Source organism: Neovison vison, chromosome 11 (genome assembly GCF_020171115.1).
Source record: "Neovison vison isolate M4711 chromosome 11, ASM_NN_V1, whole genome shotgun sequence".
Classification (NCBI taxonomy): domain Eukaryota; kingdom Metazoa; phylum Chordata; class Mammalia; order Carnivora; family Mustelidae; genus Neogale; species Neogale vison.
In genome coordinates this window covers 170,405,001-170,476,932 of record NC_058101.1, presented here as the reverse complement: position 1 = coordinate 170,476,932, position 71,932 = coordinate 170,405,001, and the positions used below count along the sequence as shown (strand labels likewise).

Sequence of the window (71,932 nt, the reverse complement as noted above, 5' to 3'; positions counted from 1 at the left end):
ATATATATATTTTAAAATATATTTCTGTGTGTGTGCTATTACAGTATCTCAAAAGTTTTCTTTTAATTCTTCACTAGAACTTTTTAATATAAGTAATTTTATTCCTGAATTTTCTTGGGTTTTTTTCTGGCTTTATACCTTCATCATTTCCATTCTGCTCTTGGGATTATTCACCAAGTTTTGTTTTGTTTTCTCTTAACCATGTGGTATAATTTTATTCCTGTTATTTGTCCTAGAGTATTTAAAATGTATTTTTGGGGTGCCTGGGTGGCTCAGTCATTAAAGTTCTGCTTTGGGCTCAGGTCATGATCCCAGGGTCCTGGGATAAAGCCCCTTATCAGGCTCTCTGCTCAGCAGGGATCCTGTTTCTCCCTCTCTCACTCCCCGACATGTGTTCCCCTTTCTTGCTGTGTCTCTTTCTGTCAAATAAGTAAAATCTTTAAAAATAAAATAAATAAAATAAAATGTATGTTCATACAGAAACCTGTCTTTAAATCTTTATAGTGACTCTATTCACAATCACCAAAAACTGGAAAGACCCACATATTCTTCAACAAGTTATATATAAAAAATCTCTTGGACCTCCATCGAATGGAATACTATTTAGTAAAAAAGAATAAACTACTCTTACATACAACTTGAACTGATCTCCAAGACATTATACTAAGTGAATGAAACCTGTCTTAAAAGGTTACATATTTAAGACATTTGCATATTTATATGACATTCTGTAAACTATACACTTGACAGTCTTTGCCTGGGTCCACTGATAAAGAACATGTGATTTAAAAAATTTTTTTATGATTTTATTTATTTATTTGATAGAAAGAGATCACAAGTAAGTAGGCAGAGAGGCAGGCAGTGAAAGAGAGGGAAGCAGGCTCCCTGCAGAACAGAGAGCCCGATGTGGGGCTCAATCCCAGGACCCTGGGATCATGACCTGAGCCGAAGGCAGAGGCTTTAACCCATTGAGCCACCCAGGTACCCCTAGGACATGTGATTTCAAAGGGATAGCACAAGGAAGTTTTTTTGGGATGATGGAGCTGTTTTGTATTCTTATTGTTCTAGTTGGTTACATCAATTTCTATATGTGTTATAATTCATAGAAATGCATGCCAAAACATAAATTTTAAAACATGATAAAAACAAATTGAAGACCTAACAATGCAAGATAACTTTCACAGAGGCTGATGGGGATTTTTTTACCCCCACTGGAAATGAGAAGAATTTTGTGGAAATTATAATAATCTTTAAATATTTGTAAGACTATCTTGTGCATTATGCAAAATTTTCAAAATTAAGAATGTTGGACTTATTAACAACTATTACTGGTTTATAGAATCTCACTTATTTGACTTTGGTATTGCACACTCTTATTATACCATTCTTTTTCAGCTCTGATTTTGTTAATTTAAAACCCAAACTTCTAGGTCAACTACTGCATTCAGTACTCCACTAATTTTAGATTATTAAAAGATCCTTAGCCTTGTTGACCATTCAAGGAGGTCACAAAGTTGAGGAAAGGAAGTGACTGGATTCTTTTTCCGCCCTCTGGTATTATAAGTCTCTTTCTGAGTTTATTTAAGTGACTGAGAGCTGCCAAGATCTTTCAGTTTGGAAATTGGAGATACTTAATGCTTGAGCACATGGCTCAACAACATTAACATTTTAAACTTGACATAAGCCTCAGTCTCAGAGAAAAACAGCTGCTTTGCTAAGCACTGTTGAAGGGGGGACTGTGAGGGAAATGATCATTAAAACGTTTAAAATAAGTGGAAATGCTATTCTGTCCTATCATTAGAAAGTTTTGTGAAATGTTAGCAGTTGAGGAAAACATTACCCCCACCTTATTAGATATTACACTGAATGGGGTACATGAATGGGGGAAAAAAGCACAGTTGTTGACAATTGTATTAAAACAGAAATTTATGGGGTGTCTGTATGGTGCAGTTAAGCGTCAGACTCTTGGTTTTGGCTGGAGTGGTGATCTCAGGGTGGTGATCTCAGGGTGTTAAAATCGAGCCCCTCATGGGCCTCCATACTCAGCAGAGAATCTGCTTAGGACTGTCTCTCTTTCTCTTTCTGCCTGTCTCTCCTGCACATGCACCCACATGTGCTCTCTCTCTCTCTCTCTCTGTCTCAAATAAATAAACAAATCTTAAATATATATATATATATATATATATATATATATATATATATATATAATGTAAACCTAATAATTCTTTGGAGTTATTTAGGATGTTTCCTGTATCTCAAGTCAAATATGTCAGTACATTTTTGAGGGGTATTTAAAAGGAGAGTGTTTGATGTAGCTTCCTCAACAATACCCCAGTGTCCTCACATCTAACCTATTCATCTTAGGACATTTGCTTTGAAGCATTTACCCATTAAGTGATATTTCCTCATGTAGCTAGTAAACAAGCAAGAAAAAAGAAAGAATTGTTTTTCAGTAAAATAAGACTGGCATAAAATATATTTTTTAAAGATTTATTTATTTGAGAGAGAGAGAGAGTATGTGAGAGAGAGTGTCAGGTGGGGTGAGGGACAGAAGGAGAGGGAGACAAAATCTCAAGCAGACTCCTTGCTGAGCATGGAGCTCAATGTGGGGCTTGAAACCAAGACCTTGAGATCAAGACCTGAACTGTAACCAAGAGTCAGATGCTTGACCTACAGCACTACCCAAGATTCCCAAGATTTGCATAAAATATTGAGACGAGGAAAGATGAATCGCCTATTTCCCTTCTCTCATCCTGTCCTCTTCTTCCTCCTCCCTCCCTCCTTCACTCCTTTTCTTTCTTTTTTTCCACCCTTTTTAAAAATTTTAACACAGGATGCCTGGGTGGCTCAGTGGGTTAAGCCTCTCCCTTCGGCTAAGGTCATGGTCTCAGGGTCCTGGGACTGAGCCCCATATCAGGCTCTTTGCTCAGCTGGGAGCCTGTTTCCTACACCCCACACATTCTCTGCCTACTTGTGATCTCTCTCTCTCAAATAAATAAATAAAATCTTAAATAAATAAATAAAAATAAATTTTAACACAGAGTGACATAGAAATTCAGTTCTCTAATAATCATATAAACAAAAGATAAGGAAGAAATAAAAGGTTAAAACGAGTTTGAGGCAATAAATCATAGTGAAATAGTATACCATTTGTCTTGCCTTCTTAAACATGTCATAAGTTGGTCTCAATGACCTTAACAGTTTGGACATAGATCTTTTGTTTTGTTTTTGTTTTTAAGATTTTATGTATTTATTCGACAGAGAAAGAGAGAGAGAGATCACAAGTAGGCAGAGAGGCAGGCAAAGAGAGAGAGGGAAGCAGGCTCCCCGCCAAGTAGAGAGCCCGATGCGGGGCTTGATCCCAGGACCCAGAGATCATGACTCCAGCTGAAGGCAGAGGCTTAACCCACTGAGCCACCCATGCACCCCATGGACATAGTTTTCTATATGCATTTTACATATAGATATGTCTCTGTTATTTGCTTTTTTGAATTTTATCTATTATAAACCTTACGTTAGATGGAAATAAATATAGATTTTCATCACCAACTCAGTTTATTCTCTATTTTGGCTTTGAGCATCTTAACCCACAGCCAGTTTTGTCTCATTTACATTCTTTTGAAAATGTGTAGCATTATTCAGATTCTTTACTTAAAACTCATAGTAAAGGATGTCAATTCCTTCTCAGAAATCAGTGAAATTCCACTCATGCTCAGAAAGCATATGTGGCCTGTGAATATATCATCCAAAGTTTAATCACCAGCAGTTTTTAATTTTTTTTAAGTAGCGTGTTTGCCATAGAAAAGAATAACCTTTGATAATAGTTGTGTCTGAAATACCTATTCAAAAAAATGGATCACCATGTTTAGAATCTCTTTTTCTTATTTTTTTATTCAAGTGCATTCTGGCAAATGATGAAAAAAATAGTGTTTACAAAACAGATGAATAGTTAATATTCTCCAATTTTATGCTATCATTACTTTTGAACACTTATCACAGTCTTAGACAATCGCCTTTCTAAGGAAGGTTAATTCTATTTTTTAAAAATATTTATTTATTTATTTTAGAAAAAGAGAGTGGGAGCAGGGAGGGACAGGGAAGGGGGGAGAGAACCTCAAGCAGACACTGCACTCAGCGTGGAGTCCCACGCAGGCCTCAATCTCACAATACCGAGACCAGGACCTGAGCCAAAACCAAGAGTCAGATGCTTAACTGACTATGCCACCCAGGCAACCCAGAAGGTCAATTTTAGTTTTATAGTCATGACAAGCAAAAGCATTCTATGGCTAAGTTATTGCATGTATATTATATAGATACATATTATATATATATATATATAATAATATATATATATGTATATATAAAATAAATATCTCACTATAAAGACTGCAACTGAAAAGATACTCTTAAATATCGCTTTCTTTGAATGATTGTGTCACAATGAAATAATTCTAATATTGTGTTTATTAAGTTTTACTTTTTCTTTAGGAATAAAAACAATTTCAGGGTAGTGTTCTTATTTTTTCACTGTGTTATGTTTGGAAAAAGTAAAGAGTAACTCCTTCTTTTTTTCTCCTTTGTGTGTAATGGCAGTAGTAGTTCAGTAATGCTGCCCTGGAAAGCTAATAAAATGTCATCCTGTTGTCTCCTTTGATCTCTGTCTTTTAGAATTATACTTTAAGAAAGACAATAGCATACAGATAATTTCCAAAAGCAGTCAGGTTTCCAGCATTTTAATTGAAAGGAAGTTAGTCTCCCTTATTTTCACTGTGTATAAGTAGGTTTAACAAATCCCATTATGTACCTTCTATAGCTAATATTTTGCATAGAAAATATCTCCCACTTTTTAATAATCATCTCATCCCCCTCTTCCTGTCACCATGTTAGGGAGAACAGTGACCCATTAAGTTTTGCTTTATTCATTGAGAAAAAAAAAAAAACAAAATGCTAATGCAAGTTTTCTCGCCAGAATATTGAGTTTCAGTTTTTCCTATACTGCCATGCACCAATTAAGAGAATTCTTTCATGATTTATTCCTTTCTTAAACTTATAAGGAAAGATTTTTGAGTTTTTGTTTTGTTTTATTTTATATGGTGAACACAGAAATGTTCATAATCTATAGTACTTCCATAGATTCCATTATTTCATGCTGTAACTATTCATAATTAGTGAGTTCATAGAACTTGGTTACAATCATAAGATAACACAATAGGAGAGGGTCAGACCAAGTATAATTTATTCAGTCATCATTTTGCAGAAGGGTTTGAAGCTTAATTAGCTTCGGTGTACAGGCTGATCTAATGAGAATGACACTTAAGAAAGACCTAATTACTCAAAATGATTTCACTGGGACATAGGAACCACGGAACAAGGTAGAACTTTTGACATTAATATGGTAAGAAAATAATCATAATAATTAATCTAATAATATATATCATATATATACTATATATAGTATAATACATAGAGTATAATGCATACTATTGTATTATACATAATAATCACAATAGTTATTATACACATGAACTATCTATATATAGCATATATTTACTTTACATATAGTATAATATATAGTACTGTATATACTGCATATATACTACTATATGTATACTACTAACTAGATAGCTCTCCTTATATATTATATATCTGTATCTCTATATATACTATGTATCTATAAAGAGATATGGATACATACGAGAGTGTATAAATATATATCTACAAATATATTACACACAAATACTATATACTATATATCTACAAATAAATCTTTAGTTATATCCCTACTTTATATTTATCTCTCTCTATATATATATATATATACTTAGTAACTCTTTAAGCCATTTCCTTAAGATGCTTCATATCCCCTCTATAAGATAAGTATTTTTATCCCTGTTTTACAAAAAAAAAACCTGAAGTGTCTTTAATTTGTAAAAACACAAATTTGTACTTCATTAACTGGTGATGTTTCCAACATTTCAAGGTCATCTTTGCAGTTATGGAACTTGCGGTAGAATAGATGCAATGCTATGACACAAAATCTCGACCTTGGAATTTGCTTTAAATATAAGAAAGTATTACATCATGAGCTCAGATGTATTCATTAATGCATTCTGATAAACATCTTATATTGTATGCTGTGGTATATAATGGATAAAATACCTGGGGTTTGCTGAGTTTATTTAATAAGATATTCTATAATTTTGGTAGTTACCTAATATAATGCCGTTAAATCTAATCAACATATGTCATTATCTTTCTCCTTACATATATCAACAATATGAATTTGGGAGACTAAGTCCAAACTTTCAACTGTATGAACCTCAAAAGTGCTTTTAAACATAAAATTAACATGTACAAAAATTATTAGTTTAATAACAATATGTGCAGCTATATTATGAGATTTTTCCATTTAAATAACTTCTGAAAAGCCATATTATAATTTTGCTGCAAAATTGCCATGAAAAAATACTATCAAAAGATATATTATGATTTCAGATTTAATAATAGATCCTGCATGTAAAATAAATAACTTTTATTGTATGGAACAATTAATTTCTCTTCATAGATATTTATGGTTGAAATTAAATATTTCATACATTCATTAATTTTATAATTTTAGAAACTAGCCACTCTGAGGTGAACTAGTCAACTTTTCCATGTGTGTAAAATCTAATTCTTTAATGGACAGAAATAATTTTCTCTGCCTAATGAGTCATCATGCATGTCCTGCATATTGAGCACTTGAAATAGTCTTTTTATTTTCATCATCATCAATATTGTACTGTGTCTGTCAGTATCAAAATTTTGATCTTCTGATTATATATGTAAAGCCTTCTTCGTTTTAACTGTGCTGTAAACATTAACATAATTTTACCCGTTAAAGGGCCAGCTATCATTTCATGAATTCATGAACTTCTGAAAGTGCCCTTGTTTGTTATTTATTGATTCTCATTAAAAGCCTGCCAAAATTTAGAAATGGGACCAATGTCTTGAGATAGAAGTGCAAAATGGCACTTTATGACACTTGCATACGGAAGCAATAAAGGAAGCGTAAGTCAGCCCACATATTAAGCACAATGCCTGTATTAGTTTGTACACTGGCAATTTTAGTATTTTTATGAGTGAGATGTGAAGCCACTGTGATTTTGCATGAGGAATCTGAGGCCAGAAACTGCAAAAGCAAACTGTTTCTTAAAACTGTAGCACATTGCTATACTTATTTTGCAGAAAATATGAAATATGAAAGAAACTTATTTTTCTATAAATGAAAAGATAATAATTTATTTCCTAGGAAATTACTATATATAAGGAACCAAACGAAATACATTATAAAATTTATTTAAATGAGGATATGATAAAAACTCAATACTTTTCTTTCAGTTAAACAAGTTTCATCCCCATACTAAGAGCTTCAACTCTATTATGTAATCATTGAACTTTTGATACAAATATCTTACCCCCAGGTGACTCCCATTGCATCCATATCATTATCTTTCCATCACGTAAAATGTTAAGTAAGAAAAAAAGGGAAACAAGTAATTTATTTTTCAAGATTATCCATGACCTTAACAGTAGAAAAGTAGGGGATGCCTGGGTGGCTCATTCGGTTAAAGCCTCCGCCTTGGGCTCAGGTCATGATCCAAGGCTCCTGGGATCGAGCCCTACATAAGGCTCTCTGCTTGGCGGGGAGCCTGCTTCCCTTCCTCCCTCTCTCTGCCTGCCTCTCTGCCTACTTGTTATCTCTGTCTGTCAAATAAATAAATAAAATCTTTAAAAAAAGTTAAAAAGAGCAGAAAGTAAAATTTTAAGGACATGGGGAAGTAAAACAACAGATGGTTTGCTCCTTTGAGCACTCTTGATTTTGGCTTGGGTGGTGATAACCCCATGTCAGGCTCTGTGCTCAGTGGGGAGTCTGCTTCTCTCCCTCTTCCTCTCCCTCTGCCCTTCCCCCACACTCATGCACACACATGCACGTGTTCTCTTTCTCTAAACAAATTTTAAAAAACTTTAAAAGAAATAAAACAGCAGGAGTGCCAGTGTGACTTAGTACCGACATCTGCTACAAAATGGATGAACTTGAAAAACATTATGCTAAATGAAATAAGCCAGTTGCCAAAGGACAGATATTGTACAATTACACAAATACCTAGACTACACAAATTCATAGAGCTAGCCGGTAGAATAGAGGTTACTAAGACTGAGGAGAGAAAGGAATGAGAAATTCTTTAATGAGTACAGAGTTTCCATTTAGGAGGATGAAAATATTATGGAAATAGTGGTGATGGCTACACAGCATTACAAATGTATTTAATGCCACTCAATTTTTCCTTTAATTTCATTTTTTCTTCTCATTTTCATTTCTTCATTACTGTTTTTCCTCATTTTCCTTTTAAAATTTTTTTCACCCTTTTTATTTAGTTTGTTAGTATGTTGTTTTGTTTATTTGTATGCTTGTCGGGCATTGCGTTTTGATTCCATTATAAAGATCAGTTCATCAGGTGGACTCGAATTTATTTTTTCTTGAGGTGTTGTGGGCCAAGCTTCTCACCAGCTTCTCCCAATTATAAGTTGACCTTGGGATGCTTTGACTCTGAGGTCATTAGTAAAGTCCACCATGCCCCTGGGTATCTCAGCCTTCTCAGATGAGGAGGAGATCTGTGTGGGCAGTCACTGGCCCTCAAGGTCATCACCAAGTGTAACTTGACCAAGATGAAGTTGGCTTGGCACATCCTGCCTTAGGAAAGAAGTAGTCATTAAGATCAGTGACAAGGTGGGGCACCTGGGTGGTTCAGTGGGTTAAGCCTCTGCCTTTGGCTCAGGTCATGATCTCAGGGTCCTGGGATTGAGCCCCACACTGGGCTCTCTGCTCAGTTGGGAGCTAGCTTCCTTCCCTCCCTCTGCCTGCCTCTCTGCCTGCTAGTGATCTCTCTCTGTGTCAAATAAATAAATAAAATCTTTAAAAAAAAAAAAAGATCAGTGATAAGGCTTGGTAGAACTCCTCCAAACTACAGACTGTCCTGTGAAATAAGAATGAAGAAGGGGCGCCTGGGTGGCTCAGTGGGTTAAGCTGCTGCCTTCGGCTCAGGTCATGATCTCAGGGTCCTGGGATCGAGTCCCGCATTGGGCTCTCTGCTCAGCAGGGAGCCTGCTTCCCGCTCTCTCTCTCTCTCTGCCTGCCTCTCCGTCCACTTGTGATTTCTCTCTGTAAAATAAATAAATAAAATCTTAAAAAAAATGAAGAAGGCCTTGAACCATCCCAAAACAATAATTTTAAAGTGATCTGGACTGAGTAAGCCCTCTGCCTTGTCGTGGAGTACTCCAGTGAAAGAGAGGTGCTTGAGTTCCTAGTGGCTCATGGAGGTCTCTAAGAAAGGCCACAGGCAAATTCTGTCAGATAATGTCTGTGGGTACAGTCCCTAGAAGTGTGTTGTTCATAGAGTTAAAGACAACACCTACTCTTGGATGCTGATATGATAATGAAGTTTGAAGACTTTGGCTCTGGTAAGAGTTCACCTTTGGGAACAAGTGGATACTTCCTTTGGCAGCACCGCCCCCTGCCCCTTATGCTGCCCTGGAACTGTTCCAGGGCCAAATAAGATGGACCTGCCTGGAGGTGTGGAATCTGAGGGCCATGGTGTAGACACGAGTCAGCGGACCCCTTCAAGGAATACACCGTATCCCTCTTTACATTCCAGGGAAGGCAAAAAACTGCTCAAGAAATTTCTCCTTCTCAGTCCCAGCAAGAGAGCACTTTGGAACTCAGGATCCATTGTGAATACGGGTCATGGGGAGGGACTAAAGCCTTATGTGGAGCCACTCCTTGACTATGGGGAAGCTGGGCTGGGTTGATGGTGTCTGTGTGTCACACAGGGGAGAGATCCAAGACTCACCGATGGGTCGTAAGGGCAACAAAGTGATGGCCACCTATTTGCTCCCAAGTCACAAGAGAGCCGAGCTGGAGGGCCTAACCCTGCCAGAGCCCAGGGCCTCCACGGCCTCTGCTCTCCTCCACACCCCACCACTGCACCCCAATCTCCCAACAAGACCCCATCTGCACCAGGGATCCATGTGCCACAGCCCAACTAGGCCTCAGGCCTGTGCCCCCAGAGGGGACCTATAAGGGGCCCCAGCCCAGCACAGACTCCCACAGACTTAAGTCCCTCTGGCCCCTTCTTCCACCCACACATCAGAAGCCATGCCACAGAAGGAACCAGTTCCCCCCCATGCTGTGTCCAAAGGAAATTCCTTCCACCCGGCAACTTCCTACAGGTGAGCCACCCACTACTTCTTCTGATAACAGCCATGGCCTGCAGGGAGCTCCTGGGAACTTCAGCAGGTTCATGTTCAAGTTTGTACTGATTCATCTGTGTTTCAGGTTTGCCAGAGGAACCTGAGAGCAGACACAGGAGACACTCAAACCTCCCAGGATGGGAGGAGAAACTGTGATAAAGGAAACATGTGAGGAGGCCAAGTGGTGCTCTCTACACTTGACAGGGAGGATTAAAAGCATGAACTTCATGGAGCTCTGTTAGAAGGTACAGGAGGCCCGCCCTGTGCTGCCAGCAAACAGTAGCCAGTCCGGGCTGAGCAAGAAATTTGTGCTGCTGCTGGGTGTGTGGGGCCTGCTGGCCAAGGGGATTTTGCGCAGTGGACAGAGGGGGTCCAAACTCTCAACGGAGTTCCATTTAAGTGGAGAGCCAGCTGTGACCCTGTGGCCTTGAAAACCACTGCCTCCCAAATCACAGCCCCTTAACCTTGACTTGGCGTCCAGGAGCCTCCTGGGAGACAAAAGGAGAAGAGGCCACCGCACCCCCTCCCCTGGCAAGACTGCAGAAGCCCCACCGCCTTGTTTGCATTTGCCCAGGGACCCCAAGGGTCTGCGGTGCTTGTGGGGGAGGGGAGCTGGTGTTTCCAGAAGGCAGCTTGGCAAGGTAGGGGAGCCCAGAACTGGTAATTTGGGGAAAATCTCCTGGGTGACTTTCACTGAGAGCTTCACTGGAGCTACATCTAGTGCCAAAAATAGTTCGGAGTTTATGGTAAGAAATCGGGGTGTTACCGACATGTGCTTGCACGCTCAACGCTATGACACTCTGACTCCAAGTGGAGAGTGGGTGTGATAAAGTAGTTGGTCTTCGCCTGTGCTTGGCTGTGGCCTTAACCACAGGGGTTGGAAGTGGAGGAGGCAGCAAGAGGAAAATCAGCTGAAGTGTCACTGGCCCTGGTGTGACCTTCTGTCGTTTGTGATCCTCTCCATTCAACACAATCCATTCCAGAATACAGTCAAGGGAGGATGCTCTCCCGACTTGTTTTCTGCACTGGCACCATGCTGATACAGAGAAAATAAATATATAAAAGTCTAAGGAAGGGAAGTTACAAAGTAAACATGGATGAAAAACACTCTCAAAATATAGCCCACAACCTAGTAATTTAAAAAGAGAGAAACATTTCGTCAAGGTAAGCTTGAGATTAATAAGGAATGCAAGGTTGGTTTAGCAATTGAAAAATGAATTATTGTAAGCCATTTCTTTAAAAGATCAAAGGAGAAGGGTGCCTGGGTGGCTCAGTTGGCTAAGTGCCTTTGGCTTAGGTCATGATCCTAATGTCCTGGGATAGAGCCTGAGTTGCTCCATCTCTCAAATAAACAAATAAAATCTAAAAAATAAAAAAGATTAAAGGAGAAACAATATGATCATCCCAGTAGAGGATAAAAAAGCTTTTGACAAAATTCTACATCCATTCATGGGAACAAATTTTGCCAAACTACAAATAAGAAGAAACCTCCTTAACATACTAATATATATATATATATATTATATATATATTACATCCTCTTTTGCTCTGCTCTTTTTAAAAATAGCACTTATAGCATATCTTTTAATAGATGATGTAATTTGCTTATTATATGTGTTATTGTCTGTAATCCTCAACCAGAATGTAATGTGAGGAGAAGGATCTTGTTTGTTCTGTTCCCTAATGTTTTTTAAAGAATGAGCAGTGCCTTGCTCATATATATATATATATATATATATATATATATATATATATATATACTGAAATAAGCCAGCTGCAGTGAGCATACCACATTTGATGGTGAAACTCCGAAAGCATTACCTTTAAGAAACCATATACTACTACTCCACTCATTATTATATGTAGGTACTGGATAGTGCAAAAAAGCAAGGGAAAGAAAGATCTGAGGATTGGAAAGAACAAAATGAAACTGTTATTATTCATAGACTATTGTTTGCTAAATAGGAAGCCTAAAATAATTTACTGAAAAATCATTAAAACTTCAAAGATTTATCAAAGTTGTTGGAATGAATTCCCTTTCTCTGTACTAGTTACAAAAGGACAAACAATGAAATTTTTAAAAACACTCCATCTAACATAATAAAAAATTATAAAGTTATTTAAAAAGAAATTCACATGGAGTGCCTGGGTGGCTCAGTCAGGTAAGTGTCCAACTCTTGATTTTGGCTCAGGTCATGATCTCAGGGTCATGAGATCAAGCCCCACATTGGGCTCTATGCTCAACGGGGAGTCTGAGATGTTCTCCCTCTGCCCCTCCCCCTATCTAAACTAAATAAGTAAGTCTTCTTAAAAAATGAAAAAAATTAGTCCACGTAAGATGTACAAGATCTTCAAGGGAGAAAATTAGAAAACGGTCTGAAAACATTAAATAAGGAAATTGATTGAAAAAGATACATGAATCATGAATAGTGAATCTCTGTGTCAGAAAGATATCAGCCTCTCCACCCACACACAACCAATATAGCTTTGCAACGCAATGCCAAGAAAAATTCAAGAATTCTCTTTTGTGGAACTTGACTCATGAATGTTAAAATTTATAGGGAAGAGCAAAGTGCCAAAATAACCCTTCATGAAGATGAACAAAATTGATAGGATTTATTAATAAAGACAGTTTAACATAGGTGGAGAAGTAAACAAAGGGAGAGTCCCCCCAAAATGATTATAAATTGCCACTCATGGGGACACCGGGATGGCTCAGTTGTTAAGTATCTGCCTTAACATGGAGTGCCTGGGTGGCTCAGTCAGGTAAGTGTCCAACTCTTGATTTTGGCTCAGATTTCTTATAATGACTCAGATTTCTTATAATGATTATAATGATTATAATCTTATAATGATTTCTTATAATGACTACATGACCCTGGTCATGATCCAGGGTCCTGGGATCGAGTCCTGCATCAGGCTCCCTGCTCAGCGGGGAGTCGGCTTCTCTCTCTCCCTCTGCTGCTCCCCCTGCTTGTGCTCTCTCTCTCTCTCTCTCTCTCTCTCTCTCTGTTGCTCTCTGACAAATAAATAAATAAAATCTTTAACAAACAAACAAAAATTGCCCCTCATGTTTTCTGAAACCCATTCTAATCAGCCTTCACCCCCCACCATTGTACTGAACTTCTGTCAGTGTCATCCGTGATCTTGACAAAGGTGAAAATCCAATCGATAATTCTGTCCATGTCTAACCTGTCATGCTTTCTCATTTGATATACTTCTGCATACTAAATTCTTTTGGTTTTTCTCTCACCCAAAGACCACTTCTTCTCTGTCTCATATGCTCGTTCTTCCTTTTCTTTCCAAGCTCTTTGAAGTGTTGCAATGTTGCGAACTCCCATGGATCAGTCTTCAGTTCTCTTCTCTTTCTTCCTCTTTATCCATTCAGTTTCTAGGGTCATCCAGTCTGAAGGATCTAAATACTATCTCTGTGTTCATGAGTCCCACCTCTAGATGCCCAGCCCAGATTAGACTTGATATCCATCTGCCTATTTGACAACTGCACTTAGATGTCTGATGTCTCAACAGTAACATGTCCAAAACAAAACTTTAGTTCTTTGCTCCTCACCAAACCTCCTCCACCAGTCGGCCTTCCAGTTACTCAGGCCCACAATCTTGGAATTATCCTGACTCATCTCTTTCCCTCAAACCCATGTAGAATCTACTGGAGACTATCATTGACTCAAACTTCAAAATATATCCAGGATCTGAAATACTTCTCACTAGCTACCCTCCCCCACTACCCCCTGAGTGTGAGACACCCATAAGTTCTCTGGATTCTAATTATAGTAAGGATTTTGCTGCCAGCCTTGTTCCCCTATAGTCTCTTGTCAACACAGAAACAAGAGTAATTTTTTAAAAAGATTTACTTGTTTATGAATTTATTTGAGAGAGAGAGAGTGCAGTGATGGGTGGAGGGCAGAGAGTCTCAAGCAGCTTGGCACTGAGCCTGATGTGGGATTCAGTCCCACCGCTGGAGATCACGACCTGAGCTGAAACCAAGAGTAGGTCACTTAACCCACTGTGCCACCCAGGCATTCCCCGGAATGATCTTTTTTAAAAACTAAGTCATATCGTGTCAGATCTTACTCAAAACTCTTCAAGGTTCTGTTTCACTCCCACTTAACACCAAATGCCTTTGTGTGAGGCCATATACAATATGGTCTCCATCTTCTCTTCTCTGACCTCTTCTATTCTGCTCTGGCCACTCTGGCCCCTTACTGTTCCTCACATTTGCTGTGGAAGCTCATTCTTAGGGCCTTTGTAGAAGAGGCTGCCTTTGAAAGGGAAGTTCTTAGGGTCAGCTCTTTTACCCTCCTTCAAGCTTTTAATCAAATGTCATCGTCTCAAAGACACCTACCTGACTACCCTATTTACCATTGCATGTCACCTCTTCCATCCCACAGATCCAATACATCCTCTTTTGCTCTGCTCTTTTTAAAAATAGCACTTATAGCATATCTTTTAATAGATGATGTAATTTGCTTATTATATGTGTTATTGTCTGTAATCCTCAACCAGAATGTAATGTGAGGAGAAGGATCTTGTTTGTTCTGTTCCCTAATGTTTTTTAAAGAATGAGCAGTGCCTTGCTCATATTAGGCGCTCAATAACTATTTCAGTGAATGAAAGAATGAATAAGGAAGATAGGATGGGATGAAATCAGGAGAGTCACAAAGGTAAAGGTAATGTTCTATGTCTTAAACTGGTGGTAGGTTCATAAACATGCCCTTTAGTTTTATAATTTTACATATATATGGATGTATGTATATTGGATTATAATCAATATTAAATAAATAGTAAAAAGGAAAAAAAGGAACTTGATTGTCCACATTGACTCACTCCCTAAGGAAAGCTGGGTTTTTACTGTACCTAGTAAACTATCACTGGGCAGAAGACATCAATATTTCCATTGTCTTTTCTTTCTTTTAGTTTTGCAGAACAAGACATCATGGTTCTAGCTTCTGTTCATAGGAGGGCAACTCAAGAGAAGAACATGCTTTGAAAGAGTTCTGAGAAGAACATTCTAGACAGAAAGTAAAACAGAGCACAGTGTGACTTCCCTTTTCCCTTTTCCTGATTTCTTATAATGACTACAAGGCCCAGATATTTCAGCTCTAGACACAGACAGATACTGGAGTTCACTCCCAGTATTTCCCTACTGAAACACTGCTAGGGCTTCCGCAGCAGAGAAAGCACTTGCTGTTCTGAAGTTGCCGTTTGCCTTTGTACCCCCACAGTGTCTGTCCCATCAGCTGCAAATTTAAAAATGAAAAACCAAAAAATCCTGGCCAGTATGTTTTGCTAACATTCGCTTTCTGTCTTTTACTTGGAAATTCATTGATTACACCATGAAAGTATTTTGGAGGAGAAAATTTAAAAAACCAAAGGATTTGCGTGAAAAGGTAAAGCAAATATATTTTTTAAAAATGTGGTTTATTTATCTGAGAGAAAGAAAGAGAGAACACAAGCAAGGGGGACCAGGAGACACAGACTCCCCACCGAGCAGGGACCCTCTATGTGGGACTCCATCCCAGGACTCTGGGATCATGACCTGAACTGAAGGCAGATTCTTAGCCAACTGAGCCACACAGGCACCCCAAGCAAATATTTTTAAAATGTCGTTCAATGCAAAAACAAGCTAAAATGTTTGAGAGCCTTTCTTCTCCACCACGTGCGTTGTTATATGTTAGACGTTTCTGATCAGTAACTCTCTAAACCCTGAATTTGTCAGGTCTTCCAGTCATTTTGCTCCAAGAAGTTTTCTTGAAAGAGTCGGAAATGAACTCCTTTGATCAGAAAATGCTGTTCCACTCAGCATAATCTCTTCCAGTCCCATCCATGTTGCTACAAAAGTTGGGTATTCGTCCTTTCTGATGGAGGCATAATACTCCATAGTGTATATGGACCACATCTTCCTTATGCTGAGTGAAATAAGTCAAGCAGAGAGAGTCAATTATCATATGGTTTCACTTATTTGTGGAGCATAACAAATAGCATGGAGGACAAGGGGCGTTAGAGAGGAGTAGGGAATTTGGGTAAATTGGAAGGGGAGGTGAACCATGAAAGACTATGGACTCTGAAAAACAATCTGAGGGGTTTGAAGTGGCGGGGGGGTAGGAGTTTGGGGTACCAGGTGGTGGGTATTATAGAGGGCACGGCTTGCATGGAGCACTGGGTGTGGTGAAAAAATAATGAATAATGTTTTTCTGAAAATAAATAAATTGAAAAAAAAATGCTGTTCCAGTTCTTTAAGAACTTAATCAACTGTGCACCACAACCCTCTTCTGTGTTTCAGCAGAATTTCAGGGACACTGGATTTGTTGCCCCGGAGAATGGGGTCAGATTGAATAGTGCGCACTCTGTCTTTACAATAACCGAGAACCCGTCAGAGTGGTTGCAGCACGTGTTCAGGGTGTGTTTTGCTTTTTAAACAGAAGATGCTTTTTTTCACTCCTGATGAAGTGTGCCTAGAAGTATGAGAGGAGACTTGAGAGGTCTCAAAAACCTGCCATCCATGTTTCTAGGAATCAAGGAGAGGGCAGAGGGATATAAATATGAAAAGGAATCCCCACTGAGATCTGTGCCCTAGGGAGATTTCTGTGGATTTCCTGCAAACGACCTCTTGAGAAAGAACTGGGGAACGAGCCAAGAGCAGAGAGGAACTCATTTAAATTCCCTGCTCCTAGCTTTTCCCATTGCAGCGGCGCTGGCTGCAGACAACCCTCTGTGCGGCTTGGGAGGCGCAGGCAGGCACTGGGGACAGGGCAGGTGCCACTCACCGCTTATCCCCGCCCCCCAGAACTGGTGGCCAATGGGAGCCGGCCGGGCCCACAGCGCAGCCAGTGGGAGACGGCGGGCGGAGGTGCGCTTCCATTTAAGGACGCCTGCCTCAGGAGCTCTGGGGACCAGCGCCTCAGGAGTGCAGCAGTAGCTGAGTGGGTGTCACCATGTCTTTGCAGGTGAGTCGAAGGGTGCGGAAGCCCCACGAGTGGGCTTCGTCCTCAATGGGAAGAGCTCGAGTGGGCATGGGACAGGCGTGAAGCCCATGGGTGGCGGGCGAGTCAGAACTGGAGCTTGGGACAGCTGTCGCCCGCGGTCCTCGCTCCCCGAGTCCCCCACGCCCCCGCCACTACCGGGAGTTGTACGGAGTGACCCCGGGGACACTCCCACTGCCATCGCGAGCGCCCGCTCACTGCAGTGGGGACCACACCTGTGCCATCTGTTGACGGCGACCTGGGGCTCCCCATGGCAACACTTGCGAACCCCGGGGATCTCTTACTCCCGAAGTAAGAGCTGCCCCCGGGAGGGTGGAGGCCGGCTTGCTCCCGGGGGACCAGGCAGCCCTGCTCCGCCTGCCCCTTCCCTCTGCGAAAGGGAGGCGAGGGTGGCTGGGGCCCCACACGCGCCCCCTCGCTCCTTGGTGAGACCGAGTGTTTTTCTGAACAGCAGAGATCTGTAAAACTACAAAATAGTAGGTTGCCAATATGCAAAAAATTACATGTTCAGGGTGGGAAATTTGGGGAAAGAGCAAATATAAAATAAGTGAAAACTATTAGGAATTCCTTCACGCAGGTGATAACCACTGCTAACATGAGGGATTACTTTCTTGTACTGTGAAAAATGTGTGTGTCTGTGTGTGTGTGTGTGCTTGTATGTACTTCATGTGCACGTGTATGTACACACATGTGCATATGTGTGTATATATACACACACCCTGATTAAATTATACTCATGTATATACAGTTTTATTCCTGTACCTGTGACTATATTAGGAACATTTTTTCATCATTAAATCTTCTAAAATAAAATTTGAAAAATTACCTGGATACAATTTCATGGAATAAGGCTTCCTTTTTTTTAAGATTTAAGTTTATTTTAGAGGTTGAAGGGGGAGGGACAGAGAGAGAATCTTCAAGTAGGCTCTACACCCAGCACGAGTCCCAGATGGGGCTGGGTCCCAGGACCCTGAGATCACTACCTGAGCCAAAATCAAAAGTTGGAGTGTTTACCCACTCAGTCACCCAGGGACAACCCCCCCACACCTTTAAGGATTCTTCAAGAAGTATGTTATGGTGACTAAAGGCACATACTCCAGAGTCTGCCAGGTTCAAATTCAAACCTTCCCCCTTCTTAGACTGTGATGTGGTTGCCTGGGTGGCTCAGTCAGTTGAGCATCTGATTTGGTTTCTGCTCAGGTTGTGGGATCTCCAGGTTGTGCAATCCATCCCCTCGTTGGGCTCCACGCTCCACGGGGTGTCTGCTGGTATTCTCTCCCAAATAAATCAATAAATCTTAAAAAAAATAAAAAGAAACATATATTGAAATTTCTCTTGATAGATTTGTTTTCTCCACCTTTTGACCACATTCACCCACTTTCCTCACCCTTCACCTCCCCCTTGCAACTGCCAATCTGTCCTCTGTTTTTTAAGTTTAGTTATTTAAGATTCCACATGTAAGTGAGGTCCTACAGTATTTGTCTCTGACTCACGCATCTCACATAATGCTCCCAAGGTCCATCCATGTTGCTGCAAATGGCAGGATCACCTTCATTTTTATGACTGAACAATATTCCATTATGTGTGTGTGTGTGTGTGTGTCCATCCATCCATCCACTTAGGTTGTAATGCCATGTCTTAACTGTTGTAAACAATGATGCAGTGAACACGGGGTTGCGGGGGGTGGGGGGCAACATCACTGTGACATAGGGATTTTGATTCTTTTGGGTATATACACAGAGGTGGGATTACTGAATCACATGGCATTTGTATGTCTTTATTTACTTATTTAAATTTATAAATGATTTATTGGATTTTTTTCAGAAAAACTAATTCTTTATACTGAATAATCTCATACACGTTTGAAAACATACATGTTTTCATTTCTCATTTAGCTTGGATTACTTCTTAGAAGTTTTCATGTTTCTGACCAGCCACTGTTTTTAAACCTCTTGGCATTTTGTTTTTTTCTGGGCTCCCCACGGATTACTCAGAAACTGGGTAGCGGCCCTTTTACCTGGTAATCTCTTATTTTCAAGATTTTCAAGGCACAGGACCTTATTTATAGTAGTTTTGTTGGTTCTGGGACCATGTAAAAAATTCTCTAAAGCCTTTTGCTGCTTATTGCCTTGAATCTCTCAAATCTTGATCTTCTAGCCTTAGAGCCAAGTGGCTTTTAATCTGGCCCATAGACTGTACTTTTTGTACTTTTTCAGCTTTCTTGGAATCACTTCCTTTTCACATCCTTTGTTTTTCTTCTGCAAATGAATTTCTTTCAACGTTTCTGATGATGTCCTTATGTTAGTCTGTCCAGCTGTAGTTAATGTCTCAAGGGTCTAATCTGGAAGTTTTTTTGTTGGATAAACAGCTCATCTTCTTCAGGAGTGCTTTATCTCCAACCTGTTCCTCCCCTTTGTGCTTCTTCCTGGGTGCTGATCAGTCAGCTCCTCCCCAACAGGCTTTACTAGGCTGCTGGACCAACAGGTGGTGCTCTGCCTTCTCCTCCCTGTACCTCCCCAACCCTGCCCAGGCAAGGCCCACCCAGGCACAAGGCCTCCCCACAGGTGGCACTGTGCCGCCTCCACCTCCCCCAGGTGGTGTTCCTCTTGCCTTCTCCCCCTACCTCCTCCCTCCCCTCCCTGTGGTTCTCTGCCTTCCTCCCCCACCCCAGGCATGCTGGCCCTCCTCCACCATCATTGATGCAGGGGTGTGGGATGTACAAGGCTGGAGCTGCACCATGACCCATGCAGCATCAGATCACCTCCATTTGTATGTCTTTGGAAAAATGTCTATTTTGTTCCTTTGCCCATTTTTAATTGAATTTTTCTTTTTGCTATTGAGTAGTGTAAGCTCTTTATATATTTAGGATATTAACCACTTCTTTTTAAAGATAAATGATTTGAAAATATTTTCTCCCATTCCATAGGTTGCCTTTTTATTTTGTTGATGGTTTTCTTTACCGTACAGAAGCTTTCTAGTTTAATGGAGTCTCACGTTTTTATTTTTGTTTTTGTTTTGTTGCCTTTGCTCTTGGTGTCAGATCCAAACAATCGTTGCTCAGACCAGTGTCCAGGAGTTTACCCACTCTGTTTTCTTTCTTTCTTTCTTTCTTTCTTTCACCCCCTCTGTTTTCTGTTGAAGAGTTTTGTGGACTTATGTCTTACATTCAAGCAAGATGTAAACAAAAGGTCTTACTTGACCTGACATTAAATCATTTGAGTTGGTTTTTGTGCATAGTGTCAGACAGTGGTCCAGTTTCAGTCTTTTGTATGTGACTGTAAGGTTGTCACATACCATTTGTTGAAGAGACTCACCTTTCCACATTCTATGTTCTTGGCTCCTTTGTCATAAATTAATCGATCATATATGCATGCTTTTATTTCTGGGCTATCTATTCTGTTTCATTCATCCATTTGTTTTTAGGCCAATACCATACCCTTTTGATTACTAAAGCTTTGTAATATAGCTGGAAATCAGGACATGTCATGACTCCAGCTTTGTTATCTTTTCTCAAGATTGTTCTGTTTCGGGGTGCCTGGGTAGCTTAGTGGGTTAAGCTTCTGCCTTCAGCTCAGGTCATGATCTCAGGGTCCTGGGATCAAGGCCTGCATTGGGCTCTCTGCTCAGTGGGGAGCCTGCTTCCCCTTCTCTCTCTGCCTGCCTCTCTGCGTACTTGTGATCTCTCTCTCTGTCAAATAAATAAATAAAATCTTAAAAAATATTATTTTGTTTGTTCAGGGTCTTTTGTGGTTCTCTATGAACTTTAAGGTTGTTTTCTTGACTTCTGTAAAATATGCCATTGGAATGTTGATAAGGATTCATTGCCATGACTCTGTATATTGCTTTTGGTAGTATTGACATTTAAACAATAATATTTCTTCCAGTCCATGAGCACAGAGTATTTTTCATTTATTTATGTCTTTTTTAGTTTTTAAAATTTTCTGAAAATTTAAAAAAAATTAAATTGTATTAAAATTTAATTTAATTTTATTTAATTTAAATTATTAAATAAAATTTAATTTTTAAAAAAAATTAAGAATTTTCTATATTAGGGCACCTGGGTGGCTCAGTCAGTTAAGCATCCAGCTCTAGATCTCAGCCCAGTTCTTGATCTCAGGGTTGTGGGCTCAAGCCCTGCACTGGGCTCCATGCTCAGCATGGAGCCTACTTAAAAAAAAAAAAAGGAATTTTTCACTAGTAATGGTTTTATGTGGTTCTCCATATCTTGTCTGAATATCAGGTAAGTACCAGGAGAGGGATCCATAAATTAAAATAAATTAGGATAATACTGGAAGAACTGGACCAGTAATAACTCTTTTTGAAACCTTCTTCTTTCTTTTTAAGGTCCTACTGTCTGGTGGTAAAATACCTGCAAAATAGATAAGCCTGCTGAAAGTTAGTGAAGGCACTATTGGCCTTTTCTTCCTTTTGTGTTCTAGGCTGATTTTGATAAGATCACAAAAGATGTGAGGAAGCTGAAAACAAGACCAGATGATGAAGAACTGAAAGAACTCTATGGGATCTACAAACAATCTATAGTTGGAGACATTAATATTGGTATTGTATATGTGTGTGTGTATGTGTGTGTATATATGTATATATATATATATATATCATATTTAAAAAAAATAATACATTTCATTTGAGCAATGTTTATAGAAGCAGTGAGTAAAAAGTAAACTTGAAAATATATCTATTCTTCTTTTGGCAGAGTGTCCAGGAATGTTAGATTTAAAAGGCAAGGCGAAATGGGAAGCGTGGAACTTCCAAAAAGGTTGTTAATTCTTAAATAAGTGAAGTAAGCTTTCTTAATTTCCCAATACATCAGTCTGTAAGATAATCTGTTTTGTGTCTTTCTAGGGCAGTCGAAGGAAGATGCCATGAGTGCCTATATATCTAAAGCAAAAGAGCTTATAGAAAAATATGGAATTTAAAGTTCAGCTATGAGAAGGTTTTTCTTTTGAGGTCTTCATTATGCTATCATGTCCTATATCTAGGGAAGAAATGCACTGTTAACTCTACATGTCACAAATATGTTTGATATTAACATGAATTGTAACCCTTAATTAGAGGTATGCTGAAACTACTTAATGAAGTTTTACTTGCTAAAACCAGATGGTTTTAAAAGTTCTTTTTTTTTTAAAAAGCATTGCTTTGGTTGTATGTCACACAGACGTTAACAATATTTTTTGGCATATCTGTTTTCCTACACTGAGTTATTATTGTTGGTATGTGATCAAAACAGTTTACTAAGAACCAATAACAAGTTTCTTCCTTTGTTGTATGTGTAGCTCTGGGATTCTCACTGAACTGGGGACTTGGAAATCATAAACATACCTGGTTTGATTCCATACTCTGTAATTCTTTACTAGGTGACCAGAAACAAATTACTTAAGCTTGCTAAACCTCATCTATAGAGTAGAGGGAAAAATCAGTCTCACAGGGTTGTAAGAATTGAATGATTCTTGAGGTAATGAGGAGTGATAATTGAGGTAACTTTAATGATTCTACCTTCAATTTAAAGCATACATTATATAAAACCTAACAACAAATAAACTAAAAATTTTAAAAAATAAACTTACGAGTGCATGACTATTCAAAGAAAGAAAAAAGCCATCCACCCATTATTTTTCTTTAAATTTTTACATTTAAGACAGAAAAATCAAATGTAGTATCTAAATCAATAAAACGTTCAACTACTGTGCCTCTTACATTCAGTTTTATCAGAGTGAAAATGCAGAGTCTGGAATATCATAGTGGCCTAGTCCTCAGTCTTTCTTGCTGCACACAGGTTCCCTGAAAGAACATAGTCTTGTTTTAGCATGTCTAAAATCTGTTTGAGATCGCATAGGGTAAATATCCTAAAAAACAGTGTACTTCTACTCCCTGGATAAGGGTTGGGGGTTGGTATGCTATGACCAATGAGGAATAGATTGATTTCATGTGACTTAAAAATTATCTAGATTGACTAGATGAATTTCCAGAGAATTATTCTGTGTGGAAAAAAGCCAGTCCCAAAACGTTGTGCAGGATAATTTATGTAACTTTCTTGAAATGGCAAAGTTACAGACATAGAGAACAGAATAGTGATTACCACAGAGGACAGAATAGGGAGGTAGGAGTGACTTGAAAGAGTAGCAGGAGGGATCCTGTGTGGATGGGATGTTCTGTCGCTTGACTGGGTCACTGGGAACATCTGGCTGTAACATTACACTGGGGTTTTGCACAAATTACCATTGGGGGAAACTGGGTAGTTCTGTATTATTTCTCACAACAAAATGTGAATCTACAGTTATCTCCAAATAAAAAGTTTCATGAAAAACAAATCTAGCTTGATTCCTATTCTGGAAAATTTTAGAAAGTAAAGATGGTTCTCATATCTATGAAGTCTTACCTGAAGATTATCCGGAGTGTGCCATGATGAAGTCAACATCCAAATGCAAGAAAAGGGAGACATCAGCAATGACAGGGCTGCTCCTTCCAATGGAGGGCTTGGAAACTCTCAGAACTCTTCCCACATGGACCTCACCTCTACCAGGTAGAGAGGCAGGTGAGGAGGCCCAGCCCAAAAGCCTGGCATTGGCTACATCATGTGATTCCCATTGTGGACCATATTAACTAAAAACTTTTCAATTGAATAATCAAAATCAAATTATTTTTGTGCCAATCCTTCCATAAGGGAGCGCTGGAAATGGTGTCACACCAAAGGGTAAGCCATAGCAGGTACTAAACATGTATCATAATTTACTTCAGCCTATTTATAGCCCAAGTCGATTGCATGAATCCTAACCCCTTCCACAATGAATTCTTTTGACTTGCCCTTTGTTAGAAAGGAATGATAAATTCTGCAGAACATCTCCCTTACACATTTTGCTCAATCTTATTTATTAAGATTATATGAATATGATTTTAAAATCTTAACACAAACATGAACCCATATTATGTGACCATAAACAAATGGATGCTTTAAAATTTAACAATATATATTGCTGTGTTAAGTACTTTAAGCCTTGAGGAAGAGACGTCAGTGACACCAAGTAGTGGAATTTACTGTGAAGATCCATGAGACATAGGAAATCCGCATATCTGAATGAACAGCCAGGATGAGTCTGGAACTCACCAGAGACTGCAGGAGCCAGGCAGCTCCAAGGGGGCAGTGCCTCTTCATTCCTATCTACTAGTGACTGTGAATCCCATTTGTAGTGTTTCGCCTTATATGGCAAATATGTTTTGCCTTATATGGACTCGGCAAATTTTCCCAATTTCTGTTTTTTTTCCCTTTGAGCTCCTGTTTTTCCCAATTGTTCTGCTTTCTCCTTGTGTCAGCCCCAAACTGTCAGAGAGCAAGACTGAGACATCCTGTCGGGCATGGCCTTTGTGCTTGGCCTTCCTTATGCCAGGGACCAGACACCAGACTGGTTGTCCTCGGTAGGACTCCCAGTGGCCCTAGTCAGTCACTGCTGGGGCAGCAGCTGTGCCCACAAAGCAAGCAGGCACTCAGTGCAGGAGGAGCCGCTAAGGAGGGGGCCCGGGTTTACGAGCATTCTGTGGACTTGCCTACTCAGGAGAGGCATCAGTGATCACTCAGGACTATCTTCTTTTAATAGAGCAGTAGGTTACATTTTCTCATTAAATGGGATGTGCCCCCCACCAAAATGGATGTCCCTACATTTCACAAGATTGGACCAAGCTTTCACCATCATGTGCTGATGGAACAATTTGTTTTCTAGCATTTCCCCTCTCATTTTACTGTTGAAATAATTGAAGGGGAAATGGATAATTTACCTCCCACAGATAAGACTCAAATGAGATTCTTAAAGGAAAATAAGGGACCCTGCAAAAGTATTCTTTATCCCTTTGTCTACTGTCTCCGGATCCATAAGCTCTCTGTGAAGAAATACATTTATGTGTCACACATCAGCCTGGTAGTAGAGAATGTGTAATTTCCCAACCTCTGAAAAAAAAAAACCAATGAACTACTGAAAAATTAAGAATATATAAACCCTTTGGACTCTCTTCAAACTAAAAGGAAAAAAAATCTCTAAAAATAGGCATGTGTCAATAGTTCTAGACCCTTGGTTACATAAGTCTTGACAAGGGTCTCACTGGAAGTTTCCATAAGTTAAAAGTGATTTCCTGGGAGTGTGTGAACATCAAAACTTCCACAAGTTACCTCTTTCCAGGCTAAAAATAAAATTACATTTTACAACAAATGATGCTTACCACCACCACCAAAAGATATATTTCCAGATACTGTTTCTCTAAAGCTGACACCCGGGGGTAGAGTTACTGCAGAGGTCTCATGTTCCGTGTGTTCTGTATTTTTAATTTCTCTAAGACCCATCAGGACACAGTGGTATTAGCTGCAGTCTCTCACTTCCCACATGACTGACCTCTCTGCACTTAGGCTAAGTAAAACCTGGGCCAAATTTCTACTTGTTGCAGTAATGGCTAGTTGATATTAGCTGGAAATCATCAAACAAATTTCTCCAAATACCCCAAACCATCAAAACAATTTCACCTTTGCTACATGTTTAGATCCAACAAAACATGTTGAATTGCAAGAAGAAACATCCTCACGTGAGGTATCAAAACAATAAATCGAAAAGAGCTGGTGAGTAACTTTCTGTATGCAGCACCTTGGAGACTCTCCAGGATAAGTTCCCTTAAATGAAATGTGGTGTGTCCTCCCCTTTTGCTATTTCCAGTAAATCAGACTTCTTTTTCTTTCTTTTTTTTTTTTTTTTTTTTTTTTTTTTTTTTTGCCAGTGGTAACTGCACCTGTCAGTACCAATGGCATCTGACTTCTAGAACAATGCAGGGGGGCAGCACAATGGTGCCTGGGCACCCAGTTCCACTCAGGGTGAGGCTAGTATCAGCTAGTACCTTGAGCTGTCTTCCCCAGAAATGTCGACCTATTTCCCAGCAATCCGTGGTTAGCAGACAGTTGTCGGATGCAGAACAAAAGCAGGCTCACACAAGCAGGGCCCTGAGTTGGTTCCACCTGTTCCCAGTGGTCACAACAACAGCAGTTAGCATGTCCCGAGCTGGGTCCTGGCTGTTGGGTTTACCACTGGGGACATGCAGATAAGTAAACAATCTTTTCTGCAGCTTAGGCACTGGCTGGGACGTGACTAGAGAGAGGCACCAAATGCTGCCAGGGTCAGGGTGATCTGGGAGCATGACAAGGGGAGGGACACCAAGCAAGGTCTCCCTGGGGAAATGGAGTGGGCTCTGAGATCCAAATGAATAGGGACAAGGTTGGCAAAGGGAGAGAGGCAATGGGAAGAGGGGATAGAATGAACACAGGCATGGCTGCCATTCTGAGAGCAAAGAAGAAATTGGGACAAATTCAAGTGGAGGAGATAGGCAGGGGCCACATCTAGGCCTCCTAAGAGATTTTGGCCATCCTAAGAGGGACAGGAAGCCACCAAAAGGATTGAAGGTGAGATGTGTATTACCAGAGTCGACTTATTCCTTTGGGTAGTGTAGGGAATAGATTGGAGGAGGATAGAGTGTCCAAGAGGGAGTTGCTGCTTCTGCCTGGGATGGAGGAACTCTGCTCCATCCCCATCAATAAGGGGGAAAAAAAAGCCCGACAAACTACAAAATCCTAACTTTCCTTGAACTTAGCTGACTTTGCGAGGCAAACTAGAAACCAAATACCCAGGAGGGGCAGGCCCCTAAAGGGAGAGGTGGGGCATGTACCCTGGCTCATGTAGGCAGAGGACAGGAAGCAGGGGCGTGTGCTGTACATTCCAGAAGAAATCAGCTAAAATGTTAAAAAAATGTTGGAGATCCAGTGAGGGCCAGTGTGTCAGGTGGGGTACACATCAACTTGCAGTCTCCAGTAGTTCACAAGAAAGACTGGGAGCAAGCCAGGGGGCCAGAAGCAGCCCTGTCTGGTCTGCGGAGCAGGCTGGCAGCGGGAGGTCGTCTGTGACCTTGAGATGGGTGCTGACCCCACTGCCCAGGCCCTTCCCTCCCACAGGCAAAAGCCTCAGCTTACTGGAGAAGAGACACCCAACCCTTTCTCCCTGGTCACAGGCAGAGACACATGGCTGCAAAGGGTTGAGCATTAATCTTCTGCCCTTGCGGAAGGAGCAGAGAGAGGGCTTGGATCCACATGGATACCACAACTACTTCTGGGAAGGCACAGCGAACCTCCCCACCCCAAGACCAACCACAGATACGAGAAGGGGCAGGTGTGCTGAGAAAGGCCCTCCCACAAGGCCCTGGCATGAAGGGCTGCTTAAGATCAAAGCTCACATCCCTCCGGGACATCCAAGAACTCCACACATTATCCCGGGGGCTAACAGGGCCATCAGTGACAAGCAACAGCCTGCCAGTGGGACCTGTTCCATGAAGCACTAGAAAGACCAGAAAATTGAGAAAACGCTTTAGGAGCCAGGACTCCATGCTGGGTGCACAGTAACACCGGGACCTGTTAGCTGTGTTGCCCTGCAGTGCCCGGGGTGACCGGCCTGTCCACTCCAGATGGACTCAGCTCCCCACAGGGCCCCGCAGAAGGGATGCACGCAAACCTAGGCGTAAAACTATTTATTTCCATCTCTGTTTTATGCACGATACCCAGCTTTCAAATGAAAAAATTATCAAACCCACTGGAAAGCAGGAAATAACTCCATGGTCTAGAGCAAAGCAATAAACAGCATCAGACTCAGATGAGAGCCAAAGAGTCAGATGGAACTTCTAGACGTAAGCAGCATGAACAACGAGGAAACAAACCCCTTAACATCAGTAGAAACAGCTTTGGGCATGCTCCGAGAACCCAGAGGTGCTCAATAGAAATGAACCAAACCGAAACACGAAGGAAAAAAAAAGGAATTAAAAAAAAATAGGACAGGACATCCAAGAGCCAGGGGACACTGTCACTTGGCCTGATGTATGTAATGAGGGTCCCAGGAGAGGTGGGAACAGCGCCAGGGATGCGGGCAGCTTGAGTGAGGGGTAGGGGCGGTGATCATGGTCTTTCCAGCTGTGACGGATTTCCACGTGGGCACCAGGCTCAGACCTTGCTGGTCAGTGGTGGGGAGGGGCTTTATCAGCCCCACTGTATGCGCTTTGGAAAAAACTGAGGGGCTGCTGGGGAAGGAGAGGGAGTGGAGGGAGAAGCGGAGTCTGGGAGCGGGGTCTGGAGGGTGTTAGTGATCTGCAGAGAGAGAGCTGACGGTGTGCACAGCTATTGTGATTTGAGTCACTGGAGGGTGAGAACGCTTAGGAAGGTTGTACTCTGGGGGTGGAATACCCCAGAGAGTGAGTTATCTTCTGTTTTTGGCTTTGGGGAGGTTTCTTTTTGCGAGCTGTGGAGAAGTGAGTAAGCCCCTCTGTAATAGTGCCTCGGCACCCACACTGTGGGGTCAGCAGCCTGCAGCCCTTGAACAGCCCTCCCCGCGAGCGTGAGCATGTGCCCTGGACATCACAGGTGAGGTAAGTTCCGTACCACTCCCCCACCATCCTCATGTCTCCTCTGCCTCCCAGATGGAGGCTTCCCTTTGTGTCCCCTTAGTGGACACCCCCGTGAACCTTACCCAAACCCACTTTTTCGCTGTTTGAATTGAGCAATCATGCCTTAGCCTGGGACTGCCAATGTGTACCCGCCCCCACTTGCTCTAACAGAGGCCTGTGCTGTAGGTCCTGCCCCTGGGCCTGCACCTGGCCTTGACCTTCCGCGTAGCACCCCCAGACGTGCTGTGGACCTCCTCCAGGACCCTCAAGCAGTAAACTCTGCTTCAGGTTCTCTGGTGGTCTGTTGTTGAACCCTGTCTCACCACCCCACAGCTGGGACACTACTTGAGAAATGTTAATTTAACAAAACTCCCAAGAGCTATTGGTAGTCAATTGTGTGTGTGTGTGTGTGTGTGTGTGTCTTTTACAGATTGTATTTATTTGACAGAGCGAGATCACAAGTAGGCAGAGAGGCAGGCAAAGAGAGGGAGGGAAGCGGGCTCCCTGCAGAGCAGAGAGCCCAATGCAGGGTTCGATCCCAGGACCCTGAGATCATGACCTGAGCCAAAGGAAGAGGCTTAACCCACTGAGCCACCCAGGTGCCCCTGTGTTTGGTTTTAAAAACTTGCTTGTGGTTTTGTTCCAAACTGTCAACTAAGCGTGGCCTCATTTAATCCTCCCCACAACACCTGGGGTTCCTCAGCTCCCTTCCCTGGCAGGTGAGACCCAGCTCTGAGTCTCACAGCTCCGAAGGCCCTAGGCCGAGTGTTTCCATCCTGCTGAGTGAAGGATCGATATTTGGGCAAGGCTTAACTATCAAAGCCCAATATTGCTTTGAATGTGCACAGCGATTTGGATTATTTTTCCATTTTTAGGGTGTGGTGTCAGACTGCGGTTTCTTTGATTCTGACTCTGTGCTAGGTGACCCCCCACACACACCCCTGGTCCGCATGGGGATCACACTTGGGAGGAGGCAGTGGGCAGGAATGCAGAGAAATGGGTCCACCCAGGGAGCCCCCAGAGGTGGGTAGCGGTCTTTTTGGCCCATGGGAGGTGGGCAGTGAACGGAGGGACGTGAGGATGGGCTTGTCTCTATTCTCAAGATGCAGCAAGTCTGGGCCACCTCTTGTAGCTACTTTCTTAAATTTCTCGTCCCCAGCACTGGTCATGGTGACCCCTCACTCAGTTCCAGGCTTTGTAGAGAAAATAAAATAGCATCTGACAAGGATCTGCCTTCTAGAAACTTCACGGAAGGAATCAAAGCCAGGTGAGAGAGGAGAAAATCATGGCAGTATACAATGGTGACAGTGGGCCAGATGCTCACCCCTTGGTCACTGCCCTGGGGGAAGTTAGGACAAGAGAGCCATTTGTAGGTTTGGATTATTGGGGAAGGCTTTGTAGGATGTTGGACTCTGTCCTCTTGGAAGGATCAGACATCCATATACACATCTCCCGAGACAAAGGCCTGAACACGGGCATTGGAACCAAATGAGCTCTGGAACAAAATTCACCAGAAGGCAAACCACTTCTGTCCCCTGGTTTACCCCCACGCTTCATGAGTAGGGACCTGGTCCTGCTGACCCCTCTAAGGGACATGAGAATGCTCTGGCATTAATTTATTCAACAAATGTTTGTTAAGTGACAAAACATGTATGTTGAACCATTTGTATATTTCACTGGCTTCCAATGACTCCTGGGCACAGAAATTGTACCTGTAAAAGCTTGAATAGAAAATATTTTTAGGGGCGCCTGGGTGGCTCAGTGGGTTAAAGCCTCTGCCTTCAGCTCCGGTCATGATCCCAGGGTCCTGGGATGGAGCCCCGCATCAGGCTCTCTGCTCAGCAGGGAGCCTGCTTCCTCCTCCCTCTCTCTCTGCCTGCCTCTCTGCCTACTTGTGATCTCTTGTTTGTCAAATAAAATAAATAAAATCTTTAAAAAAAAAGAAAATATTTTTATTTAAAAAACATTTTATTTAAAAAATATTTATTTAAAATATAAAAAATATTTAAAAATATTTTTATTTAAAAAATATTTTATAGATATAAATATCTGTGCTCAGGCTCCATTGCAAACCAATAAAAATATCACAGGTGGCCTCAAAGGAGATGAAATCAAACTCTTAGAATATCATCTTCCTGGATCAACAGCCTTGAGAACTGCCAATCCACAGTTTTCTACGGATAATTATATATTAAAGAAACCCACTGTCTCACATGTAATTGCCAACAATGGGTACATCTGCCGTCAGTTTGGGAATATATTCTTGCAAAAGTTGTTGTTGGCAAAATCCTTGGGAGAGCCTCTAAAATCCACAAGGAAATGACCCATCTGGTTTTATATTTGTTTTTTTTTTTTTAAGATTTTATTTATTTATTTGACAGACAGAGATCACAAGTAGGCAGAGAGGCAGACAGAGAGAGAGGAGGAAGCAGGCTCCCCGCGGAGCAGAGAGTCCGATGTGGGACTTGATCCCAGGACCCTGAGATCATGACCTGAGCCGAAGGCAGTGGCTTAACCCACTGAGCCACCCAGGCGCCCTATATTTTTTTTTTAAGATTTTATTTATTTACTTGACAGAGAGGATAAGCAGGGGAAGGGGCAGGCAGAGGGAGAGGAAGAATCAGGCTTTCTCACTGAGCAGGGAGCCCGACATGGGGCTCGATCTCAGGGTCCTGGGATCATGACCTAAGCTGAAGGCAGATGCTTAACAACTGACTGAGTCACCCAGGTTTCCCTATGTATCTGTTTTTATGTCAATACCATACTGTTTTGATTACTAAAAATACTTTCTAGGGATGTAAGGTAAAGCACGGTGACTATAGGTAAGAATATTTTATGTATATTTGAGAGTTGCTAAGAGAGTAGATCATAAAAATTGTTGCAGAAAAAATTATAGCCAATATAATTTATGGATGTTGACTAAATGTGTAATCATTTTGCACACATACATAAACCATTATGTTGTTCACCTTAAACTCACACAATGTTACATGTCAATTACATCTCAGTGAAACTAGAAAAAAATCAGAATAATTTAATACACAGATTGGCAAAAAAAATCCATAAAAATTTGATAATATTGTCAAGGATATAGACCACTAAGAATTTTCATATACTGCTTGGCAGGGTAAATCCCTACAATTCCTTTGGAAAACAATTTGGCAATATTTTATATTGTTGATCATGTGCATACCCTACCATCCAGAAATACTACTCCTAGACGTAGACTTTCTTACACACCTGTGTAAGAAGACATAGTTAAGACTGCTCATAGAAGCATTATTAATAAAAGCAAAACAATGAAAATTACCTTAATGCCTATAAAAAGAATGGCCACATAAATTGTATTATAGTCACACAATGGAAGACTATATAGCAGTTAAAAATCAATGAAGTAGGGGCGCCTGGGTGGCTCAGTGGGTTAAAACCTCTGCCTTCTGCTCAGGTCATGATCCCAGGGTCCTGGGATCAAGTCCCACATCAGGCTCTCTGCTCAGCAGGGAACCTGCTTCCCCTCTCTCTCTGCCTGCCCCTCTGCCTACTTGCGATCTCTGTCTGTCAAATAAATAAGTAAAATCTTTAAAAAAAATCAATGAGGTAGAGATAAAGATATCTACATGACGAATCTCAAGAAAGTAAATTGAGAAAAAATAACAGTTTTAGAGAAATGTTTACAGTGTGATACACGTATATTAAGTTAGAAATATGGGAAATGATACTGCATTGTGTTTAGTTCAGTATTAGAGGAGGCCAAAAGCAGGGAGAGAGTAGATGCAATTGGAGAGGGAGGACCTGGAGACCACACTTAGAATGTCTTACTCCTTGAGGGGAGCAGTGTATGGTTAAGTTTGTGGTATTATTCTTTATTCATTAGTATATATTACCTATTTAAAATGTGTTTAAAGGAGCAGCTTTTAATTGTCTATCCTGAACCATCAGCTGTTGATGAAAAACCTCAAATGAAAGTACTTTCAATAATTAAAAAAATATACATTAATAACAGGGCTTTCTGGGCGCCTGGGTGGCTCAGTGGGTTAAAGCCTCTGCCTTCGGCTCAGGTCATGATCCCGGGATCCTGGGATCGAGTCCCACATCGGGCTCTCTGCTCAACGGGGAGCCTGCTTCCTCCTCTCTCTCTCTGCCTCTCTGCCTACTTGTGATCTCTCTCTGTCAAATAAATAAAATCTTAAGAAAAAATAATAACAGGGCTTTCTTCCAATAAATGGATTTTGATGTTTTGGTATCAGACTCATGGCTGGTAGCGTTGGGAAGTCCGCATTCCCCGGGGAGGAAAGGCATCTTGGAAAGGGGAAGTACCTCTTGGAAGTCTGTTGGCAAAAATAAAGAAGGAAGGGCCTGAAGATACACAACATGGTGACAGCAAAGAAGCAGAAGAATACAGAATCCTTCACTATTCAAACAAGGTGCCATTTAACCGCCCAGAAGAGGGCACTCTTGAACCAAGAAACAGAGTAAGCAAGTTGGACCCAATAGGCCAATCTGTTATTGCTGGTCAGGAGAAGCCAACAGGAATAAACATAACAAACAGAATACAGAAAGTATAAATCAAACTTTTCAGCTAATGAAAATGGTATTTAAACTCACAAAGCAGAAAATGACTTAATACAACAGTTCAACGTGAGTTAAGTTTAATCCAACAAGTTACAAAAAAGCAAGAACACTGTAACTCACAAATGTAAAATTCTGGATAGGAACAGACGGTTGCAAAAAAAGCTGGCAGAATCCTGGAAAGAAATGGAATCAAAAGGCAAAAGTTATTTCAAAAACGACTAAAAGAAAGTTGTCTCTGAGATAATAAATTAAAAGTATTTAGATGGATAGAAAGGACAGGAATTTGCACAAGACCTAACAAAAGGAAAACAAAGAAAGAAGGAAAGGATCCCCAAAGAAAATAATCATTGTAGAAGGCAGAGAATGCTCCAACACAGGGATAAATGGATACCTTTAAGTAAGCTAAACACTCAAAAAGAACTACTTGAAATTATTAACTATGCAAATTTCACTGAAATGAAATATGAAACTATCAAAAGAACCTATGATTATCACCCATACTATCAGAATTGAAGATTTAAAAAAATTTAAAACCCTCTGGACCTGAAGACAGACTAACAAGTCATTTGATTGGGAAAGTAAATGAGGATGGTATTAGACTTCTTGATAGCAAAATGCAAAGCAAGAAAACGGTAAAGCAAAATTTTCAAGGAACGTTGGGAACGTAGATACAACAATAATTTATCTCCTGTATCAAAGCAGTGCTACAGAGGCAAGAACTGACAAAATACTGTAATCACAAACCTTACCCAAGGAATCTATTAATCAGGACCCAACAAATGATAATCCATTGGTCAAACCACTGCCTCCTATTTTTGTAAATAAAGTTTTATTGGAACACAGCCTTCCTCTTCTTGTATGGTTTATGTCTGACAGCTTGTGTGCGACGGCAGCAAAGTTGAGTCGTTATAACAAGGACATATGGTCCACAAACTGCTAATATTACTTGTCCTTCACAGAAGGTTTGCCGTTCCTGTACTAGAAGCTGAACTTCATCCAATCAAGAGATGATTGGGGAAAATTTGGCAAATGGACCAGTGGGGAGCTTAGAATATTTTTAATCTTGGTTCTAAGACTACCAAAAGGCAGAGAGGGGAGGAGGGTGGAAGTTCAACAACTAAATGAAGGTTCTGATAAAGTAGGAATAATACAACTTGTTTTTAAGTGTTTCATTTATTTATTTGAGAGAGAGAGAAAAAATGAGAGAGAGCATGAGACCAACTAATTCCCCATGTTGCTGGGAGCCCGATGAGGGACTCAATCCTGAGACTCCAGGATCATGACCTGAGCCGAAGGCAGTCACCCAACTACCTGAGCCACCCAGGAGACCTACAACTTGTTTTTAAATGGGAAAAGGAAGACAAGGAAAAATAGAGTAAGTTCACTGGTTTCATACAGGTAAGACGTGTGTGTCTAAGGATATTAAATCTGACAAAGCAAAGAGTAGAAGCCTAATTAAGGAATAAGAAGGCCAAGGAAATTATATAAAGTATGAAGGGAACTGCAAAATTATAAATATTGTTACAAAGCAAAATTACAAATATTCTTAAATAAAAAATATATACAAAATTTAAAGAAATAAAATAATTCTGCATAATGAAAAACGTGACAGAATAATATGACAGAGCAAAGACCAAACAGATTTTCTTTTTTTTTAAAGATTTTATTTATTTATTTGACAGAGATTACAAGTAGGCAGAGAGGCAGGTAGAGAGAGAGGGGGAAGCAGGCTCCCTGCTGAGCAGAGAGCCCGATGTGGGGCTCGATCCCAGGACCCTGGGATCATGACCTGAGCCGAAGGCAGAAGCTTTAACCCACTGAGCCACCCAGGCGCCCCAACATATTTTCTTTCTTTTTTTTTTTTAAGATTTTATTTATTTATTTGACAGACAGAGATCACAAGTAGGCAGAGAGGCAGGCAGAGAGAGAGAGGAGGAAGCAGGCCCCCTGCTGAGCAGAGAGCCCCATGCGGGGCTCGATCCCAGGACCCCGGGACCATGACCTGAGCCGAAAGCAGAGGCCTTAACGCACTGAGCCACCCAGGCGCCCCTACCCAACATATTTTCTTAACAACAAATGTAGATGAACTTAATTCATCCATTCAGAGAAAAATATCTTTAGATTGCCATGCAAAGCAGAGCTGAACTCTATACTATATACAAGAGACAATGGCAAAAGTCGGAAGGAGGAAATAGAAGTATGCTATTGTAATGTTCGTAAACATTACCTAAAATTGAACAGCATATTAAAAGGACCATAGAGTATGCTCAAGGGGGATTTATCCCTGGGGTGCAGTGATGATCCAATATATGGAAATCAGTCAGGGTGATACACCACACTAATAGAATGAAGGATAAATCAAGTGATCATCTCAATAGATGCATAAAAAGCATTTGATACCTTTCATGATAAAGACTCCAAACACATTAGGTATAGAAGGGAGCACACCTCAACATAATAAAGACCATATATGGGGTGCCTTGGTTTTGGGGTGTCTGCCTTCTGCTCAGGTCATGATCCCAGAGTTCAGGGATCCAGCTCCACGCCTGGCTTCCTGCTCATGGGGAATCCGCTTCTCCCTCTGCCCCTCACTCCACTATCATTCTCTATCTCTTTCAAGTAAATAAATAAAATCTTAAAAAAAAAAAAAAAAAGTAAAGGTCATACATGACAAGCCCAGAGCTAACATTGTATATAACAGTGAAAAGTTGAAAGCTTTTACTCTAAGGTCAGGAACAAGACAAGACTGCCCGCTCTTGCTACTCCATTCAGTGTAGTTCTAGAGTCCTAGCCAGAGCCGCTAGGTAGAGAAAAGATAGAAAAAGACATGGAAATGGGAGAGGGGGAAGTGAAAGTGTCTGTGTTTTCAGTTGATGTGGTCCTATATACAGAAAATCCTAAAGACCCCACCAAAAAACTGTTGAAATCGATAAATGAACTCAGAATTGCTACAGAACACAAAATTAACATGTAAAAATCACTTGTGTTTCTATATGCTAGCAACATACTATCAAAAGAGAAACTCTTAAAAAAATCCCATTTACAATAGAATCAAAAACAATAAAGTACTTAGGAATAAATTTAGCCAAGAATAATATTTGAAGATAAATTGTGAAAAGTTAAAAATGCATATTGTAAATTCTAAAGCATCCACTAAAAGAGTAAAACAAGAACATACGGCTGGGCCACTGGGTGGCTCAGATGGTTAAGCGGCTGACTCTTGATCCTGTTCAGGTTATGATCTCAGGGTTGTGGGATTGAGCCCCGATTGGACTCTGTGCTGGGTTCAGAACCTGCTTAAGATTCTCTCCCTTGTTCCCCCCGCTCCCTTTCTAAAAATAAAACAAAAAACTCACCTATGGCTAATAAGGCAATAGTGGAGATAACACGGAATATTTTTTAACATAGTCTATTAGTTCGCAAAGGAGAAAGCAGGCAAAATGGAACAAATCACAGATGGGACAAACTGAAACAATTGCAAGATGGTAGACTGAATGTAAGGGCATCAACCATTACATTAAAAATAAGTGTGGGAGGCGCTTGGGTGGTTCAGTGGATTAAAGCCTCTGCCTTCGGCTGAGGTCATGATCCCAGGGTTCTGGGATCGAACCCCACATTGGGCTCTCTGATCAGCAGGGAGCCCACTTCCCCCTCTCTCTCTGCCTGCCTCACTGCCTCCTTGCGATCTCTGTCTTTCAAATAAATAAATAAAATCTTAAAAAAAGTGGGTGATTAAAATGTCGTCTCCTAAAAAGTCCTTCTAGCTCTACTGAAAAATAACAAAACAAAGGTAACAGAATTTCTTACTTTAGAAATATAAAAATCATTTATTGAAGAGCCATCTTGAATGCCTATATTTAATTATCAGTGAGGAAATTCCTTACATGTTTCCAGTTTCCTATACATGCATGACATTTGGTCTTATAAATCACTTGGTGATGAAGAGTAACATACTTTCCAGTGAATTATGAATCTTTTGGCCCCATTTGGCAAAATAAAGGGAGCTATCTCCTGCTCAGGAAAAGCAAATCAGTCTAAAAATTGCACCAGGGTTTTGGTATAAGTAGTTCACAACTTTTTTAGTACTAAGGAGAAAATTCAGATATATTTAACATTACATAAATCAATGAACCCATCTGAACTGAATTAAGTACGTTATAATGGAGATCTTTATTAATTATATGGAAAATATGTTCAAGTATAAAGTGAATGGCAATTTTTCCAAAAAGAAAGGCCAAATAATGTTTTCATGCACTTGATTTTGACAATTTGAATATAAAAAAATCTTGGGGGGGGTGCCTGGGTGGCTCAGTGGGTTAAAGCCCCTGCCTTCGGCTCAGGTCCTGATCCCAGGGTCCTGGGATTGAGCCCCACATTGGGCTCTCTGCTCAGCGGGGAGCCTGCTTCCTCCTCTCTCTGCCTGTCTCTCTGCCTTCTTGTGATCTCTGTCTGTCAAATAAATAAATAAAATTTAAAAAATTAAAAAAAAAATCCTGGAGATGAAGATGAAATAATCTATAACATTTAGTAAGTAGAGTTCATAGACACATGTAAAGTGATACCAATGTTAATTTAGAAATCCCCTTTTTCACAATTCAGGGAATATTTTTATCTTAACAGTTTATAGGGGCACCTGGGTGGCTCCATTAGTTGAGTGCCCAACTCTTGATTTCATTTCGGGTCATGACCTCAGGGTCCTGGGATTGAGCCCCATGTTGCACTCTGTGCTCAGTGCAGAGTCTGCTTGTCCCTCCCTCTCTGCTACTCCCTCCAACTCGTGCATACATTCTCTCTCTTTCTCCCAAATAAATAAGATCTTTAAAAAATCGTTTACAGGCTGCTTCTATCTACTAGAGCCAGTATTCACATCATCTGCAAGTTTTTTAGAACGCTGGTCTCACTCCTTCTGAGTGTTAAATACAGCTTTTAATTTGCATATAATGTTGTCATTGAAAAGTTCCCCCAACATCCAAGCATCTGTTATACAATTGCAGACAATACTGACTCCATCTTTGGCCCTCCAACATGTTCATGTTTGCTCTTGGGACTGTGTTCCAGACCCCTTGGAGATTGATACAGACCTTAGAAATGCCCACTAAGGCTAGGATTAGAGGAGACTTCTTTTGGCCATGAATTTGTTAGAGGTAACATAGTCTCTTCTCCTTGATGCACAGGTGATGACCAAGATCTAATTAAAGGTGAGCTGTCAATTAGGGGCATGCAAGCACTTGGAGGTGCGTGTGAACATTTTGATCTCATGATCCACATGTCTCCTCATTCTGTAAAAATCTCTGGGCTAACGTCTAGGTTTTGCAAAGAATACTTGTGCGACTGCCATGGATTGTTGCCCACCCGATGCCCTGAATACAGTTCTGTATAAACTGTGTGGTGGGGCCTCTTTTGGTTTTTGGTCTCAAAGTGCCTTCTCAGTTTGGAACTTATTTTCTGGTCCCTTCTCTACTTTTAATATCCATCCACTGAGTATGAGGATCATTTCTTTTTAAAAAATTCAACCTATATGTTTGGATTCATATTCTCCACAATCTAAACCCTTCCTATGAGGTTTTCAAATTGACCATGAAGTTGTTTACAAAAATATATAGTCTTTGTCAATGTGAGGTCATCACCCCTAGAGTAATGATTATTTGATGCTTTTTTGCTATTGTTTTCGGATTAGTTTTGTCAACAGACCTCTATAAACAACCAAACTATCACTGATTGAGAGCCTTTTAAGGTAAAATTATTCTCTAAAGAGGACTTGATTTTTCATATAAAATAATTGAGAGGACACTCATAATACGTGAGACTTCATACAGATGTAAGCCCAAGTTAAAATCTTTTCTGGGGAAAGAACATTTTTGAAAAAAAAGCTCCTTGCCTTATATTTGGGAAATTCTGTTAATAATTGCTTATTTAAAAATTAAAAACAAAGGACAACTTTTAATTTGTCTTTTGAAAAAATATTTGTACTGAAGGAATGTTCCCACTAAGAAACCCCATTCACTGACAGTGGATCAGCCTTACGTGAGAGTTTCATGAGGATCTACCTTTTTTTTTTTTGGTAGAAAAACACTACTGTAATCTTTTTTTTTTTTAAGATTTTATTTATTCATTTGAGAGAGAGAGCACAAGCAGGGAGACAGGCAGAGGCAAAGGGAGAAGCAGACTCCCCGCCGAGCAGAGAGCCTGATGCCGGGCTCGATCCCAGGACCTTGGGACCATGACCTGAGCTGAAGGCAGATGCTTAACCCACTGAGCCACCCAGGTGCCCCACTACCATCATCTTTTAAGGCGAGCAGGAAAATTAGTAGAGTAAATGAGTGGCTTTTCTGAACATTTTTTGGCCATTGAAGAGTTAGAAAAATTACTTGAATTCAACATTTCTTTAAAGAAATTCCATATTTTCAAAGTCAAGAAGCCCTGCTTCCATCCATTTAAATTATCTACATTCTTACTAACAGTAATGTGTTAGGACAAGAGAGGGTGGAGACTTTGCAGTGCCTAAAGCCTATGTAATTTGCTGGTGTTGGGGAGTTCTTTAAGAAAAAGAAAACAAATTCATGAGTATAGAATTAGGTGCAGAACTTTTGATAATTAGTTTCAAGGTAAAAACCATCTTCCCTTGAGCTGGGGATGGATATGGAAGGTGCCTTGCATGTATATAGAGTGAGGTCATTCTTAGTGGATCCTCAGAACTCATGCCCTCTGCCAGGCTTGGAGCCTTATGCAGGGCTTGATCCCAAGACCCTGGGATCATGACCTGAGCTGAAGGCAAATGCCCAATGACTGAGCCACCCAGGTGCCCCTAAATATCACATTTTTAGCAAACTTTGCATACCTGAGATAAATCCTCTTTGGCCATAGCATTTTATGTGTTGCTGAATTCAGTTTACTAGCATTAGTATTGAAGATTTTTGTGTCTACAGTTCTAAGAGACATTGGTCTATAATTTCATTTTCTTGTGTCATCTTTACCTGGTTTTGGGATCTGGCTAATACTGACTCTCACAGAATGAATGTGAATTGTTCTCAGGGTCCTGGGATCAAGCCCCTCATCAGGCTCCCTGCTCAGCAGGGAGCCTGCTTCCCTTCCTCTCTCTCTGCCTGCCTCCTGCCTACTTTTGATCTGTCTCTGTCAAACAAATAATAAAATAAAATCTTTTTTAAAAAAAAAGAATTAGCTTTTGTATATATTGATTTTCTCTGTTGTGTCTTATTTCATTTATATCTGATCTCATCTTTCAAAATTTCTTTCCTTTTGCTTGCCTTTTAACTCATTCTTCCTTTATCAAGTTTTTATTTTTATTTCTTTATTTGAGAGACTGAAAGAGTGAGTGAGAAGGGAAGAGCAGAGAGACAAAAGCAGTCCTCGCTGAGCACAGAGCCCAACACGGGGCTCAAGCCCACAACCCTGAGATAATGACCTGAGCCAAAACCAAGAATTGGTCACCTAACCAACTGAGCCACCTATAAGCCCCTAATTTGTTTTTCATTTTGTCATTTCTTACGATGATAGGTTATTTTTTTTAAAGATTTTATTTATTTATTTGACAGAGAGAGATCACAGTAGGCAGAGAGGCAGGCAGAGAGAGAGGAAGGGAAGCAGGCCCCCTGCTGAGCAGAGAGCCCCATGTGGGACTTGATCCCAGGACCCTGAGATCATGACCTGAGCGGAAGGCAGCGGCTTAACCCACTGAGCCACCCAGGCGCCCATGATAGGTTATTAAAGTAACACTTTCTTCCTTTTTAAATATGTTTATAATCCTAAGTTTCCCTCAAAAAAAAAAAAAAAAACTTAACTGTATCCCATAAGACTTTGTATTTTATATTTTCACTTTCAAGAGATGAGCAATTGACAGATTTTTGGCTTTCAATCATCTCAAGGTATTTTCTAACTTCTACTGTGATTTCTTTTTTGACTCCTGTCTCATTTGGGAGTGTGTTATTTATTTTCCACATATCTGTGAATTTTCTGTGTCCTTTTGTGAATGACCTTTATTTTATTGCATGGAGTTAGAGACCACACATTGAGTGACTTTAGTTCTTCAACATGAATACTACATTTATAGGTCTTTTGGTTTTTCAGACTGGATAATCTCAATTGATCTCTATTTATATTCCCTGATTATTTCATCTTTTACTACCATTGAGCTCATCTGGAGAATATTTTATTTCAGTTATAATGCAACTTTCATTTCATTCTGTTCTAATTTTATTTCTAGTATATTTTTGATTTGGTGGGGCACCATTCTTGTACTTCCTGTGTATTCTTTTTTGTAAGATTTTATTTATTTATTTGACAGACAGAGAGGCAGGCAGAAAGAGAGAGAGGAGGAAGCAGGTTCCCTGCTGAGCAGAGAGCCCAGTGCTGGGCTAGATCCCAGGACTCAGGGATCATGACCTGAGCCAAAGGCAGAGGCTTTAACCCACTAAGCCACCAAGGCACCCCGGTGTATTCTTTAAACATGGTTTTTTTTCAGTTCTTTAACATATGGAAACATAAGAATGACAGCTTTTGTCCACGTCTTTATCCATTCAACATATATCTGGAGTTCTTTGGAAATGGCTTTAATTCATCGTATTTTGTTTTTTTTTTTTTTTCCCTAGTGTATAGATAGCTATACTTCTCTTTTGCTGGAGTATTGTGCAATTTCTTGAGAAAATTAAGGTTTAAACTATATAATGTGGTAACTATAGAAAGTAGATCCTACCCCTGGGTTTTGAAAGGTAGCCTAAACATCAAGGCCAGATCTCTTGAGACTACATTTCACTCTGTTTTCCCCCCTACATACACATATTTGCACACTTCATATGACTGTATTTTAATTATTAACCTGAGTAGTGGAAAGCACATGTCTATTTACTTATTTACTGCTGTTTAATTTTGATGTTATTTTCTAATTATACAATGATTCTCTTTTAGCTGATACTCCATGGAGTGTTCATTAAGAATGTAACAAAATTCTATTGGCTTTCTTACCACAAATGTTGTTTTTCATTTCACAAATGAAATGTGAAATTTTCACAAATGTAGGCTTTCATTTGACTTGAGCTCCCCAATACACTCAAATCAAGAAAGATTATTAAATACATAGAAAAATGGGGATTCAAATTGTGTCATGCTTTCTGCCTACGCATAATAGACATGTGATGTAAAACGGATATCGAGACAAAAGATTTAGCTTGGTTTTTAATTGTTGCACCTAAACACTGTGACTGTAGACAAATCAATCATTATGCTCTTATTTGTAAACTGGGAATACCACCAGCTCTACTTAATACTTTAATATTTATGCATTTTTACATCAAATGTTACATATTTCTACATAAAAGTTATAAAATGCATTTTATTGAGATAAAATGTGTATATTTTCTCCCGTACCACCTAGTTACTGTATAATATATAGGGTTATAAGTTACTTTCCCAAGGTTACACACTCTTAAATTGCATATTTGAAACTCATCCTTTTCTTTTTCTGTTTTTTTCCATATGAAACTATGTAAACTTATTACACAGATGTTCTTAGCTCTATTCACAATGCTCCAAACTGGAAAACTACATGTATACACAAGTATACGCATACATAAACACATATGTATATATATATATATATATATACATGCATACACAATGGAATACTGTTTTTTTGGTTTTTTTTTAAATTTATTTCTTATTTATTTTCAGCATAACAATATTCATTATTTTTGCACCACACCCAGTACTCCATGCAATCCCTGCACTCTCTAAAACCCACCACCTGGTTCCCCCTACCTACCACCCCCCGCCCCTTCAAACCCCTTAGATTGTTTTTCCAAGTCCCTAGGCTCTCATGGTTCACCTCCCCTTCCAATTTCCCCCAACTCCCTTTTCCTCTCTATCTTCCCATGTCCTGCATGCTACTTGTTATGCTCCACCATTAAGTGAAACCATATGATAATTGACTCTCTCTGCTTGACTTATTTCACTCAGCATAATCTCTTCCAGTCCCTTCCATGTTGCTACAAAAGTTGGGCATTCGTCCTTTCTGATGGAGGCATAATACTCCATAGTGTATATGGACCATATCTTCCTTATCCATTCGTCCGTTGAAGGGCATCTTGGATCTTTCCACAGTTTGGCGACCGTGGCCATTGCTGCTATAAACACTGGGGTACAGATGGCCCTTCTTTTCACTACATCTGTACCTTTGGGTTAAATACCCAGGAGCCCAATGGCCGGGTCATAGGGAAGTTTTATTTTTAATTTCTTGAGGAATCTCCACACTGTTCTCCAAATAGGTTGCACCAACTCGCATTCCCACCAACAGTGGAAGAGGGTTCCCCTTTCTCCACAACCCCTCCAACACATGTTGTTTCCTGTCTTGCTAATTCTGGCCATTCTAACTGGTGTAAGGTGATATCTCAATGTGGTTTTAATTTGAATCTACCTGAGGGCTAGTGATGATGAACATTTTTTCATGTGTCTGATAGGCATTTATATGTCTCCATTGGAGATGTGTCTGCTTTGCACCCAACACGAAATACACACAACCAAAACCACACATCAACCGCCCGAAAATGAAAAAAAGCCATCCTCAACAAGTTGGAAAGAGGACCTCAAGGAGAGCCCTCCACCCTCTCCCACACCTTAAGCAACAAAAGTCCTCCCATCAAAGCTAACCCAGATCTTCAAGTACCTGGTGGAGGTGCCTTCCCTCACATTGCAGATGCTGCCTATGAAGGCTTCAGTGCAGCTTCTGAAGGTGCAGATGCTCTAACCCCAAAAGCCTTTCTCTGCAGCAGTTTCCCTGGTCTTTCTGGCCTTCTGAGGAGGGAGGAGTGGGGGAAAGGGGAGGGAAGAGACAGGGATCCAGTTAAAAAGGAGGAGAAACAGCAAAATACAGGCAGTGGTGAGCCCTCACAACTTCCCAGGCATCCAGTGCTGCAAACTTGGCTGGAAGACCGACCACCCACCCACCCTTTCCAGGGACCAAAACAGGGACCGGGGAGTGCACGGGGCGCCCCCATGTGCACTCCACAAACTCTGGGCCCAGACCATGCTGCCTCCCACAGGCAGTGGAGATGGCAGCGGCCTGAGAGAGGCCAAGGCGGTCATGGGGAGCCGCCGACTTGTGGACTGCAGCGTGGGGCTGGGGAAGGGGCCGGCAGGGGAGAGGCTGGGCAGATCTGGAGGGAGCAGGTAGAGGCAGCCAGAGGCTTGTGGCGGGAAATGGGCCAGATCCTTCCCTCTCCCCTCCCAGGCTGGCTCCCTCCCTTTCTCCCTACCTGGGTAAATCTCCCTTTGCCTGGGAGGAATGGTAATGGCGGTGGCAGCGGCGGAGGGCCGCTGAGGAGGAGCTGCCAGGGCTGCTGCACTCAGAGCCGCCTGCCTCCAGCGGGAGCGACGGCGCCCACTGCTGCCGCAGCCTCCCCCAGGGCCAGGATCTCCATTTTAGCAGCGCGGGGCTCCCTCTGCCCTGGGTAGCCACGGAAACTTGTCGTCGCCAGCCCCCTCTAGCCCACAGCCCTCCCTCCCCTTCCACCCTCTCAGCTAACAGCAGGTACCTGGTCGGGCTCTCCTTATTGCACAAGGACACGGGTGGGCTCTACCCCCGCACGCCACCGTCCCAAAGGCCAAAGTGGCGCCACTGGAAGGAAAATGCCGTCCACGAAGTCCTCACTTCTCGGCGACAGTCCTCAGCCCTACCTCTGCCCTTCCTCAGTTGCTGTCCCTCTGGCTCCCGCTGCCACCGCTTGCGCAGCCCCCGCCGCCGCTTCGCCGCTCCACCGCCGCCATCTGCGTTGCTGCCATCTGCGCTGCAGCCGCCCCTTGAGTTGCCAACACCGCTTGTGCAGCCAACGCAGTCTGCGCAGACGCCGCTGTTTGCTCCACCGCTGCTACCGCCGCAGACACCGCCGCCCCTGCTGGAGCCCTGAACGCCCAAGCGGTCGCCGCTTGCGCAGTCCAGCTGTCTGTGCCAGTGCCGCTTGCACCGCGGACGCCGTCGTCTGTGTGGCCGCCCCTTCCGCAGCCAACACTGCCTGCGCCGCCGCTGATGCCGCTTGTTCCGTCGAAGCCACCTCCATCTGCACCGCCGCTTGCGACGCCGAAGCCGCTGTGTGCACCGTCGCTGCTACCTACGCCGCTGAAGCCGCTGCTGTCTGTACCGCCGCGTTGTCTGCGCAGAGGCCGCTTGCACCGTTGACGCCGTCGCTGGTTCCGCCGCTGACGTCCTCTGCGCCGTCACCGACGCCGCTTGTGCCGCTGAAGCCGCTGCCACTGCTATCCCCGCCGTCGCCACCGCTTATGCCGCTGCCGCCACCGCTTGAGCCCTGGACGCCTTCGGAGCCTAAGCGGCTTGTGCAGCTGAAGGCATCTGCCCCTATGGCTCTTGGCGCCCGCAACGCCGCGTTCTGCGGCCACTTTTTACGCCGCAGGGCCGCTTGCGCCTCTGACGCCGCCGCTTCCGCCGCCGCCGCTTCCGCCGCCGCCACTGTCTGCGCCGCCAGCGCCATCAGCCTCCGTAGCCGCGATGGCGCAGCCGGGGCATCCGCCCGCGGCTTAAGCGGTGTCTGAGGCGGTGCAGAGGGCGTGGGCCGGAGAAGAGGCGGCGGCGCAGGTGGCGGCGTCGCCAGACAGGCTGGGACGGCGTCGGCGGCGCAAGCGGCCTGGGCTGCACAAGCAGCGTGGGGATTCAAGTGGCGGCAGCGGCGGTGGCGGCGCAGACGGTACCGGCGGCGGCAGAGTCGGCGGCGGCAGTGGTAACAGTGGCGGTGCAGACAGCGGCGTGGGCGGCGCAGGCGGTGGCGGTGCAGATGGCGGTGGCTTTGGTGGCGGCGGCATTGTCGGCGGCGGCGCAGGCGGTGTTGGCTGCGGCAGCGGCCGCGGTACAGACGACGGTGTGGGCGGGCAAGCGGCATTGGCGCAGACAGCTGGGCTGCACAAGCGGCAACCGCTTGGGCGTCCACGGCTCCAGCAGCGGCAGCGGCGGCGGCGGCGGCGTCAGCAGCAGCGGTGGAGCAGACAGCGGCGGCGACGCAGATTGCGTCGGCTGCACAAGCGGTGTTGGCTACACAAGAGGCGGCTCCGGCGCAGATGGCAGCAACGCAGATGGCGGCGGGGGCTGCGCAAGCGGCGGCAGTGGCAGCTCCAGCGAGGGCCAGCAACTGAGGAAGGGCAGAGGTAGGGCTGAGGACTGGCGCCGAGAAGGGAGGGGGGCAGATTTGGGAGGAATTCCTGGATGGCATTTCTCCTTCCAGTGGCGCCACTTTGGGCTTTGGGGTGGGCGGGCGGGGGTACAGCCAACCCTTGTCCTTTCGCGATAAGGAGAGCCCGACCAGGTACCTGCTCTGAGCTGAGCTGGTGGAAGGGGAGGGAGGGTTGGTGGCGAGAAGGGGATGGCGACGACAAGTCTCCGTGGCTCCCCAGGGCCGAGGGAGGCGCGCGATGCTAAAATGGAGATTTCTCCGGGCTGGGGGAGGCTGCGGCGGCAGCGGGCCGGGTCGCTCCCGCTCAGGCCTGGCTCCTCTGGTGCAGCAGCCCTGGTGCCTGCTCCTCAGCGGCCGTCCGCCGCTGCCACCGCCATGGCCCTTTGTCCCAGGGAAAGGGAGATTTACCTTGGTGAGGAGGGAGGGAGGGAGCCAGACTGGGAGGGGAGAGGGAAGGAGCCGGCCCACTCGCCGCCACTGGCCTCTGGCTGCTTCTGCGTGCCCCGTCCAATCCAGCCAGCATCTCCTCTGCTGCACCCCCCGCCCTCGCCCCCGACAGCCCCACACTGCAGTCCACAAGTCCGCCTGCTCCCCGCGCCCACCGCGGCCTCTCTGGGGCTGCTGCCATCTCTGCCATCTGTTAGAGGTTGCAGGGTCTGGGCCCTGAGGTTGTGGGGTGCCCTTGGGGGCACCCCGTGCACTCCCTGGTCCCTGTTTCCGTCCCTGGAAAGGGTGGGTGGTCAGTCTCTGAGCCAAGTTTGCAGCACTGGATGCCTGGGAAGTTGCGAGGGCTCACCAATGCCTGTGTTTCTCCTCCTTTTTAACTGGATCCCTGTCTCTTCCCTCCCCTTTCCCCCACTCCTCACTCCTCAGAAGGCCAGAATGACCAGAGAACCTGCTGTAGAGAAAGGCTTTTGGGGTTTGAGCATCTGCACCTTCAGAAGCTGCGTTGAAGCCTTCATAGGCAGCATCTGCCACGTGAGGGAAGGCACCTCCACCAGGTACTTGAAGATCTGGGTTAGCTTTGATGGGAGGACTTTTGTTGCTTAAGGTGTGGGAGAGGGTGGAGGGCTCTCCTTGAGGTCCTCTTTCCAACTTGTTGAGGATGGCTTTTTTGTATTTGCAGGTGGTTGATGTGTGGTTTTGGTTGTGTGTATTTCGTGTTGGGTGCAAAGGGGTCCTATTCACCGCACGACTTGTGGGAGGACATTTGTCCAAGTTTTTGTCTCATTTCTAACGGGCTGGATTGGTTTGCCACTTGTATCCATTGGGTTATTGGTATGGATGGGCTCAAAAGGAGAGGAAGCAGGGATTTTTCTGTGGATTGGAGGAGTTTAGACGTTTTCTTTTGACCATGTGTAGAATGGTTTTAATTTGCCTGGCCTGAATTACGTTTTCTTCTCCTGAGCGATTTGGTGGTGGAGGTACAGTTATGCTGGTTGTTGTGCTTTTCCTCTCTTGAGCGGCAAATGTCTCTTCCTTTCTTGTGTTTGAAGATAAAGGTTGGGGTTGGATAAAGAAAGTGTAATTTTTTGGAAAGCTGAATTGTCAGTTTGTGTTTGTTTCTTTTCTGATGATCTTCTGCAGTGGTGATGGGTGTCTTTCTAGACAGTGTTAAGGTACACATTAGTCTTTTTGGGCAGCACACAATGTCCTTTCTTTTGGAGCAAGGGGTAGTTACTTCTGTAGGTTATTACTGTAGGCTTTGCCGTTTAGCTCATTGGGTTGGGGATAATGTAAAATGGAGACCTTTGTATAGAGGCTAGTCTGCTTTTCCTTAGTTGCCTGCCATTTTCTGAGGCCAGGCCAGCTAACTTGTCAGTGTATGCTCTTAGTTGCTGGGATGGGAGGTTTGAGTGACGTAGGTTCATCCTGTGCTTCAGTCAATGCTGAAGAAATTCCAAGATGAATAAAAACAATTTTGGTAGGGACGCCTGGGTGGCTCAGTGGGTTAAGCCACTGCTTTCGGCTCAGGTCATGATCCTGGGGTCCTGGGATGGAGTCCCGCATGGGGCTCCTGGCTCGGCGGGGAGCCTGCCTCTCTCTCCACCTCTGCCTGCCTCTCTGCCTGCTTGTGTGCTTTCTCTCTCCCTTTATGCCCCCCACAAAAAAAAAACCAAAACCAAAACCAAAACCAAAAACAAAACTATTTTGTTAAACGGCAGCTGGGTGAGGAAGTGGTCAGCACTAACTCAATTCGTTAGAACTTCAGGGAATAGTGGATCCCTGGATGTCTACTTTGCAGTCTGAACTAAAACATGCTGTATTCTTTTGGCTCTCAGTTTCTCTTTGGCTCTGTCACCTGGGCCTTTTTGGTTGTGTTGTCTTCCTCCCCATGCGGAAGTTCCCTTCTTCTTTCTAAGGAAAGGGAGTTTTGTGTTTGTTTGTTTGTTTGTTTTTAAGGCTTATTTATTCTCTTAAAGATACTTGTTTCCTTGAGAGAGTCTATGTGGGGGCAGGGGAGGGCAGAGGGACAGAGAGAGAATGTCAGGTACAGTCTGCACTGAGCCAGGAGCCAGACTGAGAGCTCCATCCCAGGACCCTGAGATCATGACCTGAGCCAGAGTCAGGAGTTGGATGCTTAACCCACAGAGCCACCCAGGCACCCCTTTAAGTAAACTTTTTGAACCGCAGCATATATACAGAGAAGTGCACAGATCATAAGCCAAAAGCTTGAGGAACCTTCACAAGGGGAACACACCATGTGACTTTACACCCAGGACCCCAGGGTCTGTGATAACCCTCTTGAGGTTCACTTCTGCCACGGTTCTTGACTTCCGTTGCTGGGGAGCTGTTGTGCATGTTCCTGAATTTGGTGTACGTGGAGTCATCCAGTTGGATGCACTCCTGGGCCTGCCTTACGGAGAGTCATCCGTGTTTGTGTGCGTGGTTGTGAGTTTACCAGTGCTGCTGTTTCATCCTCACACTATTTTAGAGCTCCACTCTGCGTGTAGACCCTTAGACATCCTAGAAATAGGATAGCTCCTTGGTGCCTTTTAATTACCTGCATCCTTGAACACAGGTGTCTTCTTTCAGCTGTAGTGTAAGGATCAAGCCTGGTGTGTGGAACTTTTCTACAGCCCATAAACGGAGAAAGCTTTTGCCTCCTCAGTTGTAGAGTTCTATCAGTCATTGCTCTTTCAAGTCACTGGTGAAGTGGATAGAAAATGCCTGCTTTCAGGGAACCGAACGGATGTTGAAAAGGTGAGACAAAAAGGTCTTCAGTGGTGGGAGGCGCACCCATGGAATAAATGAGTCCATGGGAGAGATAGTTAGTCTCTGTGGGTACATTGGGAAAGGCCTTACTGAATCTGGGATTTAATGATTCTTGGAGGTCGTTTGTTGGGCAGGCCGATACAAGTTAGTTGTTTGTTCCCTCCTCCATCCTTGTTAAGCTCTTCCTTCACTTCAGAGGTCATCCACACCTTTCCACTTCGCCCCACAGGCTGGTAACTACCATTTACTGTATAATAACCATCACCAGCCTTATGCATCCAGGCCCGAGGCAAGCAAATCCAACTCTCTCTGCTTGGTCAAGTTAAATTACGTGACAGTTTTCATTGCCTTTTTTTTTTTTTTTCATTTAAAGATTTTACTTATTTATTTGACAGAGATCACAAGTAGACAGAGAGGCAGGCAGAGAGAGATAGAGGAGGAAGCAGGCTCCCCGCCAAGCAGAGAACCAGATGTGGGGCTGGATCCCAGGACCCTGGGATCATGCCCTGAGCCGAAGGCAGAAGCTTTAAGCCACTGATCCACCCAGGTGCCCCTCTCATTGCCTTTGAAATAAAGTCCAAATGCCAAGCATCACGAGGGGCTCTTGATTCAGTTCTTTCGTGTTCCTTTAAGATTTGTGCAAGCAGACTGCCACCAATCCCCATGTGCCCTCCACATATAAGGGTCTGTGTTTCCTGCCAACTGCATGTGTCTTGGGCTGGGACCATGGGACCTCATTTCCATACCTTCACACCTTCTCTTCCTCTGGTTCTCTGAAATGCTTTCCCTTGCTTCTATGTCCTGGCTCACTACCGTTTGGACTCCTAGATGTCTCAGGAAGCCTTTTCATCACTCCAGTCAGGTGTAGCTCATCTTTGTGACACTTGAATTGTATTTTTATTGGCTTACCTCACCCTCCAAATCATGTACAATTCATTTAACACTTGAACAGAAGTTTTATTGGATCACCTATTACATTTTACCATTTTTGGGGGTAGGACCTTTTAAAAACAAAACAAAACAAAACAACCTAATGATTTTGAGAGAGGGAGGGAGGGAGGGTGGGGACAGAGAGAGAGAAAGTTTTAAGCAGTCTTCATGCAGACTCTGAGCCCCACATGAGGCTCCATCTGATGACCCTGAGATCCTGAGCATCTGACCCTTAACTGATTTGAGCCACACAGGTGCCCCCTGAGGGCAGGACCTCTCTTTTCACATCTTTATTTTTATATCTGTGTAGTACAGTGCCTGGCAGTGACAGGGCTTCAGGAAATGTGTATAGAATAGATGAAGATGAATTTTAGTTTGAATCCACCTAAAACTGTTCCATCCATTTGGAAGTTTTATGTAATAAATAAGCTTTCATACTAGGGCTCGAGTCCTGTGTCTGTAATGTTACTAGGATAGGGCAAAGTTGTCTTTATGAAGTGTGTCCTTAAAAGTAGTATACCTCTTTTTCTCATTTTGTTTTTCTCACCAGGGGCTGGAAATTAAACCCAGAACTTGAGTCTTGGATGCTGTAGGCAGTGCCTTGAAAGTACTTCCTGGAGTGGTCTGGAACTTCAGAGCATGAGCACATTGACCTGAGCAACAACTCTGATGATTCCTAATCCTTTTTGGGTGTCCATTTGGTTATTTACGTGGCCGAGAAAGTCTTAAACGTCTGCTGAGGAAGCGCAGATCTGTCATGCGCAAAATCGGTTTTGAGGAACTAGATGGGTGTGCACGTGACCTGGTGTCTAAAGGCAGTTTAAGAATGGGAACAGAACATGTTGGGTATCGATGGAGGGGTTATGCTGTCCATCGTGTAAGTTGTCTTGTGCTCATATACCTATAAGTTGGAAGTTGTACACAGAGTATATTCTGTTGAGGACTGTGGATTAATTCTGTTAAATGGAAGTCTTGACCATTCACTCCACGTATTGAGCTTTAATTTCACTTCTATGCAGTGATTGACTGTCGTGTCCAAGAAGAATTGTCAGTAAAGACACTGCAAGAAAACTGCAGTGTTAGTCAGAAATCAGGAATAGTAGAAATCATAAGGTAAACAAGGGAAATTTTAATTTTTCAACAGGATTAGATAATGCTCTCCTTTCCCTCCCTTTCTCAGTTTAGAAAAACTATTTAAATGATCCTTTGGTTGAGAGAAGAAACTGGTAGAAGGGATATGTTAAAAAAAATCTTACTTAAAAATTCATATTAAGAGCATTCGCAATACATTTTAAGATGAAGTTGCTTTTGCGGGGAACAGGTAATTAAAGGGGATGTAGAATGCCAGTATTATCAGCCTGTATTGGATCTTCAAATCTATCGAGTACTTGGTGGTTAGTCAGGGAGAAAAGAAACCTGATGACTGCTTTCTGAGAAGAGATGACATTTCCTATGTACGGTAGAAGGTTTATACACTGTTCATTCTTTTCTAGAAGTAAAAGTTGTCAAATATCATAAGTGCCAGAATATTCCAGGTTTCAAGAAATAAAAATTCAGCTTAAAATGAACTTCAGTCAAAACCAAACCGTTCTGGGGCGCCTGGGTGGCTCAGCGGGTTAAGCCTCTGCCTTTTGCTCAGGTCATGATCCCAGGGTCCTGGGATCGAGCCCCGCATCAGGCTCTCTGTTCAGCGGGGAGCCTGCTTCTTCCTCTGTCTCTGCCTGCCTCTCTGCCTACTTGTGATCTCTCTCTGTCAGATAAATAAATAAAATCTTAAAAACAAACAAACAACAACAACAACAACAAAAAAGTTCTCTGGTCTTGGGGTGCCTGGGTGGCTCAGTTGGTTAAGCAACTACCTTTGGCTCAGGTCAGGATCTTGAGGTCCTGGGATTGAGCCCCACATTGGGCTCCCTGCTCAGAAGGTCTTACTTGGAGGGAAATGGGGCACTTACCCAGGTGGATAGGAGGTAGCTACCATAATAACACCTGCTTGTAACCGGGTTAATAGCCATGTGTTCACTTTGAGTTTCAAACTTTAATAAGCATGAAGGTTGGAACTCGGTTTATCTGGTACTACCAAAGCCTCTTTTGAATTTTGATCCCATGAAGGAGAGAGATTATCAGCGCATTGGTAAAATTTAAAAAATAACTAATATACTTGTAGGGTATTTTCCTGTATCATTCCATATATTCCTGATTCTCCTTTCTTTTGGTTGTGAAGATGGTAATACATGCTTAGAAGAAATTAGGGGACAAAACAACATACAGGTCACTTTTATTCTGCCCATGCAGAATTACTTTTATTTGACCGATTTATTTGTTTATTCCCTGGACCACAAATACTTGCATAATTATATTTTTCTAGGTGCTGTTTAATGTGCTAGTTCATTGAATTTCGAAAGTGCTATAGGTTGTAGTTCCATGTAGGAATGGGGGTATCAGGCAGTGTATGATACAAAACTGATTGAGTCTCTGGTTTGAAAGACATCAGTTCTGACCTGTTGGTTCTCTGTGGTTCATTTTGGGTTTTTCTTCTCTAAGGAAATTTTTTTGTGATCACTTCATAGTTTTAGGGATTCCTTTTTGTAGAAAATAAAGCTAACATCCAGTTTCCAGTTTTCTTTATTTTTGTTTTGTTTTGCTTTGGGGGAGAATGAAAATATATCTCTGGATTCTTAGTATCTGTGGCGTGATTAACTTTGCTGAAGTCTTTCATGAAAAGAAAAAGTATGGAAGGCAATCCAGATTTAATGTCTTTCTACTAAATTTGTTTAATGTTGTGGTGCTCCAACTTTCCTATGAATCGGAATCCGCTGGAATGCTTGTTGAAACACATTGCTTGATTTCTGGCTCTACCCACCACCTTCCGGGTTTTTTTTTATGAAGTAGGTCTGGGTGGGGCCTGTGAATTTGCATTTATTTCTTAGAAGTTACTAGGTGATGTTAGTGCTGCTAGTGCTGGTCTAAAGAGCGCTATTGGGAACTATTGATTAGATGACCTTAAATGCGAAAGAGAGGCCAGCCATGTTTCTTAATGAAACTGGAGATAGTTTTGATGTTACAGAAAATTGATGTTTTGGTATTTCACAGGGAATTTAAGAGAAGTGATATCCATTCACGTTTTTATTAATTAATTAATTAATTAATTAATTAAAATGATTTTATTTGTCGGGGGAGGTGGGGGAGAATGAGGAAGCAGAAGCAGGGAGAGCAGCAGGCAGAGGCAGAAGCAGGCTCCCTGCTAAGCGGGAAGCCCCATGCGGGATTCGATCCCAGGACCCTGGGATCATGATGGGAGCTGAATTCAGTTGCTTAAGTGCCTGAGCCCACCAAGGCATCCCTACATTCATTTTTTTTTCACTTAAAGCTGGAATTAGATGTGATTTCTTAATAAAGACATTGTGTGTAGTAGAAGAGCACTTATCAATTGGGGAACCATATCCACTAAATTTTTATCGTCCACATTGAAAAGTCAGATACTTTCTTGGGCTATTAATATGTGTGCTGGATTTCAGATACATGTAGTTTTAAAGGCTATTTCTTTGTAACGTATGTTAGAGCCAAGTTTGATAGGTTAGTAAACTAAGCTTTCAATAGAATGTTGGCCAAAGAATATGAATAGATAGTTAAAGAATGACAAATCAAGTCCAGAAACATGAGAAATATATAACTTCTATTACTTCAATACAAAACAATATTTTTGGCAAGTCAGATTTTAAAGACTACAAAAATCTTAGTGCATCTTGTAAGAAGTGGACATTGTAACAGCCTTGGTGGCTAAGATAAGCTGCTTTGATTTTTTGAAGGCCAGTTGGTAGCAATTCCTTTAAAAATATTTTTAGCTTGTGACCCAGCATTTGCACTAGGAATTAGTGTTCTCTGCATATACATTTTCTGTGTAAGTTCATTTGTTACATCATTATTACAACAAAAAATAGCTGCCTGGCCAATGCACTCATTAAATGTTGGTAGTATGCTTCATGAGGGGCAGGTCTTTTGCTAAGACCACAAGGGTCTGTGGCCCAAAAAGTGGAGTTTGAGAGTAATTCTTGCTGCAAGTTAAAAACAAACAAACAAAACAGTCTACATAGAGGTCAGGGAATTGATACAAAACTGTGTAATAGTTACAAATATTTTGCAGGTCTTAATAATGTCAGCTTTACTTTTCATATGGTAAAACAGGAAATAACCCAAATGTCCTTCAGTACATGAGTGGCACATCCATACCAGATGGAATACTTCTCAGCAATTAAGAAGGAACAAACTCTGGATGCATGCAGCAACTAGTGTGGATTTCAAGGGCATGATGCTGAGTGGAAAAAGCCAATCTGTACAGGTCACACACTGTAGGCAGCCATTCACGTTTTTGTTATCACAAAGTTAGATTAGCAGTCACCGAAGGGTTAGGGCTGATGAGGTTGGGGGTGGGGTGGGTGGTTGTGACTGGAAAGGGGTACTGAGAGGGAATGTTTTTGTGTTGATGAAATCTGATCTTGATTGTGGTGGTTGTTACCTGAATCGACACTTGTGATAAGGTGACCTAAAATGGTACACATGCATCCCAATGTCAGTTTCCTGGTTTTGATGTCCTGTAATCCAGAGGATGCAACCCTGTCTGGGAAATGGGGTGGAAATTATATGGGACTTCATACTGTTTTTGCAACACCCTGTGAATCTGTAATTATTTCAAAGTAAAATGTGAAGTTTTAGAAAGAATATCTAATAAAAGGAAGTGTTCAAAGTATTAGAATAAAACAAGTTTCAAAGTGATAAAACATATGATCCCACCTTAATATTTCATATCACTTAACACATTTACCTGGAAGTAATGAGTGATCAAAATATTCTGAGCAGTAGCATGGTGGGTTCTTTTGGATTCTTTTGTGAGTGTGTGTATGCTTCTCTATAATGTCGATAGTTTAGATGAGCTGGTATCACTTTTGTCGTTTGAAAAACTGTACTCATAATAAGTCCCAAAAATCTAATTCTGGAATGTTGAAATTTAAATAACAGTTACATTGAGATTGTAAAGTTTTGTTTATATTGGTTACACCAAGTTAGCATTTAAATAGCTCTTAGCTGAGATTGGAGAGTATATTTATCCTCTAAAACATGTTGTGTATGTAAATTTAAAGCTGTTTTTTGATCTTGGTATGACAAATGTCCTGTTTGATGATCTGACTCCCCAGTGTTGTCCAATGTAAGTATATACATTGCAGGCCACATGAAATTTCAAGCTTCATTAACCACATTGAGAAAGTAAAAAGCAGGCAAAATGATTATTTTTAAAGATTCTATTTATTTTTTGTCAGAGAGCAAGAGCGAGAGCGAGAGCTCCAGCAGATGTGCTCTCAAGCCAGAGAGCCCCTGTGGGCACATGCACAATCCAGGGGGGAGGGGCAGGCAGAGGAGTCAGACCAGGCAGAAATGAGAAGCAGGCTCCCTGGTAAGCAAAGAGCTGGATGTGGAATTTGATCCCAGGACTCTGAGATCACAACCTGAGCTCAAGCTTAATTAACTGAGCCACCCAGGTGTCCTTTGTTGAAATCATTTTTAAGAAATTTAGTTTGTTTAATCAGTTATATCCAGAATATTATCATTTCAATATGTAATCAGTATAAAATCACAGTGAGATGTTTTACATTCATTTTATCATACTGTGATAAAAATCATACTGATGTGGGAAACAGAGGGCGAAGAAACATTATTAAATTTCCTTACCTCCTGACAAGCCCTTAAAACAGGCAGAGTGACTCTCCTCTAGGGACTCAACTACCCGACCTTAAGGGCTTGCTAAGGGCAAAGGGAAGTCCTAGCCTGACCGACCCCCTACCCCTCACCAGGACCCTGTGAGCACTTTAACAATTCCTTTGGAAACTTTATCTCTAAACCTCCCATATAGTGTTGACAATCATTCCCAAGCATATGGCCTACTGATAGACATGTAAAGGGTCTCACAAAAAGGTTTTACTACTAGTAGTGAATAACCTTTCCCCCCAAAAATAGATGGCCCCTCAAGGTCCTAGAAACCTTGCTTCCAAAATTCCTTAGAGACTGACACCATCCCTAATGCCTTCCCACCTTACAAGTATATACTAGACCACTCCTGAGAACCCCAGGGCAGCATCTCTTCCTGCCCACAGGTCCTGTCCCCATACTTTAATAAATCACCATTTTGCACCAGAGAGGCCTCAAGAATCCTTTCTTGGTACTGAGCTCCAGACCTCACCCAACCAAACCTCACCTATGTTCTAGAAGTTCATCATTTGGTGTCCAACTGGGTCTGTGAGTCTTTACATTTGGACTCTGAGCTTTGGTGCAAAGTTGGTGAGTCTGTTCTCGCTCCTTCCTTTACTCTCACTTCAGGGCTTTTCAAGGAGTATGGTCTTATTGGAACACTTGCATGTCAGTTGCTTAGGCTTTAATCCTCTAGCCCGTGGCTAATCTACAGGGAAGAAAACATCAGATTTTTGGCTGGATTTTAGTACGCTGGCTGGAATGGTAATAAGACCCAGAAACTTGATGTCGTCTCTTTATTCCTGTTCTTACATAAAGTTGGCTTTCTTGGGCACGGGACAGCCATCTAAGTTACCAGGAAGGACCGCTGCCATTCTTAAGACTCCCATGTGAGGTTTCTTCCTGAATGATCTAATGTGATCTCCTCCACATGCCTGGCCTAGCCACTTCCTGCCATGGGACCTCCACTGGAAGATGGCCCAAAGCAGTACCCTATTGAATTATAACACAACCGGGGATCGTTTCCTAGGGAAGTGGGCGGTAAGGACCCCATGTGTTGGAATGTCACATAGACCATGATGGGTTTCAGTCTTTACTGTTTCACGCCAGTGTCTTCTCCAAACTACTTAAAGCTATGAAATTGGGTAATTTCCCCTTGCCAAACTTTTTTTTGTTTCCCATGGGTTAAAAATGGCAGGGCAGCCCCACAACTTTTAGAGTATAGGATGGCACAATATCCTAGTCCATTCACCGGGCACCCATCTGTAGCCCAGGATACGAAGGGGAAGAAGAGGGACGCTGGCACCCATCCAGGGCCTTTTATGGCAGGAATGCCTTCCCGAGGAGGTAGAATGGTGATCAATAGCAAGGTCTTGAGGGACGTCTTCTTTACGGTGGCTTTTGACATATGGGCAGCTCTGACATATCCTGTGTGGGACGCCACCAAGGCATCAGGGCGGATTAGGTAATGGACCTTCCTTCCTTTTCTGGGAGCATGGCCTCAGTAGGCTTCCTCAGTCCCAAGGACTCTACTGTGGGATGCCTTGGAACCCACTGGAAATAATTTGGATTGCAAAACTTAGGAGAGGACTGAGCTCCTGTAACACTGCATGGCCTCAGTGGGATCTATCAGTTAGATCTCCTGTACAGGAAACAGGGTGAATGAACCTAGGGTGCCTTTATTGTTTATGCCTAAGCCATCATTGCTCTACACCAGGACTCAGACCTAAGGGCGTTTTGCAGAATGTGTTTGCCTGAACGAGTGAGCTAGTCAACTCCCTCCTGACATATTGGGTGATTATTATGTAAATAAGCCTTCTAGAAAACCCAGGTTGCTAGGCCACCCCTAGGAAAGGGGACTCTGACTTTCCCTCTCTCTGTTTCTCCTCATAGATGTGGGGGCTTCTCCTTTACTCATGTCTGTGTTAATGGCTATAACTGGAGCCAACTGGGGTTAGTCTAACTCGAGATGGAGACTTTGAGGAATATTCCCAGGCAGCTGCCAAAACTCCCTTTGTTTCAGGGAAATTCCCTTTCTTCTTTGGCCTGACATGGACTGCTTAACCCCTCCTTCCTGGCGGGAAAACATGGCTTCTGCTCCTCTGTTGGAGCTGTCCTTTTAACCATTGCTGGTACTCTAAGGTTTGCTCTTCCAGACTAAGGAAACTTTTTTCTTAAGAAGTCCGTGACTTACAACAATGTAAAAATATTTATTTGTAAATAAAACATTCACCTTTTCTCTCTATCTGAACCCTCTAAAACTCAAAAGGTCTCAGTAAGTGTTTTCCTCCATGGCAATCAGTCATTTGAATAAGTTCAATAAGAATCTGTTCTCCTTGTAATAGAACACCATGGGAAGCATGGGTTATTTTACCAAGGCTTTGACTGGAATGCCCTATTTGAGAAAGACAAAAAGAACAACTCAGATATGACCAGACAGCTTTAAGGAACTAAGGTTGCCTTTTTGAAACCTGGAGCCATAAAGCCCCTTGGAACTGTTGGCCCAATACCTGGCTTACAGTGTTCCCAGCAGCCTCACCAGGTGAGTAAAGAATGTCACTTCCTGGCAGGTGCTGGAACCTCGGGATACCCTGGGGGACCTCAAGAAGAGGAATTCACCCCAATCAACAGGTATTGCAGGCATGTCTGATGGCAAGTACATGGCTTGGCTTCTGGCCTGGAGAGGCTATAACAAGTTCAACCTAGAAATTCCTTACAAGAAGTTCCAGTAAAGCAGATTCTAAAAGATCTATATGATCACTCACTGTTCTTGCTGAGCTTATATAAATAATTAGGCCACATTTGTTAAAACTGGACTTGTTTTTCAAATAAACTAGTCCTGATTTGGCTATCTCTGGAAATGAGGGTTATTTTAGAGAGACAAATTATGTTTTAATAACACCTTTATGAAGGTTACATTCTAGATTGGATTGTCTTTAAATGTTTGTTTACCTAAGCTAAACAATTTGAGGTGAACTTCAGAAAAGTTGCACAATAGCTCATTCAGAGGATCTTCTTGCATTTTTATTCTGGGGGGTTATAACAAGAGCCCATGGCACTTGGTTAAACAACTGGAAAATAGAATTGATTCCCAAACAATTGTATAACTTAACTATGACCTTGACCATTGTACTTCTCTATAGAGCATAACTGTTCAGATGTTACTGATCTTGCTTACTGTATTTGGCCAGATTTAAGATGCCCCTGTATAAAATACAAATGATAGTTGGTTTACTGATGACAGTAGTTTTCATGAAAAGAGTAAGAAAATCTAGGTGTGCCATAGTGCCCACTAGCACTTTGCAATTTCCAAAGCCTTAAAAAGTTAAATATTTCCTGCATTCAGCCTGGCATCCACAATCTTCTGGAAAGGTAGAAAAAACGAATCATACTTTAAAATGTCATATTACTAAGCTTAGTCTATAAACCCAGGAAAATTGAATTACTCTCCTACCAATAGGACTTCTCACGATGAGAACTGCTCCAAAACAACCTCTAGGACTCAGCCCTTTTGACTTATTACATAATAATATTATATAATAATGATCATCATAATTATTATTATGTAGTAATGAGTTATTATATATATATATGTATATAAAATATCTCTTTCCATAGATCTGTCATTGGATGAAGATTATAATGCCTTATTAAATACTCACTAGAGGCTGGTTTAACTTATAAGATACTCAGTGAAGATACTAATCATGTACTCCCCAAACCTGATTTAATTATAGCTGAAAACCCACCCCATGTAAATCTCAGAGACACTCTTTATTAAAAAAAAAAAAAAAATTGGAAGTCACATACAACAGAAAGCCTACATCCAAAATGGAAAGGTCCATATCAGGTCATACTATGTACTCCCACTGCGGGAAAGCTAGATAGACACTCTTCCTGGGTGCATATATCTAGAGTAAAACCCTAACCTCCTTCACAGGGACCCAGTGAGCAAATGAATGTGCCTTCTTACTCCTGTGAGCCCATAGAAGACCTCAAACTTCTCTTCAAGCCAAAATGAAGGTTGTAATTCTCTTTATCTTCCTTTCACCTATCTTAACTGACAGTTCCTTTCTACAGTGGGCACACCATTATACTGAACTGCATAATCAGTTTGTTGGATATGTGGAATTTTGCCTATGTCAAGTACATCCAGGTTACCCTGGTGTGTTTTGCCTTTACAGGGCACTGATTGGCATTCTCTGCAGGATTATATTTCAGATATAATATATGGAGACAGTATGTACCAGGATAACTCTATCACTAACCCAGATGTTTCTTCCTGGCCCATCCTCATTGAAACATGGAGTTCACCAGGACCCCATGACCAAGCTTTTTCATACTCTCAAACTATTAAAGTCCTAACTGACCTTACAAGCCCACAAATTAATACCCACCAACTAGGGCCTAAGCCTAAGCTACAAAACCCTCCTCATCGCTATACCAAGGATGGCATATATCAAATTTGGGATACATATTTGTGGGTCCTACCCACCATCGGACAGCTCAGTCAAAAGGCAGTTTTAGGCCAGGACCAAAGAAATCATACATATGATACATGGGCAAAATGCACACAACATCTGGGATGGCTATCATTAGAAATGTGTTCTGAAATAATAGTACTCCAGGCTACTGACAGGTTTGCTACTGATTGGGTAAGGTGACCTGGCATTAGATGGACAGCTCCAGATGGAACCCACTGGATATGTGGAACTAACCTATGGCCCTGGCTTCCTCCAGGGAAGATAGGTCGCTGCACCTTAGGATTTGCCTGGATTCATGGGCGTGATACTATAATCATCACTACTCCAGCTAATCTCCCAGTTTAAAGCAAAGATGACACGATCTGTTTTTAAGTGGTATGATCACTTCACATCCATTTTTGCTCCATCTGTGGGACTAGAGGATTTCATTTGGCATGTAGAAGCCCTTAATAAATATACTGCAAAGGCACTCAGTGATTCACTAAATAGCATCTCCTTACTTACTATCGAAGTCTCAATGATGCGCAAGGCAGTCCTACAAAATAAGATGGCCTTAGATGTCCTGACAGCAGCATAGGGTGACACATGTGCAATTATCAAAGCAGAATGTGTGTACATCCCAGAATATCACAGAAATGTCACGGGACTAGTAAAAGATAAGAATACCCAGATTGAGGCTCCGCAGGATCCTTCTCTCTCTCCCTCCCTCTCTCTCTCTCTCTCTCTCTCTCTCTCTCAGTGATTGGTTAAGTTCCTGGTTTAAAGGAGGACTGTGGCCAACAATTAAATATCTCCTTTTTGGCTTTCTCATCCTTACGGCCTTGATAATCTTAATGTGTTGCCTTGTTCAGTGTTTCTCTGCTTGGTGCCGAGCTCCATTGCTGCAATGACTTCATGACAACAGATGATACTTACCACGCAGAGACACTTCCTCAATGTCAGCGCTGGATTCAGCTGCCTCCCTCTTTTGTAACTTCCCTACACGTTCCTCAACTGATCAATGTTGAACCAAGTAGGTAGGGACAACTCTACACCCCTATTCAGCAGGAAGAAGTTACAGAAGATGAGCCCTTCCATCTTCAACTACTGTAAAGATTTAAGGGTCAACATAGTTCAGGGGGGAATGATGTGGGAAACAGAGGCAGAAGAAAAATTATTAAATTTTTTTACCTACTGACAAGCCCTTAAAACAGGCAGAGTGACCCTCCTCTAGGGACTCAACTACCCCCACCTTAAGGCTTTGCTAAGGGCAAAAGGAAATCCTAGCCTGACTGACCCCTACCCCCAACCAGGATCCTATAAGTCTACTTTAACAATTCCTTTGGAAACTTTATATCTAAACCTCCAAGATAGTGTTGACAAACATTCCCAAGCATATGGACCACTGGTAGACATCGAAAGGGTCTCACATAAAGGTTTAATTACTGGTCATGAATAACCTTTTCCCCAAAACAATAGCTAGCCCCTCAAGGTCATAGAAACTTGCTTCTAAATTCCATAGAGACTGACACCATCCCTAACTTATTCCCTCCCCAACTTATAAGTACATAATAGACCACTCCTGATAACCCCAGGGCCTCTCTTCTTGTCTACCGAGCCTGTAAATGTACAAAGAACACCTCAGCATTCTTTATGAAGAACTCATTTCTGATTTTGGTGAATATTAGCAGCATGAAATTCTGCAATTAGAGTGTTTTTTTTTTCTTTATTGAACATTTGTGAGGATTGTGGAATGTGGCTGTCCAGACTAAGTGAAATTCGATGTAATGATGTTTCATAGATTTTTTTTTTTCTCAGTGCTTTAGGGTGTCTTTAAAGTTTCAGTATACACAGTGTCTGTTTATTGCCATTACTTTGTGGATAAAAGCTTTAAAAATATAACATTGAGGATATTATGTATGTGTAGACACATATGCAGGTTGGGATTTTAAACCCTGGGTTGCAGTTAAATTCATGGAACTGATTGATTTCTTGGTTCCTCCAGTTATGCTGTGATTTATGTCAGTTTTGGCAGTTTCTAATGCAATAATGAAATATCTTGATGCCAAATTACTTGTCTAAAGTTTATTGAAAATAATTTATTGGTAATGTCTCACTCCTCCACCCCCAGGGTATGTCAGTAGCTACTTATACTATATTTCCAAATTTCTGAATAGGAAGGTTTTCTCTGTTAAAACTTGTTGGCAAGAGTATGTGTAGTCGGGGATGCCGGGTGGGTCAGTCGGTTAAGCGGATGCCTTTTGCTCAGGTCATGATCCCAGGGTCCTGGGATCGAGTCCCCACATCAGGCTCCCTGCTCGGCGGGGAGCCTGATTCCCCCCCGCTCTCTCTCTTTGCCTCTCTGCCTACTTGTGATCCTTGTCTATCAAATAAATAAATAAAATCTTTAAAAAAAAAGCACTTGGCAAATGACTTAGATATACTGCCAATATTCGTTTACTTCCTCTCTTTAGTTTTTAATTTTACTCTTTGTATAGCCCCTCTTTAAAATTTTGTTTGTTTTTATTTCTTTTCAGTGTAATAGATTTCATTGTTTATGCACCACACCCAGTGCTCCATGCAATACCTGCCCTCCATAATACCCACCACCAGGCTCCCCCAACCTCCCACCGCCCCACCCCTTCAAAACCCTCAGATTGTTTTTCAGAGTCCATAGTCTCTCACAGTTCATCTCCCCCTCCAATTTTCAGAATTTTTTAAAAATTTACTTACTTACTTATTTAGAGTATATGAGGTCCTCTTTTTCCATCCTCATTTCTGTGAAATTTGGTGAGATTGTGACTGGATTGCATTGACTCTGTTGCTAGCACTGTCCAGTAGCAATAAGTTTTTGTAATGAGGGTAATGTTTCCCATATACACTGTCCAGTATGACAGTGATGGACAACATGTGACTTGAGCACTTGAAAAGTGATTAGTAAAATTGAGGAAACGAATTCTAAATTTTATGTGATTTTAATTAAATGCAAATGTAAAGAGCCATGTTACTAGCGACTGCTGTGTTGTGTATCATAACTACAGGTCATTTTGAGGAAAATTGATTTTAACATTAATAAGTTTTCTCACCTACAAGCATGGTATGTCTCTTACTCAGTTAAGTCTCTGATTCTCTCATCAGTGTTTCATATATTGTAGCACACAGATCTCCTCCATATCTTTTTATATTTATCCCTGAATAGTTAGTGTGTTTTTTTATGCTATTGTTAAGTTGTACTTTATGTTTTATTTCCAGTTGTTGGTAATATGTCAATAATATTGTGTTTATTTTAGTATTTTCATGTTTCAGGTATGAAATAACTTTGCACTCCTGGTATAAACTCAATTCTTTATTATGTGTTACCATTTTTATGTATTGCAGGATTCAATTTTCTAATTTCTTAAGGAGTTTTGGTTCCATATTCTTGATAGAGCTGGATCATTCTCTTGTGTTGTCTTTATTTTTGGTGTTCTGGTAATGCTGACTTCATAACACTGAGTTGAAAAGTGTGTTCTTTTGGGAAGGAAGAATTGGTGAAGAATTCTTTCTTAAATTTTTGGTAGAAATTCACCAAAGAAGTTGTCTAGGTGGCGGTATTCTTTTGGTTTTGTTGTTTTAATTGTTGAAGTCTTTAAGTACAACTCAGTTATTTTAAATATATATAGGTCTTTTTACTTCACCTATTCTTATGTAACCTTTGATAATTGGAGAAATTCTTTGAGACATCTCCTCTAAGCTGTCACATACACAAATTGTAAGTTTCCCTTATCCTTTTAATATCTATAAGACTTGTAATGATGTCTTTTTCTTGATTCTTGGTAGAACTTGCATCTTCTTTTTTCCTTCGACTTAATGTACTTTTTCGTTTTTAAAACCTTTGGAAAGACAATCTTTTAAACTAATAGAAAAAGACAAAGAAATACTCATTTCCTAAATTTAAGAAATGTTAACTTTGGGGCGCCTGGGTGGCTCAGTGAGTTAAGCCACTGCCTTTGGCTCAGGTCATGATCTCAGGGTCCTGGGATCCAGTCCTGCATCAGGCTCTCTGCTCAGCAGGGGTCCTGCTTCCCTTCCTCTCTATCTGCCTGCTTCTCTGCCTACTTGTGATCTCTGTCTGTCAAATAAATAAATAAAACCTTTAAAAAAAGAGAAATGTTAACTTTTTTGTGTATTTGATTTGGATAGATTTTTTTCAATTAAGATTTTATTTATTTATTTGCCAGAGAGAGAGCGAGAACAGGCAGGCAGAGTGGCAGCAGAGGCAGAGGGAGAAGCAGGCTCCCCGCCAAGCAAGGAGCCTGATGTGGGACTCAATCCCAGGATGCTGGGATCATGACCTGATCCTAAGGCAGCCGCTTAACCAACTGAGCCACCCAAGCGTCCCTAATTTGTATAGTTTTGATTAAAATATTCAAACACTGAACAGTTTGCAGGAATTGAAACAGTGAGCACGTCTTCTTTTTCTCCCTTAGTGCCTTTCCGAACCACCATTACTGAAGGAGATCTATATCATTCATTTGCATATTTCTCTATTTTTTGGTGCATGTTTGTATGAATTCATCATCTGTATAAACCTTTTTTCTAGTTGGAAAATCTGTCTAAATGGTGTGCTTTATATATCTTTTTGCACCTTGGGTTTTTTGTTTTTGTTGTTGTTGTTGTTTGACTTAGCATTTTGTGACATACAACCATGTTGATACTGGATCTAGCATGCATAAACAGAATTCCAATTTTCTGTAGAATACCAACAGTTTGGTGTTATCAGGTTTCAGGTCTAGAAATGAGAGTGGAAAATGGGAGGGTGGTAAATGGTATTCAAATCTTTTACTGTACATTTTCCTTATCCAGAAGTATAAACTTCTTTTCATATGTTTGTTAGCTGCTTGAAATTCTTCTGTTTGTTAACTGTGTTGGAATGTTAAGAAAGTATAATCTTCTGAATATTGTTCCCAGAGTTATAATTTGAACTTTGGTGTTCCTTTCATTTAGTGCCTTTATACACTTTTCATTTAGTGCCTTTATACACTTTTCTTATGTTTTCTGTCCTTTGTCTTGTTACCTGTAATTTCAGGGTGCAAAAGGACAAGAGTATGTGCCCATCTTGATTTTCTTTCTTTTATAAGTTTCAAGTAATGTAAGGATGTTACAGTTTTCAGATGGCTCCTTTACTGTTGCTTTTTACTTTGAAATGGGAAGGAAAGCTTCTCCACCTTTACTCTCCGCCTTCCTTTTTCTGGCAGCTGTCCATTGCATGTGAAGACTTGCTGGGTGCCATCAGTAGGTCACCAGGTGGAATGGGGATAGCTTTGCATGTTTATGTGGAGTTAAGAGACAAACCGGGCTCCCAAAAGATTTCCACTAACCAGATATCCTATCAGATGGGAGTTGAAGGTGTCAAGGTGCTAAGAACCTAGGTTGGTGATTTGAACTAACTTGGTAAACTTGGAATTAATAATAAAGTGTATGCCTTTTGGTGTGTCCTACAATCTCGAAGGCATGGCTTCATCTGTACCATACCTTTCTGAATGAAGAGATTGTTCCAGGGTTTTTGGTTAAAAATTTAACTCTACCTCTAGAGATTGTTTTTTTGCAGCTCGATGTAGAAGTTTTCAGTGCTGAATTTCTTTCCTGTGTTTGTTCTCTGGTGTTTAAGAATCAGTAGCTAATGATTGATTGAAATCACTTTTCTTTGCTCTGCTGTGTGGAAGGTTTATACCCCATAAAAAAGATTCATATATTGCAAGACTTAAAACGTGATGCAGCCTCAGAATATGTGAGCTACTGGTATTCTGTAGAGGTAGCAGTGTAAATATGCTATTTTGAAATTTTTTTAACTTTGAAAAAAATTTATCTTGAAACACTTGATTTATATGCAGTTGTAAGAAATACTAGAGACATCTCACATCTCCTATAACCTTTATCCTGTTTTTCCCAGTGATAATGTCTTGAATGACTGTAGGAAAAGTAACACATCCAGAAACTTGACACCGACACAATCCAGACTTTATTTAAATTCCCAAGTTTTACTTAGACCTATCTGTGACGTTGTCAGGTGGAGGAAATGAGAAAGAAAGAGAGTGTATGCGTAATTAGTTGTAGGTAATGTTACCATACATGTAGTTTGTAATGCCACCATCACAGTAAAGACACAGAGTAAGTCTGTCACAAGAATCCCTACAGTCCTGTCCTCTGCTCCCAGCCTCTTTGGCAACCACTCATCTGGTCTCTCTCCAGTGATGTTGTCATTTCAAGAAGGTTTTGTAGATGGAATCATACATATGTTACCCATTAAGAGTAGATTTTTTTTCACTTAATCATAATTTATTTAAGGCGAATTCAAATTGTGTGTTTTACTAGTTGTCCCTTTTTACTCTTCAGTTGGTATTCCATGCTGTGGACATTCTTCAGCTATAATATCCACCCATTGTAGGGTATTTGAGTTGTTTTCAGTTTTGGGCTATGATCAGATAAAGCTGCTAGAAACACTTATGTAAAGGTTTTGATGTGAAAATAGGTTTTTCTTTCTTTAGAATAAATGCCCAAGAGTATACTTACTGAGCAATGTATTGACTGTGTTTTGGTTTTTTTTTTCTTTTTTTGACCATGTAGATGAGAATGAAATACCTGCTGTTAGACATTGCTAAACAATGCACCTTAAATGGAAAACTGTCCTCTTAAGTTCCTTTTAATTCTATTACAGTTTGTGTTTGAAAATACAATCTTTTGCCTATGGTAACTGTGAGAATATGTTGAAAACTAAATTAGCTTCTACTAAAAATTTTGGAGGGTTGGGTTTTCACTTATAACAGCATTTTTAAAATATTATAATACACAATTCACCTGTCAAACGATTTAGCGAGTGTATACATGTGTCCATTAAACAGATATTTATGGAGAGAGGGAGAGAGAATCCTGAAGCAGACGCCCCACTCAAGATGAAGTCCAACGCCAGGCTGGATGCCAGGACCCTGAGATCGGGACCTGAGCTGAAACCAAGAGCTGACCGCGCATACCATTTGGTTTAAATGGTAAAGATGTTTTTTAATTCCCAAGATACTCATTGAAGGGCAAAGGTCAAAATGGCTTCAGATGGCCTTAGAGATCAAGGCTCCCTCTGCTACTTCTTGGTTCCCTAAGGCTGGTTCCCTCAGTTGGCAGAAGACCTTCACTGGTAATTTGGGCGTCAGCTCCTGGTTTAGAACACTAAAACTTTGGTTCCCTGTAGTGTACACCAGGGAGAGTTTAGGCTACCGTAGCATTATCCAGGTTGTGTAGATCAGAGTTCAGGCTACTGCACCATTTTCTAGGTTGTAGCTATTATGTTTATTGGTACCTCATTTTCCCACTGCGACCTGCCTAAGGGATGTGGAAGAACTGGTACCTATTACAGAGCTGGGGGAAAGGCTTAGGAAGTCATTCAGGTGAGTTTTAGGAAACAATCTTGGAGCTCTTTTCCCATAGACATAGAACTTGTGGTGGAACAGAGTTGTCTGACTGGCTCTTGCCAGTGAGTTTGCTGAGGGAATAAATGGTGGCAGGTCTTCTAGGTGAGGTATGAGGTGAGGTGCTGTGCTCTGTAGGGTCCTGGGAAGGGAGTTAGGCACCTGAGGAAATAAAGAGAAGAAACGGCTGCCTGCGAGGGGTGGAACGGTGAGGGGCTGTGTACGTGAGCACCAAGACAGATGGCTGAGTCTCCTGAGGTTTGTAATGGTGCCTGAAATGTGCCTCTGATGACCTTTGGAGGTAGCTGATTGTCCTCGTTGACCTGCTTCCTGAGAACTGGGCCAGAACCTATTGACCTCCCCTCACCTGCCTCGTTTCTTCCCTTCTAGGTCTGCAGTAAGCCTCAGCTACTGGCATGACCCTTCCATCCAGCATTGTATAAGACTAAGGAGAAGAAGGCCTCCAGAATTAACAGAGGCAAGTGACTCCCTCCCTCCCAATGTCCCCTCATCAGCCCAGAGGCCTGAGGTTTTAGGGGTTCCTTCTTCAAAAGAGAGAGTTCCAGTGTTCACGCTTTCCAGTGGCATATGAAAGTGCTCATTTCCCAACATCCTCACCAGCACAGGGACCTTTTCATTGTGGTTCATCTGTTATGTGAAAAATGTGATCTTACAGTATATTTATGTTATTGTATTCCTCTTATTTGGGGGCTGAAATTAAGGATCATTTTTATATGCTTAAGAACCATTTCTAGTATCTTTTACAGTGAACTGTCCAGGTAAGGTATCACCTTTTTGTCCATATTAAAGTGATAATAACACTATTAGGCTCTGCAAGTCCTTTCTATCAAGGAAGGCAATGAAAAGATTTGAGATGGGAGGGTGACCCATTCTCGATCAGATTGAGAAATTAGGCAAATGACCCCATGCCCTTGGGCATGCACAGAATCCTGGCCAAAAAGATAGAGCCTCTGGGTAGATTTTGTAAGAAATGCAAAGAAAGTTTAAAGTGACAATAAGGACAAGGACCTTCCTTTGAGCTAAGGGTGAACCCAGGCTTTAGGAAGATGGGACCAGGCCTGCCTAAGAGGCCTGAAGCCTCCGTCCGGGGCTCCTGAGGCAGCTTTCATAACCAGAGGCGGGGCCACACCTTGGAGCCCTGGGGACCTGGGTGCCCTGAGGCAGCAAGTCAGCAGCCTGTCTGCCTTCTTTCTCTGCATGGGCTGGCATGTGCAGAGTGCTTCCCAAGTAGGGTGTGGTGAGCATCTTTTCAGGTTTTGTTTCAACATCCAGTCTGTTGTGAATGATACTGTGTAACATACAACAAAAATGATTTCCTAGAAATAAAATGCAAGATAACCTGTAAACTATAAGCTCAAATGATTTATTAGGAGAATCAATAGACACCGAACTCCTATATCACATTGCAGTACATTTCTAAATGCTGCTCAGGTTTTGTTCTTAAGATAGTTACACTTTAAGCAACAGGGCTGTAGAACACAGATTTTATCTTCCTTTCCCCCTTTTATTCACCATCTCCTTTACCCAAGCTCCTCACCCTGGAGCTGAATAAGTCCATTTGGGGGGCAATGTTTGCTCGTGCCTTCCTTTCCTGCAGTCGGTCCGTGAGGTCAGTTTATAAGCATAGAGACTTTTACCCACACAGGTTGGAGATGAAGGGAACATGGTAAGAAATACGGCTTTATTTTATTTTATTTTATTTCACTTTGCTTGGACATTTATCTGCCCCATATTCTGACCACAAAATATTATATCGTCTTGATCTCGCATGTTGACGTTTAGCTGAGTCCTCAGTAGTTTGCACCTGGGCACAAAAAGCGTATTTCGAAGAGGAACATTAAGATCTTTCCTGTGTACAATCATAGGACATTTTATGGTAATCTTTAAAGATTTCATTTATTTATTTATTGGAGAGGGAGAGCATGAGTGGGAGAGCCAGAGGAAGAGGGAAAAACAGGCTGTCAGCTGAGCAGGGAGCAGATCCTGACCTGAGCCAAAGGCAGATGCTTTACCGACTGAGCCACCCAGGTGCCCCAAGGAACATTTTTATTTCTAAGATCTTTATTTCCACCATTAAATCATTAAATAGATTGTAGTTACTTTGGTTCCAGCAGGTTTAAGTTAAAAAGAAGACAGTGTGAAAGTCTTGATTTCTCCCATGAGTCCACAGGAAAATCACTGACCCCAAAGAAGAGCAGCCAAATCCTCATTTCCTCCTCTCCTAGGGCGGGCTCTGCAGGGATGCTTTCTGATCTCACTGAGTGATAACTTGTCTCTGTCTCAGGATATTTTGCTCGAGTCTATGGCGTCAGTCAGCTGATAAGGGCATTTCTGCAGAAGATAGAATGTCATTGTCAAATTCTAAATCTTGGGACTGGGATGGAGACCACCTTCTGGAGATTAAAGGTAAGTGAACATTCGCCCTCTTCTTTCCCGAATTGTTTCATTTGTGAAGGTGCCCACCTGGTTCAAAATGTTAAAAATATATTAGGAGGAGATGCAGTGACCGCCTGTCTCCCACGCCTGTCCCCAGCTACTTGCGCCTGCTGCCGCTGTCAGCCATGTACTTGATGTCACCGGGGCCCCGGTGAAGGATGGGTGCCTGGCTTCTCATCCTCTGCTGTTACCAACAGGGCTCCTGATAAAAACCCTTGTCAACATGTCCTCTGTATGAGCAGAAGACCCTGACAGTGGGACTGTGAGCGCTAGACCCCCATGTCCGCTCTATTCACAATCACGATGATTTTATTGTCAGCGTGACAATGTCTTCAGTACAGTTTAGAGACGTGCAAGGCTGGTGATAGTGATATGTACAAAGGCCTTTCATAGCTGCTCCCTGATTTCATCCCTCACCTGCTTGGTTAATGATCAAGAACAGTTTTAACTTCTCTCACAGGAAATGAGACGGGTCCGGTTAGTGTCAGAACCAGGACCGAATAGACTGTAGGTCACGCAAGTCCTGGTTGCTTCCATGTTTCTCTGTACAGAGCCTTGCGCTTGCTCAGGGGGGTCTTTGTGGTCCATCAGTCGATGGGGTGGGCCTCGGGGCTCCCGTGGGACAGCTGCCAGCACGGTTCCTAACCCTATCCCCTGGACTAGCATCAGTCAGGACTGGCAAGGGGGTTGGAATCGGGCCTCTGCTGCTGCACACCTGCCACTCTGTGCGGGCGGAGGACCCGCGGACCAGGTGTGTCCACCATTCTGCCCAACCACCTGCCTGGTCTAGGCGCACAGCTGTGGGAGGTGATAGAGGCGAAACGTGGGCAGTGGCCTGTGAACGGCCAGAGCAAATCACGACCAAGCTGTCCCCGCAGAACTGATGGGGCAAGAAGGGACAGGGCACTCTGGAGCCACTGGAGGGTGGAAATACACAAAGTCTTCATGAGGGCCATTCTCTGTGCAGATAAAGACCTCTGTGATGTACTCTGAGGATCCTCTCTCCTAGCTGGATGGATGTGTGTGACCCTGTAATTTACACCAGAATGAAAAATTTACTATTTGGTGGAAAGACCATACCACAGGACTTTGTGTATTGTGATCCCACTTAGGGGGAAGTAGAGGGCCATGTGCATTTTCTGGGGGCAGGCCCCTGGGTGCAGTCAGGCGGGATC

General features: G+C 42.1%; 2 protein-coding genes, 1 long non-coding RNA gene, 1 other non-coding gene and 1 pseudogene across 4 annotated transcripts; 3 read left to right on the top strand and 2 right to left on the bottom strand.

Annotated features, from left to right (window-relative positions):
• The first annotated feature begins 17,160 nt into the window (after positions 1–17,160).
• LOC122889834 (acyl-CoA-binding domain-containing protein 7-like) lies at positions 17,161–23,614 on the top strand. Its single transcript, XM_044225241.1, has 4 exons — positions 17,161–17,252; positions 21,728–21,845; positions 22,000–22,062; positions 22,149–23,614. The coding sequence occupies exons 1-4, from the start codon at positions 17,241–17,243 to the stop codon at positions 22,220–22,222; spliced, it is 267 nt and encodes an 88-aa protein (XP_044081176.1). The 5' UTR covers positions 17,161–17,240; the 3' UTR covers positions 22,223–23,614.
• On the bottom strand, positions 18,890–20,612 carry LOC122889685 (annotated as a pseudogene).
• Positions 23,615–45,837: 22,223 nt separating the features above from the next.
• LOC122890367 (uncharacterized PE-PGRS family protein PE_PGRS54-like) lies at positions 45,838–47,491 on the top strand. Its single transcript, XM_044225997.1, has 3 exons — positions 45,838–45,845; positions 45,892–46,487; positions 47,387–47,491. Exons 1-3 carry the CDS (start codon positions 45,838–45,840, stop codon positions 47,464–47,466), a joined length of 684 nt encoding a protein of 227 aa, XP_044081932.1. The 3' UTR covers positions 47,467–47,491.
• Positions 47,492–54,572: 7,081 nt separating this feature from the next.
• LOC122890795 lies at positions 54,573–54,722 on the top strand. The gene has a single exon (XR_006381217.1). It is a non-coding gene; the product is annotated as a small nucleolar RNA SNORA62/SNORA6 family (small nucleolar RNA).
• Positions 54,723–69,668: 14,946 nt separating this feature from the next.
• LOC122889830 lies at positions 69,669–70,563 on the bottom strand. The gene is made up of 2 exons (XR_006380979.1): positions 70,505–70,563; positions 69,669–70,125 (listed from the first exon to the last, which is right to left on the bottom strand). It is a non-coding gene; the product is annotated as an uncharacterized LOC122889830 (long non-coding RNA).
• Between the last annotated feature and the right edge of the window lie 1,369 nt (positions 70,564–71,932).

Coding starts and splice junctions, on each gene's coding strand:
- LOC122889834 (XM_044225241.1), top strand. Junction 21,846..21,999: donor AGTTGGAGACATTAATATTG/GTATTGTATATG, acceptor TTCTTTTGGCAG/AGTGTCCAGGAATGTTAGAT. Junction 22,063..22,148: donor AGCGTGGAACTTCCAAAAAG/GTTGTTAATTCT, acceptor GTGTCTTTCTAG/GGCAGTCGAAGGAAGATGCC.
- LOC122890367 (XM_044225997.1), top strand. Junction 46,488..47,386: donor GCAACTGAGGAAGGGCAGAG/GTAGGGCTGAGG, acceptor CTCACTCCTCAG/AAGGCCAGAATGACCAGAGA.